Genomic DNA, 60,948 nt, shown 5'->3' with positions numbered 1-60,948 from the left:
TAGATGTCCACTGATAGATGAATGGATAAAGAAGTTGTGGTACAAATGAACAATGGAATATTACTCAGTCATAAAAGGGAATGAATGTGAATCAGTTGAACTGAAGTGGATGAACCTAGAACCTGCTATGCAGAATGGGTAAGTTAGAGAAAAACAAGTATCATAGATTAACGCATATATATGGAATCTAGAAAAAATGGTACTGATGATCTTATTTGCAGGGCAGGAATACAGATGCAGATACAGAGAACAGACTTGTGGTCACAGCAGGGCAAGAAGTCGGGACAAAGTGAGAAAGTAGCACTGACATATATACACCACATGTGTGAAATATGCAGTGAGTGGGGAGCTGCTATCCAACACAGGGGGCCTAGCCAGCACTCTGTGATGACCCAGAGGGGTGGGATGAGGGTGGAGGGAGGCTCAAGAGGGAGGGAATGTATATATACTTATGGCCGATTGCTGTATGGCAGAAACCAACACCACATTGTAAAGCAATTATCCTCCAATCAAAAAAAAAAAAAAACCAGTTTAAACCCTTGTTACTGTGGAGTGGAGTGGGGGGAAGGGAAGTGGCTAATTGCTGGTATTGAAGTCAGGATGTAAACCAGCCTTTAAACAACTTCATATTTCCTTTAAAATTTTTAAATTTAATATTAGAACATAATCATTTCCCTGTATAATAAAAAATAACTTGATAAATATCATTTAGTTGTTGCTTATATGACATTGTCTTTCCTTAATAACTATCCCATTTGGGCATGTTTCTAATGTTTCCCAATTATAAATAATACTGTAATGAACATCTCTGAGTATAAAATCATGACCTGATTTTAGATTATTTCCTTAGAACTGTTAAGAAACAAAATTCAACTGAGTAAATATAAAGATCTAAATTGGCTTTATTTCACAATTCATGAATCGGGCGCATACTGATAAGTAGAGAGGAGCTCTGAGGAGCTGTAAAGAATGGAAGACTGTACAAAAGGGTAGAAAAGGGAGAGAGATAAAGAAAGAGTTCATTGTTTCAGGCAAGGTTACCTTCTTAGAGGGGACGGAAGGGATCTACTGGGTGGATTACATCATTAGTGCTGACCAGGTAATTCTAGACCAGTTAAAGATTACATTCCTGGGAGAGCTAAAACTTCTATCAGGCTAGGTGCTGAGTCTTGGTTTGCTCAAGTGACTCCATCTGGGGCCTGTAGCGTCTTTTTTAACAGAATAAATTCCCAGAGGAAATATTAATGCAAACAAGAGAATGCGGACAAAAGAAAGAGCAAATCCTTCAGTTGCCTCAGACTAGCCTGGAGGGCTAGTTAAAACAGCCTGCTGGGCTCGTCCCTAGAGTGAATGATTCTGCAAGTCTGGGGTGGGGCCAACAATCATTTGCATTTTTAACTTGTTCCGAGACCTTGGCTAAAGCTAAGTGTTGGGAACCACACTCTGAGAACACTGATCAAAACCAGAGACAGGGAAAAATAGTCTTGAACAAGAAAAGGAGGTTAATTGAGAACAGATGAAACTGCAGAGGTGTTTGTTGGTGGGATCTAGGCAAGAAACTGCTCCTTTTTTCTGACTGAAGTAGGAGGTGGAATCCTCGGCCAAAAAAGGTAAGTGTAAAGCAAAAGGTGTGATAAGAAGAGTGAGTGATTCAGGTTTAAGCCATGGTGGGATTTAATGAAGGCACAGACTTGGAATCCTAAAAGAGCATTAACTAAGCGCATTGATAGTGGAGGACAGAGAAGCCTGGTGTGCTGCAGTCTATGGGGTCGCGAAGAGTCAGACACGACTTAGCGACTGAACAACAAGGGCATTGAAAACCCAGCTTAAACTAGACGTCATACATTTAAAATTATAGTCTTCATCGTCCTATAATCTTTCACAACATTGTTCAGCTGCCAGAGGAGGCCTAAAGAGTATAGGGCAGCTGCCCCAGGGGCTGAAGCAATGAACGCGAGACCTAGGCTAGAGATGAGATCTCTGTGTGACCAATTTGCCAGAGGACAGGTTTGATAAGGAAATGGCAACCCACTCCAGTGTTCTTGCCTGGAGAATCCCGGGGACAGAGGAGCCTGGTGGGCTGCTGTCTATGGGTTCGCACAGAGTCGGACACGACTGATGCGACTCAGCAGCAGCAGCAGCAGCAGGTTTGATCAAATATATGGCAGGCCTTGTGGAAATAAACAAGTGAGACAGCTGGAAAGATGGGGACAGGACAGCAAAGTGGTGAGTCAAATTATTAGAGCTGACCTTTCTGCAAATGGAGCTGTTCTGAAGTGTGAGAAGAGTTTCGAGATGGGGAGAATTTGATTGAGGAAATCTGTCATTTGCAAGGGCGTTAAAATTCCTGGGAATAATGACAAACCCTGGGTCACCTGGAGGTTGAAATAAGTAGCCCAGAGGGACAATAAAATTGAAGGCTGAGGTGGGGGGAGTCTCAAAGCCTTTTGTATCAAAGTTGGAGACAAATGAGCTGAAATCAGCCATGGAGAGGTAGGAAAATTCACACAACTCTCCTCATTTATGGTAGGTGGGGTGTGGGAAGCGGGTGCGTGTCATCTGCCAATACCAGAGTTGGCCAGGTGGTCGTGATGAGGGGCCAGGCCTGAGAGTCGAGAGCTTCACTAAGTCATTCCTGTAGAGGCTGGAGGGAAGCGAGAGTTCCCCCAGAAAAGCCTGAGGTCTACAGAGTGATTGTTGGCCCCAAGAAACCCAGACATCTCCCCTCCAGGATGAAGGGTGTTAGTAGCAGCACTGTGACCATTAATTCATTTCATTCTGTGGAGAGGGGGAAATTTCCCCCTCTACTCCTCTTGGTTCTTATAACTGGGCTAATAATCAAATTAACACAAAACAGGTTAGGAGAAAAAGGAGCACATTTTAATCCAGGTGCATGAAGTTCTCATGGAACCTAAGGAGTGGCCAAAGCGGGCAGCTTTTATACCTTTTAGAGAAAGAAACAATAAACTTGTGAGGAACTGGCCGGACAAAGAAACTTAGGCGCCCAATTAGCGAAGAATCAACACAGAATTTGGGCTTGGGGTAGTAACTTAAAGAGGTAAAAAGGTTTGTGTAAATAGGCATCTCAGCCTGAATTTCCTATCTTTGGCAGTAAGGGTGTTTGACCTCCAGATGCAGGAAATCTACTTTTCACGGGAGAGATTTCCTGCTTTCAGGGAGAAAGAGAGGAGGGTCAGAGTGTCCCTCTTCTGTTGGCCATTTCTTAAGCAACTTTAACCCAAAATCATCAGTATGCCTTTGAGGGCAGCCTACCCCGGGCCCCGATAATTCCTAGGAGGCTCTAATGCTGGGGGGGCTGCCGTTCTCCATCTCCCCAGGATCATGGTCCTTCTCTGAGCTCCAGGCAACCACTACCAATCCCTTTAGAGTTTGTACAAAAAAATGAAGCTCCGTTCCATTCTCATGCTAGGCCTTGGCAACACTAAATCCCCATTCTCCAGGATCTTAATGACTGGGGGCAGGGGAATGGGAAATGAAACGAGTCTTGATGGGGGCTCAGAAAAAGTAACACCTAAGTCTAGAAAGCTGGATAGAAAACGACCTTTCCGAGGATCTTTCTTTCTAAGACAAAAGCTCTTTGAGACAGGTATTTTCTAGGAAGGAACCTTTTTCAAAATGCAAATAAACCGCTTAAGACCAAAGAGTACCTATTGTTTCCCGCTGTCTGCTATTTCTGGCACACTTTCTGAGAACAGGAATTAGCCTGGGGCCAAGTGCGAAAACGAGGGGCAGAGTGAGATGTTTGTAGCTGGGCTGCCCTGCAATGAGGGAAGCCTTGGCCAATTCTAGGGTGTCCCAGCTTGTAGGGAGAAAGGGGATAAACAAATACATTGCTCCCAAGTGACATTTACCTTTACTCTGCCTCTGAAATTATTTGCCTTTAAAAAACCGCATTTCTTTCTTTGCGCTGTGTCTTAGTCGCAGCATATGGCATCTTTAGTTGCCGCAGGCGAATTGTTCTTTGTGGCATGTAGGATCTAGTTCCCTGACTAGGGATTGAACCTGGGCCCCCTGCATTGAGACTGCAGAGTCCTAACCACTGGACCACCAGGGAAGGCTTTCTTATAACTCTAAAGACTTGGCCCAAAGAGGGGTGAGTAGAGGAGGAAAGGAGAGAAAAGAGACAAGTCTGTTGGATGTGATCACAGAGAGCATGTGGGGCACCTCGAACGAGCCCCAGAACACTGGCATCTTTAGCATGGGCAGAGGAAGTGAGAAAGATTGCCTGTAAAGGGGGCTATGTAGCTTCCCTGGGAAATATTTACGCCCCATTCGGCAGCCAGTCTTGGGAAAGGGATTAAAGAAACCAAGAGATAAGAGTACATGGTGGATGGTGGAGTTTTCAGAAGTGAAAACCAGGCTGTCACATGAAAGGACAAGCAAATAACAACCAATCGGTAACTGAGCTGGGGTGAAATCCTTGAAGATTTATTCAGTGGTAGATTGAAAGCCATTAAAGAATTCCAAGTAGGGGAATGACACGGCTGTGTGTGTGTGTGTTCAGGTCGCCCGCTGACCAGGAAGCAGCTGTGTGGGTGGGGGATGGGGGGTTGGCGGCAGGGGGATAAGAGGCAGGGAGAGGATTCAGCCACTCCATAGTCTCCTTCATTCTGTACTCAGCACTGAGTTTCTTCTTCTCCCTTCTACCATGTCTGACTCTTTCCCACTCCACAGGCTGTAGCCCATCAGACTCCTCTGTCCGTGGGATTCTCCAGGCAAGAATACTGGAGTGGATTGCCATTTCCTCCTCCCCGGGATCTCTTCCCAACCTAGGGACTGAAGCCATGGATGCATCTCCTGCACTGGCATTCTTTACCACTAAGCCACCTGGGAAGCCCACCTCCCTATCTATAGGAGCCTAAAAAATTTTAGCCTGAAAAATAGTCCAGAGACTTATTTTTTCTCCCAGGCTGTGTGGGGTGATTCTAACTTTTTACAATTGTCAGAAATGAAAGTGACAAATGTAGCCTCTTTCTCACTGAAAGAAAAGAAGCCTTGCTAGTTTTTAAGAAAAAGGAGACTGTCAGAACAGAGATGTTCTATGTATTTTAACCAAGAAACTTCTCAGTTGGCTGTCCCGGCATCCCCAGGTATTACCTTAATTTATTCAATATTCACTATATGTCACTGTAGAGGGGGAAAATAATTTTGCCTCTACCCTTCTAGGTTCTTGAATGAGTGCTGTGCTCAGTCGCTCAGTTGTGTCCAACTTTTGCAATCTCATGGACTGTAGCCCACCAGGCTCCTCTGTCCATAGGGGATTCTCTAGGCAAGAATACTGGGGTGGGTTGCCATGCCCTCACTCCAGGATCTTCCCAGCCCAAGGATCCAGGTCTTCCACATTGCAGGAGAATCCTTTACGGTCTCAACCACCAGGGAAGCCCATGAATACTGGAGTGGAGAGCCTATCCCTTCTCCAGGGGATCTTCCCAACCCCTGTAATGAAAAGATTAACAAGAGGAAAATTTAATTCCATTCCTGTACAAAAGCCCCGCAAAGATAAGAGACTGAAAGACATGACCAGAGCAGGATGCTTTTATAACTTTTAGACAAAGAAACAATAGATTTGTGAAGAATTGACAAGACAAAGGGGTTTGGGCTGGAAGTAATAAATGGTGACGAAGTAACAAGATTTGTTTATCCAGCCTCTTTGGCCCTAAATTCCCTGTATCTGGTGGTGAGGATGCCTATTCCAGGTACACTGAGGGCACCTTTCACAGGGAGTACTTTTTTTAATTTCTGCTGTACAGCAAAGTGACTCAGTTATATTTAGTCTTTTTCATATTCTCTTGCATTCTGGTTTATCACAGGATATTAAATATAGTTCCCTGTTCTGTACTGTAGGATCTTGTTTATCCGTCCTCTATGCTAGTTAGCATCTGCACATTTCAAGCTCCCAGTTCTTGTCTTCCCCACCGCCTTCAGTAACCACAAGTCTGTTCTCCATGTCTGAGTCTGTTTCTGTTTTATAGATATGTTCATTTGCGTCTTATTTTAGATTCCACATATTAATGATATTTGGTATTTGTCTTTCTGACTTCACTTAGTATGATGATCTCTAGGTATATCTATATTGTTGCAAATGGCATTATTTCATTCCTGTTTTTTATCACATGGGAGATTTATCTCCTGCTTAGTAAGGGGACAAAGGAAGGTGAGAGTGTCTTTCTTGTACTGGCTGTTTCTCCAGTGCCTTTAATTCAAAATAAATGCCAAAGTGGGAGATATGTTCTGAACCGCTGTACCAGCCATGGTACTAAGATGAGGACTATGAATAAGACAGATGGGATCTCTGTTCTAGACTACATTCCAGGTAGGTTTTGGATGTGGGTGTGCACATGTATGTGTACATGAGTGTGTGCTTGTGTATGTTGGGAGCAGTGAGTGAGACAGACTGTAAACAAGTAAACATGAAAACTTGAGATTCTGAGAGGGGCTGTGAAGACAAAGCGTCCTGAGATAGAATATAATAGGGTGGAGGACAGTCCTCTGAATGTAATACAGGCTCAAGGGAGGTGACATTTGAATTTAGACTTGAAGGCAGAAAAGGAGTACAAAGGTCCTTTCAAGCAGACGAAAGAGCCTGTGCAAAGACTTTGAGATGGTTACGAGTCTGAGGTTCCTGTAGCTGGATTACATTTGAGCACGGCAGTCACTGGTTTAGGATGAGATGGAGGAGGCAGGCAGGACTGGAGGAAGGGAGAGCTAATGAAGGATTTTTTTTTTTTTTGGCTAACACCGGCTCCTAGTTTCGGCATTTAGGGTCTAGTTCCCCGAGACTGAGCTCCCAGTGCAGGAGGTCTGGGTTTGATCCTTGGTCAGGGAAAGTGTTAGTTGCTCAGTTGTGGTCTCAAAGTCAGACTGAGCGACTAACACTTTACTTTCCCTTACCAGGGATCAAGCCCAGACTCCCTCTTTTGGGATCTCAGCGTCTTAGCCACCGATCCACCAGGCAAGACCCTGGAAGGATTTTTAAACTGGAGAATGATCCAAGTTATTTTCTAAAAAACTGCTGTGGTTCTGTGTAAATATGTAATCGAGGAAGTCACTGGAGTATCCAGAGGGATTTTAGACAAGAGTTTAGACAAGAACAGTGGTAGTGGCAATGCACAGAAGTAGATGGGCTTGTGACCTATGTGTGGAAGTAGAAGCAACAATATTTGGTGACACATTAGATATGAGAAATAAGGGATACAGAGAAAGCAGGAATAACACTTGATTTTTAGCTTGGGCAACGGAGTAGACAATGATGCTGTTTACTGAGATGGAAAGATGTGGAGATAAGTGGCTTTTGAGGAAGGAATCGGAGATCTATTATGGTATGTTATATTCAAAATGACATTAAGTAGATGGTTTAATATACAAGTTTCGAGTTCAGAGGAAAAGTTTTGGCTGAAGATATAATACTGGGAGTCATAGGAGATGATGGCACTACTGCCCATGGGCTCAGATGATCTGTTCCTTAAAAAGTCAGATCAAGTCAAACGTTTCCTAACTTAAGAACGTGTCATGCCTGAGTGCCATGTTTCAGGTAATCCCCGCGTTTCACAGGCAATCACCATTCATTCTAATTTCTATTGCCATTGTTTCATTTCACCTGTTCTAATATAGGTTTTCCTTTCACTGTCTGAAAGGACAGCATTCCTCTGAAATGTTTCACAACCTGAAATGGTGTGAAGAAACAATCACCTTAGGACACACCTTGCTAACCAATGCACAAAATAAACTGAGATACAGCACAGACAGTTCAAATACGGCAGTTTGTTGCTGAGATGCTGACTGTTGTTCCCGGGGGAGGTTGGTGGGGCCACTGTAGCTGCTTCCAGTTGCTCGCCACCTTTATAATGGTGGTTGGTGGCTGGCTGCAAAGTAAGTGCTGAATGTTATTGTCATTTTTCATCTTCTTTTTTGGTAAAAGTGAAAAGCCTCTTTGGCTTTCTTTCCACTGTGAAAAACAGGTAAAAGCGAAGTGGTTATAAAGCAAACTTTTGAAAAGCAGGGGATAACAATACAATAAGGGGATAAGTACAATAAGCATTGTACTTTCTTCATCATTGTCCAAAGTAATTTTTCCTTTGTGATTTCTTTGACTCAGGGATTATTTATATGTGCACAGTTCAATTTCCAAATATCTGAGACTTCTCTGGTTATCTTAACGTTGTTGTTTCTAGTTGAATTATTTGTGGTCAGGGAATAGATTAGGTAAAATGCAATTTCTTTTGAAGTTCATTGAGAATTATGAATTCATGACCTAAAATAATGTGTATCATGAAAAATATTCCATTTTCACTTGAAAGAACATGTATTCCGCTACTCCACAGTTGCTGGATAACATGTTTTATAAATGTTAATTATGTAATTAGGTGAAGTTACTTAATGATGTTTTTTCATATTCTTCATATCCTAGTTTTTTGAGTGTGGTTGTGTGTTGGTCTAATTCTGTCCATTTCTGAGATGGGATATTAAAATCTCCAACTATGATTGTGAGTTTCTCTATTTCTCTCTTTAGCTCTATCAGCTTTTTCTTTAACGTTTTGAAGTTCTGCTATTAGGTTCATACATTTCAGAATTATATGTCTTCCTGGTGAAACAATCCCTTTATCATTATAAAATATTCCTCTTATCGCTGGTAATACATGTTGTTTTGAAATTGAATTTGTCCTGTATTAAGGTCTTTTTTTTTTTTTTAATGCTTATTCATTTATTTTTGGCTGTGCTGGGTCTTCACTACTGCACTCGGGCTTTCTCCGCTGGGTCTTCACTGCTGCACTCGGGCTTTCTCCAGCCGTGGTGCGTGCGGTCCACTTTTCATTGTGGGGCATGGACCTCTCGCTGTGGTGGCCTCTCGTGCAGCACGGGCCCTCGGTGCATGGGCTTCAGCAGGTGCAGCACTCAGGCTTGGCAGTTGTGGCTCTTGGGCTTAGCTGCTCCACAGCACATGGAATCCTCCCAGACCAGGGATCGAACCCATGTCCCCCGCATTGACAGGCGGACTTGCACCCACTGTGCCACCAGGGCAGTTTGTGTCTCTTGTTGACAGCACAGAGTTAGGTCTTCCTTTTTTATTTAGTCAGATAATTCCAGTTTTTCAATTGGTTTGTTAGATTCATTTACATTTGATGTAATTCCTGGTGTGTTCAATTCAGTTCCACTGGTTTTGCTATTTTCTCTGTGTCTTGGCTCTTTTTTATTCCTTTATTTCTCCTTTCTATCCTTCTGTTGGGAGATCATATTTTTTACTATTCAGTTTTAGTTCCTCTATTAGCTTTTTAGCCCTGACACCACAAGCCAATAAAACTGCGGATATCTGCTGCAGGTCTAGCTGCCCCATGCAGCCTAGACACGGGAACATCCTGAGTGAGTGGATTTCATCTAGTGAGTGTAGTTCCCCTTTTTAAGGCTTGAAGGCCCCTCCAGTTTTCGCCTGCTGTGGCCCCTCTCCAGTATCTTCAAATAGTTGATTACATTTTGTCCACAGTTTATAACTGTTAGCAGTGTGAGAGTTATTCCAGTGGTGGTTACTCTGCCACTATCAACACGACATAAGTCTCAGTTCTCTTAATCCTTTAAAAGTCTTTCTTATTATCAATGAGAACACCTCAGTTAGATATTGTTATTTAACGTAACTCTTTTTTTTTGTAATTTTTTATTTATTTTTTAAACGTCACTCTTTGTTCTGTCCAAGAGATCATGTCTCACACTTTAGAAGACAATAGAATCTAATTAGAACTTAATAATCATGTTTCATACTTTATCCATCTATCATTTTATTGACAGCCCATTATACTGCTTTTCCAATTGTAGCTATAATTTTAAGTTTTATACAAGTAAAATAAGTGTGAGTCCATATAAAGAAAACTAATTAGCACTAATAGTAGACGGGTTATACAGTTATGGCAAAACATGAAATAATAGTTCTGGGAATACTGAAGTTAGGAAGATTCTTTTCGGTAACATACTTCCTCTGACCCTGAGACAGTGGTGAATGGAAATCTAGAGTAAGGAAGAGAAGTCAGGACAGGGAATAGGGGTTAGAGAATTTAAAGGCTTAAGGCCTTCAGTCCAGTGCCATTGTTAGAACCAGTTTTTGTAACTTTAATGTAAAAGGTTGTTGAGAATACAGCCATTCTAAGAAGTTCTATCTTTGGTTCTCTAAGATGTTTTTATCCTAATACTTTATTAAATTTTGTAAGAATCAGTATAACCTTTTAAATTCCACTTCTGATAAATGTTATTTGATTTTTGCTTTCTATTTCCAACCATTTTGAAGGTAGTTTTAAAATACATCTATAAGTTGATTTGTTTGAATGTCTCTGATGAAACTTCAATTTCAGAAATGTCTATTATTTCCTTTTTTTTTTTATTTTCGTATGTTGATCTTGATCCTGAGGAGAGTTACAAAATTTTCTTTTAAGTCGTCTAACTCAGGTCCTAGATCAGGTCCATAGCACCTGAAAAGTAACCCCTTTGATATCCAAAGAATATAAAGAAAATAAACCCCCAGGGAGGCAGCATTGACTAGAGATTAGAAAAAGGGGCTGTCAGGATGATAATCCAATTTAATCAGCTCTCCTTTTTCTAAACTCTCTGCTACCAGTTTTCTACCCTGGCTTTTTAAGGATTGGTATGACTACCTAGTGCTTATTTGTATTTATACAATGAAGGCAAAATTTTATTTTCTTAACTAGGTTTTTAGTCATTTCACTGTGGAGTAACTGGTTTCTTTGATCTTCTCTGAAGGATGGACTGAAGAAAAAATCCCTGATGATTCTGTTAAGGGCCTCGTGTCATGGACATCTTACCCTGTCTTTTCTAGTCGGTGCTGTGTTAAAATTGAATTATGCTAAAACACAATGATGCTGTGTTTGGAAACACAAATACTTTTGAAGAGAAGTCAGTGGTCATTTGTATTTTCTTGTATATGTTTTTAAACTGTTTTTCTCTTCATCTTTGGTTTTCAGAAAATTTACAAAGGATATCACAGGTGTGGTTTTCTTTGTATTTGTTCTGCTTAGGGTTTGCCGAGCTTCTTGAATCTATAAATTTGGGAAATTTTCAGCTATTATTCCTTCAACTATTTTTTTCCCTGCCTCATTCTCTCTGTGCTTTCCTTCTAGGACTCCAATTACTCATATATTAGAACTTTTTATATTGTTCCCATAAGTCACGAAGTCCCTTTTCTGTTCTGTTCTTTGTTTTTCCCCCCAGTCTTTTATCCTCTGTTCTTTAGACTGGATAATTTCTAATTATCTCTCTTTTTGTTCACTTATTATGACATCATAACCAGTATTCTTTTAAGTCTATCCATTAGATATTTTATTTATATTTCAAATCTAGAATTTCCATTTGGTTCTATTTTTATACTTTTGCTTTCTTTACTGATAGCTCTTATTTGTTTAAGGTCATAAAGGAAAAGTAAGCTTAGTCCTAATAACTTTTATAATCTTCCTTTGCTAACTTCAGTATCTGCAGAATCCTGAAGTTAGTCTGCATTGATTATGGATGAGTCATGCGAGTTTCCCCCTTTGTCTAGTGATTTGGGGTTTTATTCAAAACATAAATAATCACTGTAGAAACTCTGGATTCTGTTCTGTTTTTCCAAAGAGTCTTGATTATTTGTTTTGACGGGAGGTTAACTGGGCCTACTTCAAACTCCACACTCAGACTCCCCTGCAGTTGGTAGCAGCTGAAATCTCTGTTTAGTTTTTAAAGCCATAGATGAACTTCTTGGACCTCTCACGTGCAGGTAGTTTAGGAATTAGCCAAAGATTTGGGCAGAACTTACGTGCAGAATTTGAGGCTACCTCTTTATGATTCTCTTTAAAAAAAAATAATTGTATTTATTTATTTTTGGCCGGGCCAGGTCTCTGTTGCTGCACGGGCTTCTCTTTAGGGGCTACTGTCTAGATGTGGTGCGCAGGCTTCTCATTGCAGCGGCTTCTCTTGTCGCACTGCACGGGCTCTAGGGCGTGTGTGTTTCAGCAGTTGCAGCACTTGGGCTCAGTAGCTGCAGCTAGAATCCGAGGCTCAGTAGTTGTGGTGTGTGGGCTTAGCTGCTGGCCACGTGGGATCTTCCCGGATCAGGGATGGAACCCACGTCTCCTGCATTGGCAGGCAGATTCTTTACCACCGAGCCACCAGGGAAGCCCAGACTTCTGTTATTTATTTCTAGTTTGATTCCATCATAGTTATATAATACCCTTTCTATAAATCACATTCTTTTTAATTTCAAAGTTTGCTTTATGACCCAGGATATGGTTTGGTTTCTCTGGACACTTTAAAAGAATGTGTATCATGCTGTTGTTGGATGAAGCGTTATATGAATGTTGACTAGGTTCTGTTGGTCGGTGGTGTTGAGTTCTTCTATACCCTTGCTGATTTTCTGGTTAATTTTATCACTCACTGAGTGAGGAGTGCTGAAATCTCCCAACTATAATTCTGTCTTTTTCCTGATACCCAAGCCCTGTAAATGTTACCTTATTTGGAAATTACAGATGTAATTTAAGTTAAGGATCTTGAAATGAGACCATCCTGGATAACCCAAATAGGCCCTGATCCCAATGGTAAGTATCCTTATAAGAGACACAAGAGGAGGAGTCACAGCCACCGAGGAGAAGGTCATGCAAGGATGGAGGCAGAGACTGGTGTGAGCAACCATAAGCCGAAGAATGAGGACAGCAACCCAAAACTGCAAGAGGCAAGGAACAGAGACTCACTCCTAGAACTTCTGGAGGGAGCACAGTCCTCTTGATACCTTGATTTCAGAATTCTGGCCTCCAAAGCTGAGAGAATACATTTCTATTGTTTTAAGCCACAGAGTTTGTGATCATTTTTAACAGCAGCCACAGGATACCCATACAGTAGCATACCTCGCCTTCCAGGCTCTAATCTGAAAAAGAGGAGTCCAAAGAGACACAGCTTGACCAAGCTCTCACCCTAGAGATTAGACTACCGTCACAACTCTGGTGACAAATTAGACTAGATCTTTCAGAGTCATCAAAGACAGTAACTAGAATAACCAGTCTTTACCAGTTTCCACTTAGGAACTTATAAAGCCAATGTTTGTGTCCCGTATGTTGGGACATTCATATGTTGGGAAATTCATGTGTTGATGTTCCATCTCCAGTGAAACAGTATGTGGAGGTGGGTCCTTCTGGAAGGAATGAGGTCATGGGAGTACAGCCCTCATGAATAGGATGAGTGCCCTTAGAAGAAGAGATATGAGAGAAATTGCTTCTCTATCTCTGCTCTCCCCTGTTAGGATAGCAAGAAGGCCATCTCAAATCAGGAAGCACACTCTTGCCAGGAACCTTGATTGTGCATTTCCCAGTCTCCAGAACTAAAAGAAGTAAATGTTTGTTGTTAAAGTCATCCAGTCTATGGTATCTTTGTTGTAGCAGACTGAACTAATAGCAGCCAGTTTTTATAGTTTCTAAAATTTGGAATTTTGGATAATTCTTCTTGCTGCCCTAAGCAATCTTATTTTCTTGTCTTTAAATTTTATTTATTTATTTTTTTCTGGGTATAGTGGGTCTTCCTTGCTGCACAGGCTTTCTCTAGTTGTGGCAAGTGGGGTCTGCTCTGCAGTTGAGGTGCTCGGGCTTATTGTGCTGGCTTCTCTTCCTGCAGAGCACAAGCGGAGAAGTTGTGGCACACAGGCTCAGTTGCTCCACAGCATGTGAAATCCTCCCAGACCAGGGATCGAACCCATGCCCCTTGCAATGGCAGGTGGATTCTTAACCACTGGACCACGAGGGAAGTCTGCAACCCTGTTTTCTTACTGGCCATTTGGTCTCTTCTGCTTCTTTGTGACATTAGCTCACAGTAGTCCTCATTCTGCCCTGGACTCAGAGCATCATTTATTTGCTTTCTATTTCACCACTAGCCAGTGTTATCTTCTGGTATTAACAAGGATTAACTAAGAGAAAGAAAGTGACCATGGGACCACTAAGGTATTAATGGATCAGTGGCCCCTATCTCAAGTGTCTAATCTGATTGGGAGCAGGGGAACATTATCACCTGGTATCAAATGTGGTGCTTAACCACGTGGGGCTGGCTATTCAGATGTTGTCTGGTACAGTACAGCAGTAAAGAGTGTGAACTCAGTCTAAGCTGAAATAGCTATGCCACTCGCCACGTGTTCTATGACCTTGGGCAAGTTAATCTCTCAGTTTTTGTATTTTGTCTATAAACTAGAGAAAATGAACCAAGCCTGCCTTACAGGATTGGTGTGAGGATTAAACGAGTACACGTCTGGCATATAGTCAGTGCACAATACATTTTATTTATTATTACTGAGCCTGCCAAGTGCATAACTTTTCCCATTCGGTAGTTCCAAAGATGCCCAGACAAACATGATTAAGATAATACTTTTCTAGTCAAAAATACATATTCCCATTGTTAAAATAAAGCCCCTAAAATCATAACTAACTATTGTATCTAGAGACAACATCATGGGGCAGTATCAAAGCTGCTTCTCAGTCTTAAGAGTTCACAACCTCCTGGCACTAAGCATCCCATCTCTAGTTCTGCTGCAGTCCCTTCCTGCCATTTTATTAAATACAGCCCCTCGTGTCTCAAAGGTAAAGAATCTGCCTGCAATGCATGAGGTGCAGGAGATGCAGGTTCAACCCTGGATTAGGAAGATACCCTGGAGGAGGGCATGGCAATCCACTCCAGTATTCTTGACTTAAATAATCTCATGGACAGAGGAGCCTGATGGGCTACAATCCACAGGATCACAAAGGATCAGACACCACTAAGTGACTGAGCACATAGCACATTAGCACATGGAATGAATGGTACCTTTTACCACCATCAGCGTCGCTGATACTATTTAGATATTACTTAACTACTTGTTAAAGTATCAGTTCAGTTCAATTGCTCAATTGTGTCCAATTCTTTGTGACCCCATGGACTGAAGCATGCCAGGCTTCCCTGTCCAATACCAACTCCCAGAGCTTGCTCAAACTCATATCCATTGAGTCGGTGATGCCGTCCAACCATCTCATCCTCTGTTGTCCCCTTTTCCTCCTGTCTTCAATCTTTCCCAGCATCAGGGTATCTTCCTATGAGTCAGTTCTTCACATCAGGTGACCAAAATATCGGAGATCCAGCTTCAGCATTAGTCCTTCTAATGAATATTCAGGGCTGATTTCCTTTAGGATTGACTGGTTGGATCTCTTTGCTGTCCAAGGGACTCTCAAGAGTCTTCTCCAACACAACAGTTCAAAAGCATCAATTCTTCGGCTCTCTGCTTTCTTTATAGTCCAACTCTCACATCCATACATGACTACTGGAAAAACCAAAGTTTTGACTAGATGGACGTTTGTCAACAATGTTATGCCTCTGCTTTTCAATATGCTGTCTAGGTTGGTCATAGCTTTTCTTCCAAGGAACAAGCATCTTTTAATTTCATGCCTGCAGTCATCATCTGCACTGATTTTGGAGCCCGAGAAAATAAAATCTTTAACTGTTTCCATTGTTTCCCCATCTATTTGCCACGAAGTGATGGGACTGGATTGGAGAAGGAAATGGCAACCCACTCCAGTGTTCTTTCCTAGAGAATCCTGTGGACAGAGGAGCCTAGTGGGCTGTTTCCATGGGGTTGCACAAAGTCAGACATGACTGAAGTGACTTAGCATGCATGCACGCAATGGAGAAGGAAATGGCAACTCACTCCAGTATTCTTGCCTGGAGAATCCCAGGGATAGAGGAGCCTGGTGGGCTGCCATCTATGGGGTCGCACAGAGTTGGACACTCCTAAAGCGACTTTGCAGCAGCAGCAGCAGATGGGACTGGATACCATGATCTTAGTTTTTGAATGTTGAGTTTTAAGCCAGCTTTTTCACTCTCCTCTTTCACCTTCATCAAGAGGCTCTTTAGTTCTTGTTTGCTCTCTGCCGTGTAAGGGTGGTGTCATCTGCATATCTGAGGTTATTGATCTTGTCTCCTGGCAATCTTGATTCCAGCTTGGGCTTCATCCAGTCCAGCATTTCTCATGATGTACTCTGCATATAAGTTAAATAAACAGGGTAATCAGTATACAGCCTTGATGTATTCCTTTCCCAATCTGGAACGAGGCTCTTGTTCCATGTCCATTTCTAACTGTTGCTTCTTGACCTGCATACAGATTTCTCAGGAGGTAGGTAAGGTGGTCTGGTATTCCCATCTCTTTAAGAATTTTCCACAGTTTGTTGTGATCCACACAGTCAAAGGCTTTAGTGTAGTCAAGGAAGCAGAAGTAGATGTTTTTCTGGAATTTTCTTGCTTTTTCTATGATCCAGTGGGTGTTGGCAATCTGATCATACATATTAAAGTATATGAAAGTATTAATGCAATTATATTAGGTATATACATATCTATTAATTAATGAGGAAATTAAAAAAAATAAGATTTCTAAGAAATAAAGTAGCTATAGAGACAAGCTCAGTTAACCATGACCCTTGCTCCAAGAAAACCAGATCCCCTGTTTCCTGCCTTAAAGTTTATACTGATGAGTACAGCACTGGGTACATACTGGATACCTATGGACAGAGTGAGGACGCTAATGTGAGCTCTTATATTTTTTATGAGCCTAGGAACCATATCATTCCAATAATCCTACCATTTTATGCTTCTCTCCCACTGGTTACATTCTTGTTCCCTCTGACTTTCTAAATATCTCTTACATTCTGTTTTATACTCATCCCTCCCTGTCTTACCAGAACAATATTAATTTAGACCTCATTCTGTGTCCTGGATAGCTGGAACAGTTTCCTGTTTCCCCAGCATCCAGCTTCCTTGCCCCCTTCCTGTGCATTATTTTTTAATATATATATTTTAATTTATTTATTTGACTGTGCTGAGTCTTAGTTGTGGCATGTGGGATACAGTTCCCTAACCAGGGATCAAACCGGGGTCCCCTGCATTGGGAGTGTGGAGTCTTAGCCACTGGACCATCAGGAAGTCCTTCTTGTGCGTTCTTTATCCTGGAACCAGAGTGATTTTTCTATAGTGCAAATTTTACTGTATTGTTTGTTCTTTTGCTCAAAACTCTATTGCTTTCAGGATACATAAACTCCTTGCTGCTGCTGCTGCTGCTAAGTTGCTTCAGTCATGTCCGACTCTGTGCGACCCCCCAGACGGCAGCCCACCAGGCTACCCCCTCCCTGGGATTCTCCACGCAAGAACACTGGAGTGGGTTGCCATTTCCTTCGCCAATGCGTGAAAGTGAAAAGTGAAAGTGAAGTCGCCCAGTCGTGTCCGACTCTTAGCGACCCCATGGACTGCAGCCCACCAGGCTCCTCCGTCCATGGGATTTTCCAGGCAAGAGTACTGGAGTGGGGTGCCATCACCTTCTTCGCCTAAACTCCTTAGGCCTTTCCAAATTCTAGCCCAGTGGGTTCCTGTGGTTGCTGTTAAATCATCTATATTGCACCTGTTGGTACCTGTTTTCTGCTGCATTGCCTGGTAGTCCTATGTAGCAAAGCTCCTTCCTAGTTCTCCTAACACCACCTCATCATCCCCTTAGTCATTAATGTGGATGTTTGATGGCACTTGTAGTTGCAGATGCTGGTCTTGTGGAAACAGGAAAAGACACCCCTTCCTCCCTTTAGAAAATTCTTTCATTAAACGTTAAAGGGAACAGTCCATTCTGAGTTACACCCTCAGGAGGCACAAGTTTCATCAGCCTGTTTAAAGACCATTAAGTGGAATAATGTGTCCCACTCCCAAATGTCTCTTTGAACCAAAAATCTAAGTGGTCCAGGAGATTCCCAGCCTGGCTTGAGTATCTGTCAGTCATTTCCTTTCGCACTAAGTGATGCTCATCAAGGTCATGCTGGTTCTCCCAAGGCTGGATCTCTGTACACCTGAGCCAGACGGACAATGCTGACTGTTTTTTCCTTGTTTCCTCCTGGTGGCCCATGGAGAGAGGACGTGTCTGTGAGTTACGGATGAGTCATGATCATGAAAATTATTTTTATTTAAAAAAATGGCAACTCTTTTTCCCTGTCACACACGCTGTAGGATCTTAATTCCCCAACCAAGAATGGAACCTGTGCCCCGTGCAGTGTTAGCTGAGTCCTAACAACTGAACCACCTGGGAATTTCCCCCAAACGAATCTATTAATATTACAGCAAAAAAGAACTGTGAACTACAATGACTTTTGGACTATTAATAGTTCCCTCACATTTTCCACAGTAATTTCTTCTCTAGAAATCTGGGAGAGGATAGGGTGGGAATGTGGTTTTCCTCCTCACTTCCAACACCTTTAACCTGACCCCATGAGTCCTTATGGAATCCAGATTTTTGGTGAGCTGTCTGTTGTCGTTATTTTTTTTAAATGTGGTCATATGTACTTGAAATTTATCATTTTAATCATTTGAAAGTGTGCAATTCAGTGGCATTGAGTCGCTCGTTTAGTCGTGTCCGACTCTTTGCGAACCCATGGACTGTAGCCCACCAGGCTCCTCCGTCCATGGGATTCTCCAGGCAAGAATACTGGAGTGGGTTGCCGTTTCCTTCTCCAGGGGATCTTCCCGACCCAGGGATTGAACCCGGGTCTCCTGCATTGCGGGCAGATGCTTTAACCTCTGGGCCACCAGGTACACTGAAAACGTTGTGCAGCCATTAGCACTATCCATTTCCAGAACTTTTTCATTGTCCCAAACAGAAACTCTGTATGTGTTAAGGAGTCATTTCCCTCCTTCCGTTCAGTCCCTGGTAACCTCTATTATACTTTCTGAATTTTTCTATTCTACATACTTTATATTTGTCCTTTTGTGTGTCTGGCTTATTTCAATTAACACAGTGCTTTTTAGGTTCATCTATGTAACAGAATTTCATTCGTTGTAAGGCTAATTAACATTCCATTGTATGTAAATACCACATTTTTTTTCTATCCATTCATCTGTTGATGGACATTTGTGGGCTTAACACCTTCTGGCTATTGTTAATAACACTGCTGCAAGCATGGGAGTACAAGTTTATCTTTGAGTTCCTGCTTCAAGTGTTTGGGTGTATACCTAGGAATGGAATCGATGGATCATGTGGTAATTCTATGTTTAACTTTTTGAGGTCTGCTGGTGGACTGGTTTTGAGTTGTATAGATTAATGTGCAGATTAGGCTCTTCCCTAGGGTCCTGACCAGTATCTTGAGCTTTTAACCAATCTATAGTCAATCCTCAAGTCTCCTTTTAGCTAATAGTCAAACTTCCTCTCTCTACGATTCTCTTTGCACAGAGTTGCTTAAGAGGAACCGATATGAAGAAGAAATCAATGCCCTGGAAAATTCACAAGTAGGACAGTTTACAATAAGCTGTCTATGCAGCGAACAGAGAAAAGAAACTTTTCACGCCCTTTTTTTGGGTACTCCCTAGTTGTTTCCGGTGGTGAGAAAGTGCTAAAGTGTTAGTCGCTCAGTTGTGTCTGACTCTTTGCAACCCAATGGACTGTAGCCCACGAGGCTCCTTTGTCCATTGAATTCTCCAGGCAAGAACACTGGAGTAGGTAGCCACTCCTTTCTCCAAGGGATCTTCCCAACCCAGGAATCCAACCCTGGTATCACACTGCATGCATGTTCCTTACCATCTGAGCAACAGGGAAGCCCCCCAGTGGTGGTGGTGGGATGATCAAATTAAAAACAAACCAAAAACTCTTGAGTAAAAACAAAAAGAAACCTTGCTAAGTACAAAATTTTTTAAAAGTTCTGGAAGGAGAACAAGTTAGAATCGAGTATGGATCATAAAATTGTAGGCAGAGTTATAGTTATAATACAGCTTCTGTAATGTTGAAACTGACTGATTCAGTAATTAAAACTTGACTTTATCTCATTCAGTGTTTAATGGTGCCTTAACATTAGCAATCAAGTATTTCACAATAGATAATGCTTATCCATGAAAAACCAAATATTTCCTCTTGTGAAAAATGGCAAGATTTGCATTCACGTTTCCATCTTCCATTCTCGCACCAGGCATCAGAGGTCAGTAAACTGACCTACTTAAAATGGTGTTGACATATGATTAAAAACAAACATACCAATACGGTTTGGAGGCGTAGGATTTGTGAATTTGACTGAGCCAGGGTGGTCATGGGCTGGGCCCTCATGCAGAGGGACTTCTGGCAACAGAAGGGTAACTTTAGAGCTTTTTGATTTCTTGCCTTTGTGCATCCTGAAAGCAGGCACTGGGCAAGTAAATCAATAATTAGGGGGTTATTTAAAATAGAGATTTGTCACCTGACACAGTGCAACCTGTCTATATCCACGAACACAGTGACAACTCTCCCAGCCCTTTGTCCCCACGTGTGTGGTGGCTATTGAGGGTTTCTCATTTATAGAGCAGCTTGGGTTCAAGTTACCTTGCTAGAAAGAAGGAAAGGTGGGTGGGACCAGAGCAGCACACCGACTGGGACATTAGCTTTGTTCTGAAATCCATCTAAAAGGGATACCTCTTATTAATTTTTGCACTCTTTGTCCTAAAACCAAGCATCTCAAGGTTGAGATTGACTTAATTCACCTTGTTATTCTACAGGTGCTGAGTGCTCAGATCCTCAGGGTCAAGTACCAAACTTAATAGGAAATGAAATTCTTTGTGCAAAGTGAATAAAAGCGATGAGACAGCATACAACCATCCTGAAAGTTCATAATAGCCTGAGGGGTTCAAAGCTCTGTTACAGGAGATTGGTATTTTAGAATGTTTCACAGATTTAAAATTCCTCCCACAATCATTCTAGTTGGTAATAAGCAGTTACTGAGGCCCTGCTGTATTTACAACCCTTGGATCAGATACTGTCTGTAAATGTCAGGTATGTGCTTATGCAACATCAGCTATGTGCCTGCTACCTGTTGCTCTGGCCGGTGGCCTCGTCATCTCTGCTCATTGAATTTCCATTCTTACTCATTTGTGTCTTTCTTTCAAAATGAACATTTTACCAGTATATGATTAACATAGTGACTTAAAACCTTTATGAAATAGCTAAAATTATAAGACTAACTGGCATTCCCTTTTATAGGACCCTGTATGGAACTGTGTGTGTGTGTGTGTATATATATATATATATATATATATATATATATATATATATTTTGGGGAGTGCTGTGTTGGGTTTTTATAGGACCCTGTATGGAACTGCATGTGTGTGTGTATATATATATATATATATATATATTTTGGGGGGTGCTGTGTTGGGTCTTTATAGGACCCTGTATGGAACTGCATATGTGTGTATATATATATTTTTTGGGGTGGGGGGCTGTGTTGGGTCTTTGCTGTGGGCAGGCTTCTCTAGTTGTGGTGCATGGGCTTAGTTGCCCTGTGGCATGTAGGATCTTTGTTCCCCCTACCCCACAAGGGGTCAAAACCACCCCTCCCCCAGGTCCCCTGCCTTGGAAGGTGGATTCTTAACCGCTGGACCATTCAAGGAAATCCCAGGACTGCATATTTAACACTACAATATATGTCTTGATAGGACAACTGTTTCAAAATTAAAAAAAATTTTTATCATAAAATGTTTCAGACACAAAAAAGCCCACAAAAAGTGAAATTATAATACACTCATGTATCTACTACTCACATTGAACACTTTGCCATTTTTTCTTTGTACCCTTTATTATTTCTTTTTTTAATGTTTATTTATTTGGCTTTACCAGGTCTTAGTTGTGGCACATGGGATCTTTACTTGTGGCACGTGGAATAGCTTCCTGACCAGGGATTGAACCCCTGACCTCCTACACTGAGCACACAGAGTCTTAGCCACTGGATCACCTGGGAAGTCCCCATACTGTTTATTTTTAAATAAAGCATTAGTGATAGAGTGGAAAACCTCATCCTCCCCTGTGTCCTCTATCTTTCCCTCCTTCGAGTTAGCCTCTATCCTATTCTAATTGCTCATGTCTTTATATACTTTCACAGTTTATGTATGTTTTGTGTTTTTAAAAATTTGCATAAGGGGTATGCTTTACCAAAATGTTTGCAATTTGCTTTTCCGTTCAACATTAAGATTTACCTACACTGATGCACGTAAGCTATGCCATTCCTTTGAACACTGTTCAAATTCTGTTGTATGACTATACCACTGTTCCTGTCTCCATTTCCTTTCTGAGGGCCATTTAGATTGTTTGCCATATCTTACTATGATACACAACACTACTATGAATGAACAATCCATTCCTCTGGTCCAGTTAGCTCTGCCTTCAAAATGATGTATCTTAAAATCTGACCACTTCTCCCTCATCCCAGAATCACCCTAGTCCAAAACATCATTTTCTCCTTTAGGGGCTCTGAAGTGTCTCACTCTTGCTCCCCCATCCCCATTTAGTTTATAGTTCATGCAGCTCATGGAGTCTGATTGGGTCTTTTCTTCATCAGAATCCTTCCTCTCATACCTGATATAAAGTTCAAGCTTCTTCCATGGCCAGGGAGCCTCCATGTGATCTCTCCCATGCTCTCTCTTTCTCTAGCTTTCTGTAGTCCAGTATGGTCTGCTGCTGCTGCTGCTAAGTTGCTTCAGTCGTGTCCGAATCTGTGCGACCCCATAGACGGTAGCCCATCGGGCTCCCCCGTCCCTAGGATTCTCCAGACAAGAACACTGGAGCGGGTTGCCATTTCCTTCTCCAATGCATGAAAGTGAAAAGTGAAAGTGAAGTTGCTCAGTCGTGTCTGACTCTTATCGACCCCATGGACTGCAGCCCACCAGGCTCCTCCATCCATGGGATTTTCCAGGCAAGAGCTGGGTGTCATTGCCTTCTCCATATGGTCTGCTACTAAGCTTCTATTCACTGCCTTAGAGCCTTTTAACTAGCTGTTCACTCTGTCTTATGCCAGCACTTCCTTCATCTTCCTATGGATTCCTATTTTTTTTTTTAATGTATTTGTTTATTTGGCTGCACTAAGCCTAAGTTGTGGCATATGGGATCTTTAGTTGTGGTATGTGTGATCTAGTTCCCTGACCAGGGATCAGATCCAGGTCCTCTGCTTTGCAAGCGTGGAGTCTCAGCCACTGAAGTTCCCCTCCCTTGTCTTTATTTGGGTTTTTGATCAGATAACACCTCCTTTCCTGTTTCTATTATCTGAATTGGTACCTCTTTTATTTCCTATCCCTTTATTCTGCTTTTTGCTTCCCTGATGGCTCAGACAGTAATGAATCTGCCAGCAATGCAAAAGACTTGGGTTCGATCCCTGGGTTGGGAAGATTCCCCTGGAGGAGGAAATGGCAACCCACTCCAGTATGTTTGCCTGGAGAATTCCATGGACAGAGGAACCTGGTGGGCTATAGTCCATGAGGTCACAAAGAGTCGGGCACCACTAAGCAACTAACAGCTTCTTCTCAGAAGTGATCACATCTGGAATTATCTTACTCTTAGTTCTGCTCCTCCACTAGAATGTAAACTCCCTGGGCTTTATGTCCTAGTTCTCAGAATAGTGCCTAGTGTTACAGATGTTGGCAAGACTCAGCTGAACAAACAAGAGAGCACCAGTACAAGCCTTAATGCACCTTCTCCTGGACAGTGTCTTGGAAACTTTTTGATGGTGAAGCACAGTAAGAAGTACACATTTTATACAGCATACACACAGACAGGCGCAAGAGTTTCAGGAAACAACACACTACTCTTATTTTTAAAATTCAATTTCAGAAAGAAAGAAAATATGCTAGTTGCAACCCACTAAATTGATTTCAAAATTTGCCAATGGGTTCTAACTCACAGTGTGAAAAACTTTGTTTTAGAGTATATACCTGTAAGTGGTTTTGCTGAACATTCCTGAATTGCTCTCCAAAGTGAAACATTTACTCTAACAACATCCTTGCAGGGATTTCCTCATATCCTTACCAACACATGGTCTTAACAGGCTTTAAATTTTTTTGCCAGTCTGAGTGAAACTATCTGTTTTAATTTGCATTTTCCTATTACTAAAAAGAATAGCCCAGTGATCTTAACCTAAAAAAATAACGTAAACTATATTAGAGTGCCCCCAGAGGACTAAGCGGATTCTTTACCAACCAAGCCACAAGGAAAGCCCTCCTTATCAGAACCAGTAGGCAAAGTGACTTAATCTTTCCCTTCCTTAGTTTAGCAGTTTCAAATTCTCATATGTTTGATTTTAGTGGCACAGATTGCATTTCCAAGGACACAGCACTAAGGACAATTTTAGTTCATTCATCATTCATGCAGTCATTTATTTACTCAACAAATATTTATTGAGGGCCCACTACTGCCAAGGAATTTCGAAGGACAGACCAACAACCTCTCTTGGCGCCTACCTTCCAGACGGGGAGTTCTTTGTCCCTGGCACTGTGGCAGAGTGACCATGGAGCCGGCGGGTATTAGAAAGGCTGGAAGACTCCGACCAAGTCGCCTCCAATTTTTCCAATCCACATTCTCTTGCGTCGCTTGTTCACAAGTTTTTGTCTTCAGTACACCCAGAGAGGAAGCAGTATGTTCAGGCATTCTCTTCCTGCAAAGAAGTATTCCCAAGAGAAGTGGGAAGGAGAAAACTGATGTTTCATTTCAAGCATTTGTTTTAAAATGTAAGATTATAATTAGCGTCTTTTAAAGCAATCCAATTTATTTAACTTTTTCTTCTAAAAGCAACTTTTTTTCCTACTCTCTACAAACATTTGTTTTAAAGCTTCACACTTGATCTCGTCGTAATGTCAGGTTCGATTCAAGGGGCAATGAAAAATCTCACGTTCTTTCTGACTTAAGTGATTACAAATTTTGACAGAAGAAAGGAGCCCCAAATCACATTATTACAGTCTTTAGCTTCTATTCTTCTATAATCTCTAGACTTTATTATCCCATAGTTAAGTCTTAACTAACATCAGACCTTTCTTATTTAAAAATCACAAGTCTTATGTAAAAGAACTTCCCGAGCTTTCTGGAAAGAAAGATAAGGGATTTAGCTCATTTTATTACATTAGATAATGTTGTGGTTACCAGATAAGAGGTGCTAGCTATATCGCGGGACAGTGCCTGGGCTGTTGGGAGTTCATGCTCCAGTCTTTGATTTTTATTTTAAATAACGTAAACCGCACGCCTCAGGGAAAGTGCTAAGCGCGGAGGCTGGCACCGCTCTCCATTACCCACTGTCTCCCGCTTTCCCCTCCCAGCCCCAGAATTCATGCAAATTAGGCTGCTATCCCCGGGGCAATACGACCCATTTTCGCGCCATTCTCTAGGGACCCTGCAGCTATGTAAAGAGAGAGGTCCCGGAGCTTCCAAGGCAGTACTTTTCCAAGGCGGATCTTAGGGGACTGCAAGACTATTACTGGACTTTAGCGTATCTGGAAGGGCTGCTTTTTTCTCGGGGCCGAGTGGGTCTTGCGCGGGTGGGCCGTTACCAAAGCTGGCAGGACCTGCGCCGCAACGCGGGAAAGTCGGCCGCGCCCCGCCCCTCCGGCCCCAGCTCTGCACACCCCGCCCGCCGGCCCGCGCGGCTAGGGCTCTGGCTCCTGCGCTGTGGGACGGCGGCGCGCGCGGCTGCTCAGCTCTCCCCGCTCCAGCGCCGGCCGCCAGCATGGACGCTCGCCGCGCGCGGGTGAGGCTGGACGGGCTAAGGCGAGGGATGGGCGCGGTGGGTGCTGGGGGCGGGCTGACCCCCTCCAACTTCGCCGGCGGAGTGCCCCTATCAACGGGTGGCAGTCCTGGGCGGCACCCGTTTAGGCAAGCCCCAGATTTTGTGCACTTGGGGGTATTTTAGAGACTAGGGACTGTGTCCAGCGGGCGTGACACCCGGCGCGCGGGCGGTCAGAGAGTTGTGAGGTTTGCAGGATGCTTGGCAGCCTGGAGGAGCTCAAGGCCACGTGCGTCCGAGGCACACGTGTGCTGCGGGCAGCAGGGGCGGACCGGTCCCCCATTGTGTCTGCTGGTCCGAACTCTGCCCGCGGGGCGCGGAGGGGAGCGGGACGTGGAGTAGGGTGCTGCCCTGCAGCCTCCCGGACCTTTCCCATGCACAGCCTGGGGAGGATGAATGTCTAGTAACGCATTCTCCTGGGCGCACTTGGGACCCTTGCGCTAGCTTCCTGCTTATTTTCCTCTTGGCCGTGCTGGCAGGCGCATCTAACTGCTGAGAGTTGATGGGTTGGGAGTTTAAAGGTCTTGAAAACCGCTCTCTTTAGAACTTGGGTTGCGCACACTTGAGGGGGCACTTACGGTCACAGGAGGTGATTAGTGCAATGGTGGTCTTATCGGTTTGCCGACCATTTGCTCGTTTCCCATTCCCTTCCCCACCCCCAGCCTTTCTTGCAGCAACAGGACGGAGCCCTGAATGGAACATGGAACGTTACTGTTTACGCTAACGGAAACCGGAACGGAGGGTCTGCCCCAGGAGAGGTTAGAGGGTGGGGGGTTGGGTGAAGAGGAAGAAAATGACAAGCTTAAAATAAATAGCAGGGGTAAGGGGCCCACGTGAGGGGCTGGGGTACTCCGGGAGTGGGTTGGAGAGGGCGTGTTGGGGGCGTAGTTTCAGAGATACCTCTTCCCGAATGGACCTTGGCATTGGCTTTCAGGATGAAGAAAACCACATGTAGCAGGACCTGGAATCTGACATCCCTGGGTTCAAATTTGAGCCATCATGGGACTTGAATAATCTGTTTCACCACTCTACGCCTCAGTTTCCACCTTTGTTGCAAGGAATTGCTTAGTGCCTGGCACAAAAAAAAAAAAAAAATCTGTTGAATGGCATTTGTTATTACCTACCTGCCAGGAAAATCCATGACCATTTGTATTGCTTCTTTCTGTCTTATTCTCCAAGCATACATTTGCCTGTTAACTAACTTCGCATGCGCTGACTTGTTAACGCCCAGCAAGTATTTCCCTGAGAGCTTCCAATAGAATACTTCCCTTGAGGCGGTCTTGTGCCTCTGACTGCAGGCAGGTAGATTGATGATTGCTGGCGGGCGTGCCTGCTAAGTCGCTTCAGTCCTGTCCGTCTCTTTGCGACCCTATGGACTGTAGCCCACCAGGCTCCTCTGTCCATGGATTCTCCAGGCAAGAATACTGGAGTGGGTTGCCATGCCCTCCTCTAGGGGATCTTTTTGCCCCAGGGATTGAACCCCCACCCGCAGCTCCACCAGAAATGGTGATAATTCCTGCAGCAGTGTGAGGAGCACAGCTGTTTTAGGAGACTGCGGATTCCTTCCAGCCCTGTGATCTTGGGCAATCTTATTTCACATACCTGGTACCTTTAATTTGTTCATCTGGAAAATAGGGAGTTTCTGAGACCTCCGTTAATAGGTAGTACCTCTACCTATTATCACATTTTCATGATTTTTAAAAGGACAAGACTAAAACTTCCTAAGATGATTGAATGGAGTCTGTTGAGAAGCACTGACTGGGTGGTTGGGTTCCACCATCATGAAAATAATTTTATTTGCAAGAGAAATGTGTAACGTTAGGTGTAGAAAGATCAGAAAGATATTCCCCCTACACCTCACGTCTTGGCATTATTTTGTGGGACCCGTAGCAGAACTTGCCTTCTTAAACTTTTCAGTGTATGGAGTCACTAATGTTATTCCATGGCCATATTTCAGATATTAAAAATATAGGAAGTAATACAACAGTAATGAATATTCATTGGAAAGACTGATAGTGAAGTTCCAGTACTTTGGCCACCTGGTGCAGAGCCAACTCACTGGAAAAGACTGATTGTGGGAAAGATTCCAGGCTAGAGGAGGAGAAGGGCGCGGTAGAGGATGAGACAGATTACATCACTAACTCAATGGACATGATGAGTTTGAGCAAAACTCTGGGAGGTAGTGAAGAACAGGGAAGCCTGGAGTGCTGCGTTTGATGGGGTTGCAAAGAGTTGGACACGACTTAGCGACTGCACAACATTTAGGAAATCTCTTATGAAATATGAAGAAATGGTAGAAACTACTATCTTTTTTACATGAAGTAGATGTCAGTTGCATATTCTGATGATTGGTGCCAGGCAATTCATTGTTTATGAAGGAAAGAAGCATTTTCATATCCATAGGTCATATGTGTCTAATAAAAGGGCTTATAAAAACTCAAGACTTGTGTAGCAATGGGACTACAGAAAGAGCTGAGTGGCCAGCCTAATAGAGCCCTGAAGTGGAATTGGGCATTCTACCTGGGTTTGGAGGACTGTTTGACCTTTAACTTGGTTCTTGTACATTTGTTCACTGGGTTGATATATTTGATTTGTAAAGACTTGTGCAGAAATCACTGTTCCCCTCCTGATTGGCACAAGGCCTGTTTGAAAGCCTGCCCTCTTGAAGTCGAGGTGCTGCCCAGTGTTCGAGGTTTGAGAAATTAGCATCACAGTACAGAGCCCAAAGCTTACTTAGAAAGACCTCATTAGCTTGATTTTGGCTGAGGGAAAGAAATCACTCTACCATTTTGTATTTTTGAAGTACAGTCTAATTTCTTTCTTTCTTTTTTTTAAGGGCAGATTTTAGCAGTTTAGCATTTAATGCCTTGGGAGCTCAGTATAATGTTAAGAGTTTGGGAGTTTTTAAGGTGGGTTAAAGGGTAATTCCACAGGTATTTGAATAAATTGATACCAATGTTCCCTCAAAGGGATCTCTCTTTAGGATTTTACCTGATTTTGGAAAATTTTGTAGCAATTGCAAAGCCTCCTTTTTCTTTGTAGGGTATAAGAAATGGACATACCTCCTCTGCGCTGTTTGAACCTACTCAACTCAAAAATGATACCTTTCTTTAGATTCTGCAGCAAGCATCCCATTTAATAGTATGGCCATTTCCGTTTGCAGCAAAAGGATTGCAGAGCAAAGAAGAACTTCAAGAAATTCAGATATGTGAAGTTGATTTCCATGGAAACCCCGTCATCCTCTGATGACAGTTGTGACAGCTTTGCTTCTGATAATTTTGCAAACACAGTAAGTGCTGCCTGAGAATAAACAGAATGGAGTCTGCAGTGCTCAAAATGCCCCAAATGCTTTGTGCGTGATTAAAACTGCTTGCTTTTTGCCTACATTTCTATACAGCTGTTACGAAAATACAGTATGCACTGTAATTTCATTTCACTTTTTGCTGTGGTTCTAGGTAGTAATTGTTGGAGGTAGATTAGCTACTTATTCTATCCTTTTGAAATGTCGCCTAACCTAACATGCCTGATGATTTGCCATAACAACTCAGAAATCATTTGTAAACCTCTGAACCATTTTTCTTTGTAACAAAAGCTATTCTCTTGTAGTGCACTTGTAAATGTGATTTGCTCTCTGCACGGTTTACGGAAAATTGGTTCTTCAAAAAGAAAAAAAAAAATGCACAACCACATTTATTTATTTATTTTACAGAAACCTAAATTCAGGTCAGATATCAGTGAAGAACTGGCAAATGTTTTTTATGAGGACTCTGATAATGAATCTTTCTGCGGCTTTTCAGAAAGTGAGGTGCAAGATGTGTTAGACCATTGTGGATTTTTACAGAAACCAAGGCCAGATGTCACTAACGAACTGGCCAGTATTTTTCATGCCGACTCTGATGATGAATCGTTTTGCGGTTTCTCAGAGAGTGAGATACAGGATGGAATGGTGAGTTTGAGAATTTCACCAATATCAGGCAATAAGATACATTTAGAGGCATGACATACTTGCTTAAAAATCTTTTTTCCGTATGATTTTCATTTTAGTCATGCCAGAAGGTTTCGTTGATCTTTTAAGAAAAGTTTTAAGAGTATTTTCTTCATGTCTTAAAGCAGTTTTTTGCTAATGTAGTTCTAATAGTAAGGCTTGAGGATTTTTGTAGTCTCTGAAAATCTTAGAAACTTGTAAGAAACAATTGGCCAGCGTGCAGATTTCTGTGGCCACAGAAATCAAGCCCAATCAGAGGAAGCAGATATGTCCTCAAGATGAGCTCCAGTCACATTTAAGTGCCCAGCCCAGGGCCTGACATAGAGACTTCAGTAAAAGTTGATTCCCATAGTGGATCTATACCTGCATCTGGAAAGCCTGTGATAACTCGCATGCAGGAGCTTGAGTGCAGGTAATGACAATTAGGGCCCTGCTTGCTTCCGCTGTTGCTCTTTTGTTGGCTTTTCTTACGCCTGCTGTCTTACCTTTAACCTCTATTGTCCTGCTCAGGATGCTGCTGCCAGGGATGCGCCTCAGTCCCACTCTTATCTGAGCATGCTGTTTACTTCTGCACATGTTTTCCTCTTAGCAACACTTTCTCGATAAAGGAAATATGTTTCGGGTGCATGCTCTTCAGCTCATTGTGGTCTGACACGGGTCCACTGCCTGGGACCACAGTTGCACGGCGCTGACATAAGTGAGAACATTTGGCCAGGGAGTATTTTATCATGACCTAACTTCATGATAATGTAATATTTTCTCTTAAGAGGTGATGTTGATCTGAATCAGTGCGTATTGGAGTTATTGGCAGCACTGCTCTGTGAATCTGGGTATGACTCAAACATTGTCTACAGCCTGAATCATTTCTGGGCAGTGTTTCAGTTCTTTGTAGATGCTGTTTGTTGCGACTGAGAAAATGCCAATCGATTAAAAGGCTTAAGGATTTGTGAAAGTTTTTTTGTCATTTTATGTTCTCTCAGTCTGCACACTAAAAATAACATAAAGGTTATAAAAAGCAATGAGGTTGTTGAAATGTTAAAAAACGGGTCTTCCATTTTGGGATTTTATGGGTGGTATTTTTTACTTCTCTCTTTTTTGTTAGTTTGTTTTCAACAATCACCACAGTCAATTTCAGAATGTTTTCATCACCCCCAAAAGAAACCCTGTTCCCATCAGCAGTCACTTTGCATCCTTTCCCAGCACCCTCAGTTCCTGGCAACCACCAATCTATTTTCTCTCCTAGGTTTGCCTGTTCTAGGCATTTCATATAAATGGAACCAAACAATACGTGGTCTTTTGTGACTGGCTTCTTTCACTTAGCATGATGTTCTTGAGGTTCTTTCATGTGCCATTACTTTGTATCTTTTTATTGCTGAATAATACTCAGCTGTAAATATTCAGACCCTATCACCTTTTATGTATCCATTCATCAGTTGATGGATGTTTGAGTTATTGGCACCTTTTGGCTATTATGAATGATGCTGCTGTGAACGTTCATGTGCAATATTTGTGTGGATATGCACACCTGAGTACATACCTAAGAGTAGAATTGTTGAGTCATACAGTCTCTATGTTTAACCTTTTGAGGAACTGCCAGACTGTTCCAAAGTGGCTGCTCCGTTTTACACTTCTCCCAGTGTTTGCAGATTCTGGTTTTTCCACATCCTTGCCATACTTGTTTATTTGGCTCTGCTAGTAGGTGGGAAGTGATATCTCATGATTCTGATTTGCCCCGGTGGCCAACTTTAATACATTTTAAATGATGCAAACATTACTTTTGGAATCTGAAATTTAAAAAATTTTATGCTTACACAAAATGTATTAGAGAGTTGTTAATGTTTAGTTGCTAAGTTATGTCTGACTCTTGGGACCCCATGGCCTGTAGCCTGCCAGGCTCTTCTGTCCTTGAGATTTCAAAAGGGGTAGTCAGATTCAGAGAGACAGGAAGTAGAATGATGCTTGCCAGGAGTTCTGGGGGAGATGAATGGGGAGTAATTGTTTAATGAATATAGAGTTTTAAAAAATTTCTGGAGATGGATGGTGGTGATAGGTGCAAAACACGGAGTGTATTTAATGTCACTCAACTGTACACTTAAGAATGGTTGAAGAGTAACAACATTGTAAATTAACTATACTCCAATAAAAATTAAAACAAATGGTTAAAGGGGTAAATTTTATGTATATTTTGCTACAGTTTTTAAAAAAGTAGAGCATTGAGACATCTTTAATATAGTTTAATACTACCATAAGTATGGACATCATGAGAGAACATATATTTGTCTCTAGGGAAATTCTTTTAAAATACATAGAGATTCTATTTTTTAAAGAAGTGGAAAAAGAAGCTGGGATTTTTCACAGTTTAAAAAATGACTCAGAACCACTGTCCTAGAGGCTGTGACTGTGGCGTAGTACAGTGTGTCCCAGGAAAGCTCCTAGTTAATTGGCCCTCAGGTTGTTGCGTTTATTAGTAATTCCTGATTTTGTTACTCAGAGCCGTCAGTTAAACTTGACAATTAAAGTGTTCAATGCAAATGTATTTGCAAGTGTCTTTTGTTCCAAAGGCATTGTGTAGTCACACTCTTTCAGACTCTGTGACAGTCAGCAAGTCATTAACGTCTCACTTGTTCTCATTGACCAGAGGCTGCAGGCCAACCGGGAGGGCTGTCGGACCCGCAGTCAATGCACGCGGTCTGGACCTCTCCGCGTGGCCATGAAGTTTCCCCCTCGAAGCACCAGGGGAGCAGCCAACAAAAGGACAGTGCCTCCTGAACCCCCAGAGAATTCTGTGACCGATTCCAATTCTGACTCGGAAGATGAAAGTGGCATGAATTTCTTGGAGAAAAGGGCTTTAAATATAAAGCAAAACAAAGCAATGGTAGGTATCTGACTTTGAAGGTGTCAGAACTGATGACCCTTCCCAGCATTTCTCTAAGCCTCTTGTTGCTTATGTGTCCTAAGAACTATTTTCCACGTAGCTCTGAAAACGTCATCGCATATGATTTAACATGTATTTCTTTCCCTTTTCTAACTTTTCTTTCAATCTGTGAAAGTTTTGGGAAATGTACAGGAGAAACAAACTCTGAGTTGTGCTGTTGTGATTTCTAGAATTTGCTTGTTTACAGCAGTTACTGTAAACCAATAATTTCTGTTTAATTTCCTCCTTTTCTAGCTTGCAAAACTCATGTCAGAATTAGAAAGCTTCCCTGGCTCCTTCCCTGGAAGGCGTTCCCTGCCGGGCCCCAGTTCAGTAAGTACAAATATTTGTTTGTGGAATGGTGTTTGGGGTAGTCTGAGGTGTTGTGATAGTTTAAAGTCTGATTTTGTTATTTTGTGTGATCTTGTAGACAGAGGTGATAGAGGAAGTCTTCTAAAAGATCTCTGGGATCTCTTCCTTGCACCCCAGGCCAGGTGTGGGCCCTCTACCCCATGCCAAGCACCTGCAGGGCTCAAATCACCCCCTTTTTTTTTTGGCCACACTGCGTATCATGTGAGATCCTAGTTCTCCCACGAGGGATTGAACCCACACTTCCTGCAGTGGAAACATGGAGTCTTAAGCACTGAATTGTCAGAGTAGTTCCTCAAATGCCTTTTGATTGGTTATTTCTCTCCCTCCCACCCAAATAAACTAAGCCCCTCAGAGATAGGGAAGAAAAATTGCAAGTTGTTTTTTCTGTAACTCCAGCCCTTGGAACATTTCTACCTGGCACGGTAATCTATCTTTTTAAAATCTGAGAATGAGAAAAAAAGAAAAAACAATTTCTTAACCAAGTCATGGCCTAATATATATGATTGTATTCTGAGGAGCTAAGCTTGTGCTACTTAAGAGATATTGTAGAAAAGGTTTTTTTTTTTTTTTTAAGAAAACAAGATTTTTTTCTTACATCTTTATCAAGTCAAGAATAAATAGGTCATCCCTGAGTTTGAGAGAAACTGGGCTTGGTGTTACAGAAGCTGAATTTCAATGGCTGTATTATTTCTGGGCTCATTTCCCATGCATTACAGAAAGGACGAAGGAAAATGGCAAGTGGAGCATTCCTTTTACTTATGGGAAAACCTGCCTCAGAAGAAGCTGCCACTTGTCATTTTGGAGTAAGTGGGTCCATCCTCTGTGTTTTCAGCGTCCAAAGACCCCCAGGAGGCGCACATTTCCAGGTGTTGCCTGCAGGAGAAACCCTGAGCGGAGAGCTCGTCCACTCACAAGGTCTAGATCCCGGGTCCTTGGGTCACTCAGCGCCCTGCCCACAGAGGAGGAGGAGGAGGAGGAGGAAGAGGAAGACAAGTACATGTTGGTGAGGAAGAGGAAGTCCATGGTCGGCTACATGAATGTGAGTTCTCTGCTTCTGTGTCTGCTCCTCTGTTTGCCATCTTCTGTGGGTCCAGGGATCATGGACACAGGATGGGAGCACATACAATTTCAACACCAACGATCCATGTATATTTTTAACTTAAAAAATTAATTAATTTGACTGTGGCAGGCAAACTCTGAGGTGCAGCATGTGGGATCTAGTTCCCTGACCAGGGACTGAACCTGGGCCCCCTGCATTGGGAATGTGGAGTCCCAGCCACTGGACCACAGGGAAGTCCCCAAGGATCTGTATTAAATGGCCTTCTCAAACCGTCCACAATGGTTAAGGTCACATCACCTTGTTTTGATGGCTGTTGGTAGCAGGCAAGAGAATTAAAAAGTTTTCTTGGGCTTTTCTTAATTATTTTTCAGTGATGTTGTTCTGTGATCCTTAGTAAATCCCCTTTCTCCATAAGTTCCAAGACTGATTTCCAGGTTGAGTTCTCTGTGAAGGAGTGACAGAGCGAGGATCTAAGAGGCAGAGCTGGGAAAGCGAGCCAGGAAGGACGCTGTTCCTTGATTCTCGTTATGCAGGAAGATGACATGCCCCGAAGTCGTCGCCCCGGACCCATGACCCTTCCCCATGTTGTTCGCCCGGTGGACGAAATCACGGAGGAAGAGTTGGAGAACATCTGCAACAACTCCCGAGAGAAGATCTATAACCGTTCATTGGTCAGAGCCTCTAAATAATGTCTGTAGATGTCCCCGTCTGTGAGAGACATTTTAGTGCATGGGATGTGTGCCTGGGTATTTTTCTCATGTAAGATAAGAGAATTTTGTAGCATCCTTGGGATTTAGCCTGGTTAGTTGCAGTAGTAGTAGTTGCTTAGGTAAATCTTCAGTAGCATTAAGTCTTTTCTCAATTTAGAAATTCATTTCATTCAACATAAGTAGCTGTTAATGTGTGCCTACATAGATAGGTGCTGAGAATATGCTGCTGCTGCTAAGTCGCTTCAGTCATGTCTGACTCTGTGCGACCCCCATAGACGGCAGCCCACCAGGCTCCTCTGTCCCTGGGATCCCCCAGGCAAGAATACTGGAGGTTGTCATTTCCTTCTCCAGTGCATGAAAGTGAAAAGTGAAAGTGAAGTTGTTCAGTCGTGTCGGACTCCTAGCGACCCCATGGACTGCAGCCTACCATGGGATTCACCAGGCAAGAGTACTGGAGTGGGGTGCCGTTGCCTTCTCTGCCGAGGATATGGTGGTGTGCTAAAGACAAACAAGATTTGGGCAAGCTTTCTTTTGCATATCTTTTCTTGAGATAGTTTTGATAGCATTAACTGTTGCATCTGCCAGTTGAATGGAATCACCATGCTCAATACTCTTCATGGCCTGGCGTATATGTGTGTATATAGATGTGAGGTAGGATTCAAAGAGAAAAGATCAGACTACCCACAAAAAAGGACATTCTTTTTTTTTTATTTTAATATTTTTTGTAGTCAAATTTATCTTTCTTTTTTTTCTTGGTTGTGTGGCTTGTCCTCAGCAGTAAAAGCACAGAGTCCTAACCATCAGGCTGCCCGGGGATTCACAGAGAATGACATTCTTTTAAGATTTTCTCTACAAAGAGTAGTGTTTCTGTTTTTCTTCTTATTTGCAGGGGTCAACTTGTCATCAGTGCCGCCAGAAAACTATCGATACCAAGACAAACTGCAGAAACCCAGAGTGCTGGGGTGTTCGAGGCCAATTCTGTGGTCCCTGCCTTCGAAACCGTTATGGTGAAGAAGTCAAGGATGCTCTGCTTGACCCAGTAAGTGCCTTGAAGAGGTCGTCCTGTAGGCTCCAAGGTCAGCTGTGAGCTGATAGAGGCAGAAAGAGATTGAGCTCTTGGTGTTGAAAGGCAGATGAATTCATAGTGTAGGTACTGGATAATTATGAGCGCTTGTGGAGTGCTCGGGACCTGGCCATTCAGGGGAAGTCTGTTCTGTAGTCCCCATACTAGTAATGGTTGTGTGACTTTTTCTGTGGGATTTCCCAAGGGAATGTGATCCATTAACCACATTATGTTTTTGTTTTTTTAATAGTAATAAAAAAGATCTGAATGCAATTGATGACACCCACCTTAGAGGTTAAACAGGAGTAGATAAGTAAGGGGTGGTAAGGTTTGACTTAATGGTGCCTTTTCACGCTTCTCCTTCAGAACTGGCACTGCCCACCGTGTCGCGGGATCTGCAACTGCAGCTTCTGTCGGCAGCGAGATGGGCGATGTGCGACTGGGGTGCTCGTGTACTTAGCCAAGTACCATGGCTTTGGGAACGTGCATGCTTACTTGAAAAGGTAGGGCTGGTTTTTCTCTCTTCTGCACCCCAATCTTAATTTTTTTTTCCTTACATTTTTTTTTTCAAGTTATCTGAGAAACTTATTTTAAGCACTTTTCGTATTTTTTTTCCTCAAACTTTGAACTGTATTTTGTATTGGGGTATAGCTGATTAACAATGTTGTGGTTGTGTTAGGTGAACAGTGAAGGGACTAAGCTGTACATATACGTGTGTCCATTCTCTCCCAAACACCCTGCCCCTGTTCATTTTTGTTACCTTCCTAAAGAGAAGGTGGCAGTCAGGATAGCAATCGCATGGAAAGCAGGAGAGGCATGTGGGGTGTCAGGGAGCAGTGCAAACCTTCCTCTGGGTGGTGGTGACCCTGTGGGCCCTCGTGTAAAATTTAAGCTGTGCACTTAAGATGCATGTTACAATTCAACAGAAACATTTTTAAAGGAGTGAATTAGGCTCTCAGAAGATTATTATTTGTAACTTTTTAAAAATAGAAGTATGGTTAATTTACAATGTTGTATTAGTTTCAGGTATCCAGCAAAGTGATTCAGTTACATGTTAATATATTCTTTTTTGTATTTTTTCTATTACAGTTTGTTACAAACCATTGACTATAGTTTCCTGTGCTATACAGTGGACCTTGTTGGTTATTTATTTTATATATAGTAGTTTGTAACTGCTAATCCCAAACTTCTGATTTATCCTCCCCCCAACTCCCTTCCCCTCTAGTAACCATGTTTGTTTTCTAGATCTGTGAGTCTGTTTCTTTTTTGTAAATAAGTTTTTATTTGTGTCATATTTTTGATTCCACATATAAGTGATATCATATACTCGTCTTTGTCTAATTTAGTATGGTAATCTCTAGGTCTGTCCAACTGGTCCATCCAAATCGCATTATTTCATTCATTCTTTCTTATGACTGAGTAGTATTTCACTGTATATATGCACCACATCTGCTTTATCCATTCATCTGTCAATGGACACTTAGGTTGTTTCTATGTCTTGGCTGTTGTAAATAGTGCTTCTATGAGCATTGGGGTGCGTGTGTCTTTTGGAATTAGAGTTTTCATAAGAGAATTCTTAGGCCAAAAACCATATCCTGACGTGTTCCCTCTTCTCTTTCAGTCTAAAACAGGAGTTTGAAATGCAAGGATAATAATTGGAAGATCCACTACCTGCCTTCCACTTCGCAAATCTTCCTTGTTAAAGTCTTCAGTTTTGTCATGTGATTGAAACCCGGGTTAAGAATTCTGAGGCTCAGTCTGTCTTAGAGGCAAATCAAGTTGTTCCCATTAAATGTGCACGTGTGTCTGGGCATCACAGAAGTGTAGTGCCAGCTGTACTCTGCCCTCCTGCAGTTTCTCCTTTGCTTTTCTGCCCACCCCTTGCCCCATGCCGTCCTCTTATTTCCAGTGATTCTCCTCCATCATTTAGTTTGGGAATCTTTTTTGAACGAAGTTTTATGAAAGCATGTTGGATTTAATTGGCGTTGAAAATAGCCCTGGAATCCACGCATAAAACCAAGCACTTAGAAACACAGTAGTAGTATTAACTACCTCTATCCAGTTTCAGAGACTATCCCTGTAACTTGCTCACATGTAAACACTGGGTCTGATATAGTGTTTGTCAACCTTTTTAGCAGAATCATGGCACAAAAGTTGTAAGACCGTGTGGAAAAATTAGGTGATTGTTGGCAAGTAGAGCATATGACTGTGGAGGCTTCTGAGGATAATATTTCATGTATTTTGCTTGTATTTCCTCTGCCATGTGCATCTGGCCCACACAGTCACAATATGAAGGTTCGAGGACAGTACTAAGCTTGAAATCATTGTAGAAAAGCCATCCTAGGAAATTGAGATGGGGAGGCTTCAGGAGTAGGCCAATCTTTGAATTCATGGAATAAAACCTCAGGATAATTGAGTTTGCCAAGTTTATGTCAGTTCATAACATCAGGTGTTTCAAATAAATTCTTGGTTATTTTGCATGGAAAATTGATACATAAACTCAGCTACAATCCTTTGCAGTTTTTGCTTTCTTGAAATTATAAGCCAGGCATAGAGGATTCATGTTCAGGTTTGAAGCACTTTTATAACTGAGAAGTGCCTTTTTTGGAGAAGGGTGACTGTCACCAGTTTGTGAACTTACCATCTCTGCCAGTTTAGTTTCTGGGCAGAGTCGTGTGTTGTCTCTCCCTGGCCCTGTTTCGGCATGAATCAAACCTTTCGTAGAGGTAGACTCAGAGTGTGTGTGTGTGCATTTTGCTTTGCATCTGCAGCCTGTAGCTCTGCCGGTTCGGTTCAGTGTTTGGTGCATAATTGGACCTTGAATCAATACATGTAAATAGAGCTTTTGATCTGTTACGCTTTTATACAAAGTTTTTTTATTTTAATAATAAAACATTTTGTTTTAGCTTGTCTACTTTTTTAAAATCTTTGATACTCAATCTTACTGCACCGAGTCCTAATGTTTCTTTCCTATTTAAACAAAAGACCATTTCTGCCTTTTCAAGACCCACCTCCCCCCTTTTGGCTTAAGTTTCTGATGACAAAGGGCTAGCTCTTTTGAACGGGACCTGATTTGGTGATGTGATTAATAGCTGTGAATCAGATATGATTAATAGCTGTGAATCAGAATCAGCTAAGATAGCTACATCGACGGATAGAAAGTAGGGACCCGTGAAGTTTTACAATGATGTTTTCTTTCCCTTGGCCCTTTGCCAACACAAGAACCAACAGCAATTTCACAATACCTGGATATTTATTTTAGACTCCCTGTACCTTGAGGCCTGTTCTAGGACTGAGAGAATCAAAAGACAGAAAAAGTATGGTTCAAAAGTTCTCATATCCCATTCTTTTATTTTTTAATTTAAAAATTAAAAAAAATTTGGGGGGCCATGCCGAGCAGCATATGGGATCTTAGTTCCCCGACCAGAGGGCAAACCCAGGTCCCCTGCATTGGAAGTGTGAAAGAAGTCTTAACCACTGGACTGCCAGGGAAGTCCTAGTACCTCATTCTTCACATTAGGGTTGGCATAGTACAGCCTCTTAGTTACAAAGACAAAGAAAGGTAGGAAATTGAGAATTTTGGAGAGTGTGGGGCTAGTCTGTAGACCTATATTGTAGCACACAGTTCTGGGTGAACTTGGGTGTGTCGCTCAAGGGTGAGGAGAGAAGAGGCAAGCTACTTTGTTAGATGCCAAAATGGGGAGGCGGCCTGAAGGATTGCAGATGGGCATAGCTAGCCACATAGGAAACTTTTTAAAACATAATTCTGTGCCTTGAAAGTTTGTTGGAAGTGCTTATTATCAGATGAAAGTACCTGCTGGTAACCCAGGATTGCAGCAGTGCTCAATCCAACATTATAAATATTTGACAAAGAAGGGATACTAGAGTTAGTTCAGCACCTCCTAAGTACCAGACACAGTGCTCAGTACAGGATGTATGTTAGGCATTTTGGAGATGAGACTCAGCAAGGTTAAGTAACTTAAGAAAACTGAAGAGCCATGCCTGCTCTTGTAGCCTGAGAAGATTGTAGATAATCGAGCCAAACACTGTTCTGAGGGCTTCTGATAGACTGGGTTACATATGTGATAGATAAGGCTACATATGTTGATCTTAACAGGTAATACCAGCCACCCATAGTTACACGTTTATTTCATTTTCTCTGGTAAGAATGAAGTCATTGGGAGCAAGAACACTGATCCAAATACTCATGTAGTCTGGGTTCAGCAAGTGGTTACTAAGGGAGTTCCCTCGTGGTTAAGATTCTGGGTTTTTACTGCCATGGCCTAGGTACAATTCCTGGTCGGGGAACTGAGATCCCACAAGCCACACAGCCAAGAAAAAAGAAAAGCTTACTGAATATTTATCAAATGAGTTGAGGTTCCTGGATGGGAAAGTTCCTGAGATTTGAGCAGAAAGAACTAAAGTCATGGTGGAGGAGAAATAATGGATAGGTCCTAACATTTGTTAATCCCAGCATTAACCCCTATGAGGTGTAACCTTTCTTTGTGATACAATGCTTAGCTTTTTATGAAGCTGTAATGGTCAATTCATTAAAAATCATGTATTTCTAATAATGTGTTTTTCTGTGGGAAAATACAATTTAGTTCATTGTACTAACTTGAAAGAATACTGCTATTCAACTAAATAAAGAATTTGTATTGAGCTGTTAATGAGCTACAAAAAGATAATTTTACATATAGTAGCTCTAAATGGTATCCGTTTGGGGAAATTTTGGGGTGGCAAAAATTGAGTTCATGGACATTAAAAGCTTACTGTAAGAGAGAAGATACTGGCTTCAGCAGTGGTCCATCCTGTTTCATCTTACTCCCTCCAGTCCATTGAATTATTGTGAAGAAAAACCCAGGCATATGACATGCATACATACTTCAGTATTTCTAAAAGCATTTCTAAAAGACTTGTAGAACCATAATAAAATATTATTACACCTAAATAAAGTTAGAGTTCCTTAATATCAAATATCCAATCATTTTTCAAATTTTCACTATCCTGTGCCTCACCTTCCATTTATACAATTGACTGATTTGAATTCAGGACTCCTAATGCTTATTTAAAGTCTCTTAATTATTAGGTTTCCCCTCCCTTTATTCCCCTTGCTGTTTATTTGTTGATAAAAGTCATTTTTTCCTGAAGAATTTCCACATTTTACTAACTGCAACCCCATAGTGTCATTTAGCGTGTTCCTCTGTCTTCTCTGTTATGTCTAGAAGCTTGATCAGGATCGGATGCAGCAACAGTACTTTATTTTGTGAACTGACATCAGAAGACATACTGTCCTGTTGTCTCCCTTTTTGTACTGTTAATAGCCACTGACAAACATTTTCTGTAAATTCTCTCTTCATGAATCAACTGGGAATTTCCCCTCAACTATTTATTTATACTAGGTACAGTTTTTACATAACAGATGTATTAAGAACTTGATTTTTTTTTAACCAGTTTTCAGAACCAAAATTAGCTCTCAGGTATCTTCTAATGGTGCCTAACAAGGACTTTCTTGTTTACGTGTTTAAGTATCATTTGAACTCTTGGAGTTTTCAGATATTTGAGTGTTTCAATTCATAGCAGTTGTTATTCTCATTGATGCCCAATTTGGGCCATTGAGAGAGCTGTCACGTAGGCCCCTGCATCCTTCTGATGTGACCCCAGGGGTCTTTATAATTCCCTTTGTTTTCTAGTAAGACAGAATGTTCCAGGCTCACCCTGTACACTTTCTACCTCAAACCTACAGTCAGCCATTCCTCCATTGTATTTTGTTTTCATAACACATTTCTTTTGTATCTATCTATATTACATATACACACAACTTATGTAAATGAGCTCATATATAAACAAATTATAGCAATTAAATATATTAGTGTCACTATACATAAACATGGTTTCAGAACAATAGTACCAATATTACTACTTAGATATTATTACTGAAAACACTTAAAGATTTTTCTCTTTTCATCCTTATTGTAAGTTCTTTGGTACTGTTTTTAAAGTCATTTTAAACTCTATATGGTTATTAAGTTTACTTGTGTTATTTTGCTTTTGTTTTTAAAGACAGCTTTTTAAAAAATTAGGATTTAATTTTGTCTTCTAATGATGTAAAACAGTTAAATATTTCCAAAGTCAAGCTTATAAAATAAGATGTTTTTAGTGAAGTCTAGATTTTATTTCTGTCCTTCCACCCTGATCCTTCTCTCCCTCTCTAAATTAACATCTTACACTTTTTTATGACTTACACTCAGATTTTTAGAACTATAAACAAATATGTATACATATCTACTCTTTTTGCCTTCTCAGATAAACTATAGTATCCAACTCACTATATACTTTTTAAAAATCTTTTTTACTTAATATGTATGGGAGAGAGTCATAGAATTCTGAAATATGCTCACATACATGAACATGGAACTTAAGCCATGAAGTTTCAGAGAAAAAGATGTTGCAGAAAGTGGTTTCCTCTACTACTCCAACACTGAAGGACATACTGTTCTGTGAGCTTGTGCTAAAATACTCAAATTCTCTCTTCTCACATTGAGCTTGGTAGGCAAGTCATATCAGCAGGAACCAATATTTCTTTTTTTTTTTTTCAATATTTCATTTTTACTTTTATTTGATTATACATTCTTTAATAGACTAGTCCTCAAGTATGTCTTCTAAAATGAATAGCTGTAAATGTTTTTCAGGGGTTTCCCTGGTGGCTTAGACGGTAAAGAATCTGCCTGCCAATGTAGGAGGTGTGGGTTCAGTCCCTGGGTGGAACAGATACCCTGGAGAAGGACATGGCAACTGACTCCAGTACTCTTGTCTGGGAAATCCCATGGACAGAGGAGCAAGGTGATTGCAAAAGAGTCAGACCCAACTTAGCACCTAAGCAACAAAAACTGTCACTTGTTGAAGACTACCCAGTATGGCTTTTTAAAAAGTAATAATTACCACAGGAGCTTGCCTAAATTTTAAGACATGACCATTTTGAGTAACCTAGTGCTTTAGGAGGAAAAATATGTAAATAAAATTCCTTTATGCAAATGATTCTTCCAATTCTCATTGCCAGTCAGATTTTTGTAAATCATGATAAAAAGATGCTACTGAACTAAATGACTAAGTAAAATTATGGAGATAGATTCTGCTTATCTTCTTTTTCAGTGTTGGGGAGGGGGAGAAAAGGATGATCAGGGCAGGCACCAAGAACTCTATTAATTGATTTCAGCAAAGTGACATGTGGGATTTCCAAAGTATTGGAGAGAGCTGACAGGCCCTGGTAATAGAGAGGTTTGATTTCAACTTAGTTTGCTTTACCAGAAAACTAGGTTTTAGAAACAACCTAATATCAAGCTTGCCTAGTGTTTAGCATTTTTGTTTTTTCAGTTTTTATGACTTTTATGAAATCCTTACAAAACAGAATACAAAATTCTGGCATTGACAGTTGGTATAAAGGAAAATTTCTGAGCTGTATCAGTTTGCCTAATACAGTGGAGTTAAAAGGCTTGAATGTTTTCTTCCCACTTCAAAAAAATTTTGAGGTTTTTTTTTACATCTTTTTTACACATCTTAACACTGAAACTATGCTGTGACCCCTTTCCCTAGTGCAAGAACAGCCTGGAAGCAAGGCTGCTCATTCATAGTAATGGTTCTTACCATTCCTTCCTGGCTGCACCCTCTGACATGGGGGAGGAAGTACTGTCCCACCTTTGGAAAAAAAGAAAAACAACTCATAACAGCTTTCCCGAGTAAAATGGCCATGGTGCCTTGTAGCGGGTGAGAGTCCATTTGTTTCTTTTTTACAAAAAGGCAGAATCTCCAGTTTTAAAATGTGGAATCACTAATGGGAGAGAAATGGTGGTGGGGGTGGGTGGCCTCCCTACGCCCGGAGTCTTTGGAAAGGCCAGTCTGTGGATGGGCAGGTGGGGGTGGTGAGGGGCAATGGTCTCCCACCAGCCGCCACAAACTGTGACAACCTCCGGGACTTGGGGGAACCACAGAGCTGGCACCCGAGCCCCCGCCTCGAACCTGCCTCCAAGTCATTCTTCAAGAGCAGGGAAGGGAAGTCAGCTGACATTTTAGAAATCTAATGAAACTGGACAAATGGACTAGAAGCTGGAGGATGGTCTGGGCTGCATGCCCTCAAGGCTTAATATTTGCTTTTTTTCTAAATTTAAAAAGATTGAAAAATGTACAGTTCTGGATTTCCCTGCTGGTCCAGTGGTCAAGAATCCAGCTGCCAGTGCAGTGGACACGGGTTCCATCCCTGGTCTGCAGAGATGCCAAGGGACAGATAAGCCTTTGCACCACAACAAAGATAAGCCTTTGTTACCTGAGTGGTAACCACTGAGGCCTGTGTGCGCTAGAGCCTGTGCTCCGCAACAAGAGAAACCACCATGAGAAGTCCACGTATAGCAACGAGAGAGTAGCCCCCACTTGGCGGAAACTAGAAAAAAACCCACGAGCAGCAAGGAAGACATTGCATAGCCAAAAATAAAATTAATTTTAAAAAATGGACAATTCTGTGGCTTCCAGCACATTCATGGTGGTGTACAACCATTACCAGAACACTCATCAACTCCCACAGAAGAAACCAATCACCAAAACAGTCACTCCCCGTTTTCTCTGTCCTCCTCAGTCCATCAGATCAGATCAGATCAGTCGCTCAGTCGTGTCCGACTCTTTGCGACCCCATGAATTGCAGCACGCCAGGCCTCCCTGTCCATCACCAACTCCCAGAGTTCACTGAGACTCATGTCCATCGAGTCAGTGATGCCATCCAGCCATCTCATCCTCTGTCGTCCCCTTCTCCTCCTGCCCCCAATCCGTCCCAGCATCAGAGTCTTTTCCAATGAGTCAACTCTTCGCATGAGGTGGCCAAAGTACTGGAGTTTCAGCTTCAGCATCATTCCTTCCAAAGAAATCCCAGGGCTGATCTCCTTCAGAATGGACTGGTTGGATCTCCTTGCAGTCCAAGGACTCTCAAGAGTCTTCTCCAACACCACAGTTCAAAAGCATCAATTCTTCAGCGCTCAGCCTTCTTCACAGTCCAACTCTCACATGCATACATGACGACAGGAAAAACCATAGTCTTGACTAGATGAACCTTTGTTGGCAAAGTAATGTCTCTGCTTTTGAATATGCTATCTAGGTTGGTCATAACTTTCCTTCCAAGGAGTAAGCGTCTTTTAATTTCATGGCTGCAGTCACCATCTGTAGTGATAGGAACTGCTTTCTGTCTCCTGGATTTGCCTGTTTTGGATGTTTGGGAATATACAGTATGTGACTTTTTGTGTCTAATTTTTTTCACTTAGCGTGTTTTCAAGGCTCATCCGTGCAGTAGTTATCAGTACTTTATTTCTTTTTGTGGCCTAATTATATTCCATTTTATGGTTATGCCACAATTTTCTCAATCAGTGGATGAGTATTTTGATTGTATTCACTTTTGTCTCTTGTGAGTAGTGATGCTATGAACATTCATTTGCAAGATTTTGTTTCAACATTCAGTTTCAACCTAGGACTGGAATTGCTAGGCCGTAGAGTAATAATTCTTTGATTGAGTAACTGCCAGACTATCTTTTTCACTTGCTTGATTGTACTCTTTGGTGCACTAAAGTTCTCCTTTTCAAGGGGTCCATTGTATTGATTTTTTCCTTTTGTTGCTTGTGTTTTTGATGTTATATCTAAGAATCCATTGCTGGGCTTTCCTGATGGCTCAGTGATAAAGAATCTGCCTGTCAGTGCAGGAGACACGGGTTGTGTCCTTGATCCAGGAAGATCCCTGGGTCATAGGAAGATCACTGTGCCACGGGAGCAGTGAAGCCCCCTGTGCCACGACTGTTGAGCTTGTGCTGTAGAGCCCGTGAGCCACAGCTACTGAAGCCTGCGCTCTGCAGCAAGAGAAACCACTGCAACGGGAAGGCTGCATGCTGCATCCAGAGAGTAACTCCCTGTCTTCAACTAGAGAAAAGCGCGCATAGCAACAAAAAACCACCACTGCCAAAAATAAAATTTAAAAAAAAGGAATCCATTGCTAAATTCAGCATCATGAAGATCTATACCTATGTTTTTCTTCTAGGAGTTTGACGTTTTTTAATTTTTACGTCTGTGATCCATTTTGAGTTAATTTTCGTATGTGTGTGAGGTAAGGGTCCAGTTTCAATCTGTTGCATGTGGATAGCCAGTTGTCCAAGCACCATTTGTCGAAAAGACATTTTTTCCCCACTGGATTTCAGCACCCTCGTTGAAAATCTGTTAACCAGATATGAATGGGTTTACTTCTGGGCTCTTATTTCTATTCCCTTCATCTTTATGTCTGTCCTTATACCACAACAACATTGTTCGATTACTACAATTTTGCTGTAAGTTGTGAAATTGGAACATTTTCCTCCAACTTTCTTTTTCAAGATTGTTTTGATTTTATTGGGCCCTTTGCAATTTCATGTGAGTTTTAGTATCAGTTTATCCATTTCTGCAAAATTGGAAGTTGGAATTTTTATAAGAATTACATTGAGTCTGTAAGCTGATTTAGGGAGTATTGCCATGTTAACAAAATTAAGTGTTCCAATCCATGAACATGGGATGTCTTTCCATTTATTTAGGTATACTTTAATTTCTTTCAACGATGTTTTATAGTTTCTAGTGTAGTTTCTGAGTCTTGCATCTCCCTGGTTCAATTTATTCCCAATTAATTTACTCTTTTGATGCTATTGAAATTTAAATTATTTTCTTAATTTCATTTTCAGATTATCACTTATATATAGAAATACAACTCATTTTTGTATATTGAAGCTTACTATTGTTTTTAAGGGAACTTTTCTCACCCGTGCATCCTTGGAACTTACGCTTGTTCTTTGGGTTTAACAGTCAGACCTACAGTCTTTCTAAGAATAGAAAGACTTAGAGGATATTAATACCTCTAAGGATACTAATACCTGCTGAAGGATATTAATACCTCCTTAGTCTCATCCATTTTGATATAAGAATTTCAATACTGTCTTGTTACCAAGAAGTTTTGCTCTTTAATTAACCATGGAGGGACTTCCCTTATGGCCTAGTGGCATGGATCACTGGTCAAGGAACTAAATCCCACATGCTGCCTCTAAAGATCCCGTGTGCCACAACTAAGACTCAGAGCAGCCAAATAAATAAATATTGTAAAAATGCTAACCATGGCTAATACTACATTTTAAAATGCTGACTGATATGTTGAGATGGAGAAAAGAGGGAGATACGGGCAATAAGCTTATATTCATCATATTTTAAAATTTATTCTTATTTTTTAAATTACTTTTATATAAAACTGAAATTTCATAATTTAAATCATCCACATCCGGCCACTCACAGGTAACCACAGGTAAGAATTGGATTACATGGGTGTTGAACTTAAGTATTGTTAATGTTGCTAAGATCATACTCTGCATATAATTTTTGTCCTTCCGTTTTAAAAATGTCTAAATTCTGTAATAGCAACTCACTGTTAGGAAACATCAATTTAATCACTTTAAAAAAGAATAATTTCTTTACATTTATTTATAATAGGGACAACCACTTTGGGCATGTCTTCATGGGCTGTTTTTTTTTTGGCCATGCCAGAAGCCATGCAGGATCTTAGTTTCCTGACCGGGGATAGAACCTGTGACCCCTCCAATGGCAGCACAGGGTCTTAAGTACTGGACTGCCAGGGAAGTACCCACACACACACACACACACTGTTTTTTTAAAAAATTAAAGCATTACACATGCATTTTTTTTAAAAAATCAAATATTTCTGAAGGATTCCTAATGAAAAGCAGCAATGTCTTTCTCCACTTCTCCAGAACCCCAGTCCTACTTTAACTGCAATTTTTACAACTTTTGAAGGATAACCTCCATATCTCAATATTTTCCCGATATTTCTCTCTCTCTCTTTTTTTTTTTTTGGCTTAAACAATAGATTTATTTCTTGAAGTTCTGGAAACTGGAAGTACAAGGCTAGTGTGCTAGCAAGATCTGAGGCTTCTCTCCTTGGGTGGCAGATAGCTGCCTTCTCCCCATGTCCTCACCGGCCCTTTCCTCTGTGCTCTGTTACACTATCTGTTGATCTCTTGACTCCATTTTCCCCACATCCTCATCATCCCTCAAGACCTGACCAGAATAAGCATATTGGCCCCAGATGTTAGAAGCAACTAGAATTTTGTAAGCACTTACATGTGCCAGGCACTCTGCTGTAATGTTGCCATTTTAATCCTTACCACAGCCAAATGAGTTAGTTCACATAGTTCTAGTTTAAAGGTAGGGAAACGGATATTCAGAGAGGTAAGAAACTTGTCCAAGTGTGGCAGATTGCATTTTCCAAAACATGGTCACAGTAGTATTTCTGGTCCCACCTGCTTTTCCAGAACCCTGCTTTCCCAGAACTCCATTGCCTTGGAGTATTTCCTTACTCCTTAAGCCAGGGTAAGTCTCTGTGGCTGACTTAATGAGTAGAATGCTGTGGAAACACTGCTGCTGCGTGACTTACAAGCCTGTCTTTATAAAGGTAGAATGCTTCTTACTGTCTTTCTCCCCATGGATTCTTTTTTTTTTTCCTTTCATTTTTTTAATTGAAGGATAATTGCTTTACAGTATTTTGTGGTTTTCTGTCATACGTCAACAAGAATTAGCCATAGGTACACCCTTATCCTGCCCTTCCCAAACTTGCCTCCCATCTCCCTCCCCATCCCACCTGGAGCTCTTGTTTGACTTCCCTGAGTCAAACAAATTCCCATTGTTTAGCAAATTCCCATTGGCTATCTATTTTACTTATGGTATTGTAAGTTTCCTTGTTACTCTCTATACATCTCACCCTCTCCTCCCCTCCCCACCTCCCGTGTCCAAAACGACTGTACTACAAATCATTTTGTAAATAATCTGTAAATGCAATCTACAGATCCCCGTGGATTCTTACCACAATGTCTTAAGGAAACCCATGCTCCATGAGGAAGCCACGTGTAGGTTTTCTGGCTAACAGCGTCAACTGGAGGGCCCAACTAGTACAAGAGCTGGCATTATATCCAGACATGTGAGAAAACAAGCCCTCAGATGATGCTCGGCTCCAGCCCATGAGTCACTCTTAGCCAACCAGCTGGGGCTCTGGACAGTGTAGAACAGAGACAAATTGCCCCTTAATGCCCTGTCTAAATTCCTGACCCACAAAGTTGATGAATGTGACAAAAAACAGTTGTTTTATGCCACTAAGCTTTGAGGTCATTCGATACACAGCAATAGATAACCAGAACATCAAGACAGTGTACATCTGGTAAATGACGGACCTTGGGTTTGAGACTCGTTTCTCCTCCAGAGTCTTTGTTTGTAGTCACTAGGCTCCATGATCTGTGAAGGCTGCTGTATTAGTTGGCTAGGGCTGCCATAACAAAGCACCACAGACTGGGTGCTTTAAACAGTAGAAATGTATTTCTCACAATGTGGGAGGCTAGGAATCCAAGATCATGGTGTTGGCAGCGTGGGTTCCTTCTGAAGCCTCTTTCCTTGGCTTGTAGGTGCCATCTTCTCCCTGTATCTTCACATGGTCTTTGCCTTTGCTCACCTGTGTCCTAATCTCCCCTTCTTATAAGGGCAGAACCCACACGTATGACCTCATTTTACCTTAATTACCTCTTGAAAAGCCCTCTACTCAATTACAGTCATATTCTGAGGTACTGGGGGTTAGAATGTCAACATGTGAATTTGAGGAAGACACAGTTCCGCCTATAACAACTAGCCACGGGGCGGGAAGCTCTGGCTCCTAGCTCACTCTGCCCCCTGCCTTCATCTATTTACCTTCCAGGGCAGTGGTTTTAGAACCTGGCCCTGTGTTAGAATCATCCGGTGTGTTCAAACAAGAAGAGTTATAGCCAAGCCCTACCCCAGACCAGTTCAGTCAGAATCTCTGGGGCAAGACCTGGGTACAAGCATGTTTTTAAAGCTCCTCCCCCTGATTCTAATGTGCAGCCAGGGTTGAGGATGACCGCCCTGGGGTGGAAGAGAGGTCTGGTGAAAGCGCTGAGTACTCAGGACAAGTGAGGGTGCCCTGGCGCAGCCGGCTGGTGCTTCAGCTACTGGAAGAGAAAGAAAACTGACAGAGAGTCCCAGTGCTTTCCAATAGCTTAGGTACGAAGAGGCTGGGGTATCCAGTGGGATAAAAAGCAGAAGATGGAGGGGAATATCCATCCCACTAGTTAAGATGTGAAATTCCATCACCTGACATTGGAAACCAGAATAAAAGAGGGGGAGCACAAGATATTCAATGGCACTAAGGCAGCATAAGTGAACAAGGGGTTTGGTGTGAATCTTTCCTCGTTAGAGGCTGGTTTTCATGTCTTACTTTGGAAATATGTAACTGAGCAGAATTTATTGACTCGATCTTATAAAATATGAAAATCAGCTGCCAGCAATATTGTTCAGCCTGGGAGCTCCAGACTTACATGTCAGGAATTGATGACATGTGGGTTCCTTGATCTCGGTTCACAATCGGAAGTCAGCAGCATCAAACCGTTTCTACCTTGTCCTTCCCCAGCTAGCCACACTCAGCAGACCTCTATTCCATTCTTTCATTCTGACTCCCAGCCTCCCGCTTTGGCTGTTTCTGGGACTGTTTGTTGCTTCTGAATTGACACAAGGGATGTTGCCTATTCTCAAAGTCATAAATTTATATTAGTATTACTACAGTAAATTCTTTATGAAATAAAAATCAATAGTCACCAACATCCTGAGTAGTGAGGAAAATAATTGTTTATGGCACTCAGCTTAAGCTGTTCTGGTAATCACGTTGAAAAATACAATATTTATTCATTAGATCAAATTTAATGAGGCCTCCTGGCAGTAATTATAAAAATTACTGTAGCAGTAAATTACTAATGAGTTGTGATGTGCTTCCTACCTGTGAAGGACTGGGGGTTGAAAAAGCCTGCTATCCAGATGAGGATGTGAGGTGGGGAGCCCCACAGGCTCCGCGCTGCTCCCTCACCCAGGCAGGAGAGGAGCAGTGTGCCCAGACCACAAAAGCAAACAAGAAAAAAGGCCAAGGACATGCAACTCGGGCGGCAGGGGGAGAGGATTTCTTGCAGCCGTCGGAACACGCTCAAGATTAGAGCATTCTTTTCCCAAAGGTGAGCATCATCTCAGCAGCTTGGAGTTACTGGCGTGCTGGGGTCACAGAGGAGCACTAATCTGATGCCTGGGAAGGACAGCGTTTCCTATTAAGGCTGGGAAATGATTCCAGACACACGCCACCCCCTTTAAGTCTGGGGGCTCGACTCTGACCGTGGAGGTAAAGGTTCTGCCCGGTGCTTTCAAAACCAGCCGCTGAGCCTCTGCTCTAAGCAAACACAGTTGATAGTTTCTTACAAGCTCCTGGGGGCTTCTTTCCTCCTCGGAAGGCTCAGAACTGCCTAGAATTTTTGTTCTTCTATTTGGAGCCGATTTTTTTTTTCTTTAAAGATGCAAGTCATTAATTTTGATAGGAGATCTATACATGGAAAAGTCAGAAAACATTGATCTGAGGTCAGGTACAATTAAAAAAAAAATACAGCAACAGAATTAAATGGGCACATTAAACCTGAATGAGGTATGGTTCGATACAGCTTTGTACTGCAGTTCTCTGGATTAATATAAACAGTGGATACTGCTGTACCTCACAACAGGGCTACTGTGTTGGGGCCCTACGATAGCCTTTGTTCCCCAGACACAGAACCGTGGCCTTCCCATGAGGGACAAGCCATACCAGGTGAGGACCTCCCACCACCAGCTGCTGGAGTCAGGTACCTGGTGGAAACGCCCGCAGAAGCCTCAGCACAGCATCCCCCTCCAAAGCAATGCCTCTGAATAGCAGGCAGGCTGTCGTCTGGAGTGACAGCTATCTATTCAGGTGGCGGCTGCTTTTGTCTTCTCACTTGTAACACCACGAGGATTTTTGTTTAACTTTCAAGATTCTGACAGCATCTCAGAATGTCATACTCCGAATGGGTCCAGCCCCTCCTCTCGTGGGGAGGATGCAGTGACATTAGAGTGTACATTTTTTTTCTTTAAATTGCAGATGCCTTAAAATGAGATTGTCAGGTTTGTTGGCTCGTCAGACGACAGTATCAAGATTGTCACAGTGTATTATACCACTATAATATGATCATGGTACACGAGACTAAGGAGTAATATTGTACTTAGTGGTGGGACTGAGTCATGTTAACACTAAAAATGGTGAGCAGCCTTGCATCTTACCAGAGAACCTAGGAAAGATGTTATCCTGCAGGACGTGAGGCCAGAATTTCATCATCCAGGGAAGGTCAAGAGCCCTCCTAGGACAGGGAGGAGTAGTGGAGTCAAGACGAGGGATATTTGGGGAGACCTGAGCAGAAGGGAGCTGGGGGCTCCTCAGGAAAGCTGACTGAAGCCACCAATACAAAGTGATTGTTGAAGGAAGGAGTCAGTGTCAACTGTGAGTTTTCCTCACAGTTAGAATCATGTGGCTAAACTAGAAGCAGTTTAAAGAGGAGTGTTATCTGCCTTGCTTATACCCTTCTTTGCCATTCATTCCTTCATCAGATGTTCATAAGCCCTCCTGCGTGCCCAGCCCTGGGCATCAGGCACCCAGCGGTACAGGTACCAGGCACAGGCCTGCCTGGCAAGGTCTGCAGTGCAGGCAGTGGACAAGTCTAAGTACAAACTAACATGCATTGTCTATGGGCTGTAAGTGCTGGGGAGGAAAAGGCCTAATTTCTTTAGGGAAAGCAATTCTGAAGCTGAGAACTCAAAAGATGAGGAATTAGGAGGGGAATAGTGGGGCAGGGAGCAGCATTCCTGTGCAGGAGATCACGTCGATCCTGTGCGAGCTGACAGAGGGTCAGAGGGATGGAGGGAAGAGGTGACCCCACAGTCACCATTTGAAGAACATGACCTCTGGGGTCAGACAGACCTGAGGTTGAATTTGGGTCCGTCAACCTCTCTGTGTTATTTGAAAGAGCCTAAATAACATCATCTGGAAAGCCCTCAGCCAGCACGGGTCCTGGCATGTAATAGAAATTCAGTACGTGGAAATAATCATTATCATTACTGAGGAGCAGGTTGGTGAGCTTATCTCCACGTGGTGTGCAGATAATCCAAGTGCTTGTCCTATGGTGGTTGGACAGTCAGTGTGCTGGACAGGCTAAGGCATGTGCACGCACGGCACTGCCATCATCCCTGAGTCAGGGCACAGGGGAGAACACAAGAGTAGTATTTATGCTGATACAGGACAACAGTATCTCCAAGAAGACATTCATCTACTTGTTAGCATCAAGCAATGCCTCCACATATGGTAAATGAGCTTGCACATCATAGTTTGAGATTATTTGGTCAGTGCACAAACTGCACAACTGTACTCCCAAACCCTGAGTCCCACATGCCGTTCTCTGAGTGCCTATAGAGTAGTCAATTTCAGGCATGTGTTTTTTTCTAAGGCAGACTGCTCTTGTGCCTACTAGTAGAGAAAGTCTGTTTCCTAAAACTGATAGGATTTTCAGGGTTTGTCTTTTCTTTAAAATATGCACAGATTCCTCCCCGCACTAATGTTACTGCACACAACAGTCATATTTGAAGAAGGAAACTTACCTACAAGAACCACAAGAGAAATGAAAAATGTGTACCCAGAGCCCTCCCAGAAGTCAAGGATGTCAGTGTTTAGAGTATGTTGAATTGGATCTTTGCACTTCTGAATTCCATGTCCCCAGACTCAAGAGAAGCCTGGGAAAGATGAAGTGCTGGAGTTTCCCCATTGCTCCTATTCCAAGAGCCCATCAAAGGCTGGCTGAGATTCATTTTTTATGACTGGGTTATGAGCATATTTATAAAGGATTAACCTGGGCCCGACAGTCCTGGAAAATGATATGGTTAAAATATTTTATTCCACGTTGTCTTCTTCATCTATGTCTTCCCCTACTTCTTGATAACAGTCCTTGTCATTGATGGGATTATATGCATCCTAGTAGGCCTGCTAGGGAAGACGTAGCTTTTTCCAACCTGGACATCCAGAAGGTGAATAAGCTCTTATTTTCTGAGAATTTTTGTCTAGAGGAAAAGTGTTCACTGCTGGGTTGACTGAGCTTTATAACCCAAATGGCTGAACAAATGAGTCGTGGGCATCCTCAACTGGCTTATCCCTTCAAAATGCATAAAGCGGGGAGCTGTGGGGAGGGGGCGGGGACAGGAAAGAGGCAGGAGGAGAACAGACACAGGCTGGAGACTCACCAGTCCTGCCAGGGGCGGCTTTGTTTAGCCCGGCCTGTCTCTGGTACCCGGGGCACCCGCACATCCTCACGCAGCTCGGCTCTCCCTCGCCTGCAAGCCTGCTGCCCCGAACTCTTTTTAGAGCGCCAGGTCTGAGTGTGGCTTAAAGGGCCATCTGCTACAGGCACATGGTCAGCCCTTTGTGGAAGCTGCTTATTGGGGGTACTTTAGAACTCAGCCTCTTTGTCCCGAAAACAGCATACTTCTGTGGGCTTTTTTCCCCCTAAATTGAACCACTCCTGTCCCTAATTGTATCACTCCCGCTGTCACCTCCTAGCCATCAGAGCCTGTGGCATGGTTCTGATTGTGTTGCCGTGTGTCCTTGAAGCATCCTTTTTGTTGTGTTCAATGGCTCTCCTTCAGCTCACAACACAGTGGTCGCAATGGTCTCCTAGGGTCACCCATTCTCCACCGAGGACCAGCCCAGAAAAGCTCAGTCGTAATGAACGGGGCTTCAGACGGACAGACACACACGCGGGCTTGAGAGCCCTCCTGGCTTCGGCCACTCTAACAAGATTTTGTCATTTGTGGCTTTTGCACATTGGAAGAGAACTTTCATCTCTGAGTTTCTATGGGCTATAAATACTTGGTAGGTTAAAAAGGAATCATTCAGAACATGAAATAAACATAACCTGGCACGTACACAGCAACACACCTCAACGGAGCCCTTCAACTTGGAGGCCAGAGCTGCGGGAATCTGAGACGGGCCTTCCTTCATCTCCTCTCTCATTCACTTCCCTCCCGGGCTGGACACTGCTCTGCTTGCTGACCTCTTTTGGTTGGATATTTTCCTAATGAGGCAGGAGGATGAGGTCTCCATGTTACTTGCACCTTTTAACCATGAAGTGAAAACTCGATTTAGTTGGGATGGGGGGAAAATGTGTACAATGTATAGAAAACACGATATGGATAATATGTATCTTCCACAAATAAAGAAATGAGCTTTGACAGAGGCATGCTCTGCCTCGATTCTGAGAAATCCCTACTGTCCCTGCTCTCTGTGGCTTTTTTTTTAGATAGGTGCTTTATTATCATTTTCAGATTATAAAAGAACTATGTGATTGTTGTAAAAAAATTAAGTAATATAAAGATAGACTAAGAAAAATCAGCATCAAACATATTTTCCAAAGATTGTATCATTAATACCTTTGTCCTGTGTTCTTTTTTCATTGAGATGTAAAATACACATAGATAAAAAATCAAAAATCACAAATCATAAATGCGTGACTCAATACAAAAAAAAAATTTTTAATAGTATACATCCATATCATGACCACCTACATCAAAACATTCCTTGCACCGTAGCAGACTATTGTGCCCCCTCGTAGTCCACATCCCTCCAGAAATCCCTTCCTGAGGACATACATATGTACATATCCCATTTTTAGACTTTGTTTTCTCTGTATTACACTTTTTAAGCTTTGCTTATGTATAGCAGGTGTTTTTACAAAAAAGAACCCACCACTTCATATGGTATTGCCATCAGATCTTCTCATTTTATATAATAAAAAATTTAAAATTCTGTATATAATAAAATATATAGCATTACTTTATATAATACCAATAAAATCTTACATTATGTAATATACAAATATATAATTTACATAATTATCACTTTCCTATCTTTGTCATTAAATCTAAAACTAAACCATCATTTGTCATGGCTGCATCCCGTTATTAGATGTAGCATAATTTGTAAACTAACGTTCCCACTGACGGACATATAGCCTTGTTCCCTTTTGATTACATTTAAGAATTGCCGTTAGGTTAACATTTACGAGCAAGCTTATTCCAAAGGTTTTGTAATCCTATTTTACCGTGAAGTGTGACTATTTCTTAAATGCTTCTACATTTTTATGTTATCCATCTCTTGTTCTTTGTCTCGCGTGGACATGCTGAAGGAGCCTGTGTGCGTGTATATTCTGTTATTGTTCATGCAGTAGTCCCAGTCTAGCCCACTCTTGGAGCAGAGGACAAAAAGTGTGTTCGGATCCACACATCATGTCATGAGGTTTTAAAAGTCATTTAAAAATTCTCATCAAATTTCACTTCATTTCTTTACAGATTATTCTATTGACAGGGGCAAAAAAAAAAAAAAAAACAGGTATCTGACTCAAGTCCTCTGATCCCATCCTTAATAAAACATCACCCTTTCCCCTTGACTAGAAAGCACCTTCACGAATACGCACAGTCCGTTTCTTTCTGCTCTAATCCACGAGTATCACTGCCCTGGTCTCTGAGCTTCCACCTCAGGGTTTTTGTGTAATACTTCATGCTTTTTATTAGGAGTTACAGTCTTGTACAAAATTCCAGTGCTGTGGGTTGGCACGCTCCCTGAATTTTCAAATCAGGGGTTCATTTTCCTGGTCAGTTATTTAATTTATTTTTGAAGACATCTTTTATTTTCAGTCAAAAGGACAAGGAAAAATAATTCGCAGAGATATGTGTTTAAAGTAAAAGGGGGTTTTATTAGGATGTTTGTTTATGTCAACGCTTCAGAATTCTTTTTAGTCTAGAAGCCACAGGGATTATTATTTCTTTGTCATGGAATCCCTAGATCTTTGTGGGAGGCCTAGAAGAACCAGTTTCTCTTCCTTTAAACAAATTCAATTCAATTCAGTTGCATTGGCAGAGCAAAATCTTATTTTTTTCTCAGCCAACGAGAGGAAAGTCTGCCTGGGTGTTTTCTAAACATGGATTTTTATCCTAATTTTTACCCCAGGTGAAATATAAATATATAAATATTTACTATATAAATATTAGTTTATATATAATATACACATTTATACATAATACATATGTATAAAGTACACATATCCTTTTCTCCAAGGTAATGAGGGCACATGAAATTTCTCTCCTAAACCCCTTCGTGCCTTGGAGATTATGTATGAATGAAAGTAAAATTTTCTTATAGGCTTAAGAGAAATAGCCAAGCAAATGAACACTTGTTTGAAAAAAATTCAAGCAAACATCTGAAATGTAAAAAATAAAATATGGCCTCACAATCCCACTACCTCAGGATTAACCATTATTAATTGTTGGCATTTGTATCAAGCTTTAGAAATAAAATATGGAATTGCACTATTCATATCATGATGCAAAATGCTGTTTTCACTCCACACATACTGGACACATCTCTATAGCAGAACAAAAAGATCTACCTCATTAGAATGGCAGTAGAAGATTCCATAGTATGAATCCCTATAATTTGTTAATCATTTTTGATCAATGGACATTTAGGTTTCTACAGATTTTTATATTTAAAAGACTGTATATAATGAATCTAAATGTCTCACAGGTCCAGTTATAATTCTAGCCACAGATCTTAGCCAGTCCCAGTTGGTGGTCGGTTGGTGATGGTTTTTATCCATTTTTATTCCCAGAAAGGAAGGAATAGGGCCACCTACAGCCAGTGACCGACCTGCCTACCCAGTAGACCAACGTAAATATAAAATCTATTTTTCCTTTTTCCATCGCAGCCTTGTCCCAACTCCTTCCTCCCACCATACCTTCTCTTTTGCCCCTCAACCCCACATCAGATGGGGAAAAAAAGTTTCCAAGAGAAAGTTTTGGGCTTCACCGAGGCTGATGTATCAGACTCCTTCAGAAAAATGACTACATTATATTTTTATAGTTCCATATTCCTAGCCTCCTCCTACAAGTTCTCTAAATTGCTCTACATTTACAAACTGACGACTATGGTCTCTGAGAGGGTTTCTGGTGACTGGAAGGTTTATGGTTGGTGATGCAATGCAATAGCAATTTCACACCAAGTCCCGCATTCCTGAGTCTAACAAGGTGCTCTTGAGCCCAACATATGGTATTTTGAGTGTTCATGTTCACGCTCCCGCTCCTTCGTCACGGAAAATAACAGTACACCAATAAGCTGAAAACTGCACCAAGAGGATGGCTTTCAGACTTGCATGTTAAAAGGGCAGAGTTCTGTGTGTTGTATTTATACTGTCAGCCAATGAAAAACAGACAAGATTTAGGAGAAAAGAAAGCCTATTTACTAGCGCAAAGTACACAGTGGTTCACTTTACATATTTTCTTGATGGACACAAACTGACACCCATACGGATTGACTGTCAGCATGCGCCTCTCCACGGAGCCAGGCTCTCTGTGATGGATCAGTCGGGCTCAGGCAAGTGTCAGGAAGATTATCAAAAGAAAGAGCTGCCTGTAGTTGTTCCCTTTCTGAAGAGATTGACAACTCACCCTCACAAAAGGAAACATTAGTGTGCTATTTGCGTCTCTGAGAAAGAGACTGTGATAAGATGACGTGATAAATGGTGGGGTGGGGGTGGGAGGGAGGTTGCCATAAAAACACACAAGGTAGCTAAATTGCAAAGAAAACCTCAACTGGCACAATTGATGAGGCTTGTTTATTTTAAGGTGAGCTCATCTGAACTCCAGAGGCATCTGAAAAAATTTTAGCATAAGTTCTCTAACCAGTGTTGCCAACAGCTTGAAGAGAACTCTTAAGAGAAATCTGAACTACTACGTGCCTTTCCTTTTGTGCGTTTTCTCTAGTTGCTTCACGAGGACCATTGATGACTCTTTGCTACTCCATGGACTATACAGTCTGTGGAATTCTCCAGGCCAGAATGCTGAAGTGGGTAGCCGTTCCCTTCTCCATGGGATCTTCCTGACCCAGGGATCAAACCCAGGTTTCCCTCATTGCAGGTGGATTCTTTACCAGCTGAGCTATCAGGGAAGCCCTGGACCATTGATAGCCTGCATGAGAAGACACAGTGTCCCATGAAGCAAAAAGGAATTGGGTAGATCTCCCCTCTCCATGAAATCCAGAGTGGGATCTACATCAGGCATAGCCCCAGGAAGAGGGGTTTGTATATTGGATTCACTGAGGACCTTTATTACGATTCTGAAACAAACTGGATGAACTTGAGTGTATCCAAATAGGAAATTGACCCCTGGAGATGTTCCACCCCTCATTAATTGCAGGGATGGCACCGATTTCAAGTGTTTTCAGGTCATTTTGGCAGACCTGCTTCCCAAGCTAATGTGTGGGAGTTGCTACTCAGTGAACAAGTTGCACTTGGAGATGAAAATGCCTTGACAGGCAGCTGAAGTCCACATGGCACCTGCAGGAAGCAGTTACTTTTCTCCTCACTGACCCAGCATTCTTACAACATTCCCAGCCCCTCAGGGTTCTCCTGGGGGAGTCCCCCTCCCATGGCAAACCAGGCAGGTGGGAGCAGAGGTGGTTCTGGATCTCATGGTCTTGCTGTAGGAGCTCAGCTTTGGGCCAGGCTTGTCCCTCTGCAAATCCTCAGGGTCTGGGACTGGAGTGGGTCCCTGAATAATACTTTATGCATGTGGTTGATCAAGAGTTGCTGAGAGCTCTGGGAAGTTTTCAAGTAGCATGAATCTCAAGAAGAGGGTTCTGACGAGCCTGGGTCTCTATATGCCCCAGCCAAGACAAGGATCTCTGCCACCGATTCTTCCCACTCAAGCTTCCTACATACATAAGCTCTGGCTTTTGGAGTTCATGATAGAGGCTACCCAGCGAATCAAGACAGGCTCTAAAAATGCCTCTGAAAGGCCAGGTGCCACCAGGGATGGAGAGGAAAGGCTGGGCTCTGCACACTGTCAGCCGTGTATGCACTGACAGGGTAGAAAATAGCACTTTCTGTCCACATTTGGGTGTGAGTAGAAAACACGGTCAATATCGAATACCAGTAATAACAATGGGAGTGGAGAGCTTTCTGATTTTTTAGAAAATGCTTCTTTCTGCTCTGCGGGTACTGCTCTCTACTATTATATCCTTCCTTTGATGACCAAGGGAAAGGCTACCCACTCCCTTCTCCAGGGGATCTTCCCAACTCAGGGATCGAACCCAGGTCTCCCATATTGCAGGCGGATTCTTTACCAGCTGAGCCACAAGGGAAGCCCAAGAGTACTGGAGTGGGTAGCCTGCAGTGCAGGAGACCCTGGTTTGATTCCTGAGTTGGGAAGTTCCACTGGAGAAGGGATAGGCTACCCACTTCAGTACTCTGAGCAACTTTCACTTCACTTTGATGACCAACTTCACTATGTTTTTTAAATGCCATACTTTGTCCTGAGACTTAAAGCAACTTGAATCCTCGTGTGATTAGCCTTTGGTTTCTGAGTGGTTTACATTTCACTGAAAACTGTTCTTTTCAAGAATGACTGGGTGAGTGGCTGCGGTGGTGTGTTTTCTCACAGCAGTGGAGGGGCTACGATGAATGATAAGATTCATCTTTGTTGGTCAGTGAGAATGACGTGCTCAGGCTATGCCAGTCACTAATTTGGTGACTTCTTACCACTAATTTGGTGATAGCATTGGGAAAGTCCCTCACCTGCCCACAGAGGAGGCCAGATACAGGTCTGGGTCTTGCCACATTTAGGAGACTTCTGGGAGAGAGGGACTTCCCTGATATCTCAAATGGTAAAGAATCTGCCTGCAATGCAGGAGACCCTGCTTCGATTCCTGGGTCGGAAAGATCCACTGGAGAAGGGATAGGCTACCCACTCCAGTATTCTTGGGCTTCCCTTGTGGCTCAGCTGGTAAAGAATCTGCCTGCAATGTGGGAGACCTAGGTTCGATCCCTGGGTTGGGAAGATCCCCTGGAGAAGGGAAAGGCTAGAGAACTGAGTGCCGAAGAATTGATGCTTTTGAACTGTGGTGTTGGAGAAGATTCTTGAGAGTCCCTTGGACTGCAAGGAGATCAAACCAGTCAATCCTAAAGGAAATCAGTCCTGAATGTTCATTGGAAGGACTGATGCTGAAACTGAAGCTCCAATACTTTGGCCACCTGATAAGAAGAACTGACTCATTGGAAAAGACCCTGATGCTGGGAAAGATTGAAGGCAGGAGGAGAAGGGGACAACAGAGGATGAGATGGTTGGATGGCATCATCAACTCAATGGACATGAGTTTGAACAAGCTCCGGGAGTTGGTAATGGACAGGAAAGCCTGGTGTGCTGCAGTCCATGGGGTTGCAAAGAGTCAGACCCTAG

At 42.2% G+C, this 60,948-nt stretch overlaps 1 protein-coding gene and 1 non-coding gene across 6 annotated transcripts; one reads left to right on the top strand and one right to left on the bottom strand.

Annotated features, from left to right (window-relative positions):
* The first annotated feature begins 1,425 nt into the window (after positions 1–1,425).
* Positions 1,426–38,584, top strand: CDCA7 (cell division cycle associated 7). 5 transcript variants are annotated; one of them, XM_027557404.1, is made up of 11 exons: positions 25,423–25,539; positions 26,238–26,333; positions 28,739–28,864; positions 29,285–29,521; positions 32,199–32,435; positions 32,730–32,807; positions 33,679–33,885; positions 34,440–34,577; positions 35,506–35,655; positions 36,046–36,182; positions 37,301–38,584. In XM_027557404.1, the coding sequence occupies exons 1-11, from the start codon at positions 25,519–25,521 to the stop codon at positions 37,329–37,331; spliced, it is 1,458 nt and encodes a 485-aa protein (XP_027413205.1). In that variant the 5' UTR covers positions 25,423–25,518; the 3' UTR covers positions 37,332–38,584. The 5 variants fall into 5 exon arrangements, with proteins under 5 accessions (XP_027413222.1, XP_027413233.1, XP_027413236.1 ...); XM_027557421.1 differs by lacking the exons at positions 25,423–25,539; positions 26,238–26,333 and adding an exon at positions 1,426–1,610; XM_027557432.1 differs by lacking the exon at positions 29,285–29,521 and having other exon boundaries at positions 25,408–25,539.
* TRNAE-CUC lies at positions 4,003–4,075 on the bottom strand. The gene has a single exon. It is a non-coding gene; the product is annotated as a tRNA-Glu (tRNA).
* Positions 38,585–60,948: the final 22,364 nt, after the last annotated feature.

This window comes from Bos indicus x Bos taurus, chromosome 2 (genome assembly GCF_003369695.1).
Source record: "Bos indicus x Bos taurus breed Angus x Brahman F1 hybrid chromosome 2, Bos_hybrid_MaternalHap_v2.0, whole genome shotgun sequence".
Classification (NCBI taxonomy): domain Eukaryota; kingdom Metazoa; phylum Chordata; class Mammalia; order Artiodactyla; family Bovidae; genus Bos; species Bos indicus x Bos taurus.
Note: the sequence above shows the minus strand (reverse complement) of the source record. Positions and strands in the feature narration are given on the sequence as shown.

What these genes read in the sequence shown, in the direction of transcription:
- CDCA7 (XM_027557404.1), top strand. Translation starts at nt 25,519, where the DNA reads ATGGACGCTCGCCGCGCGCGG. An exon ending in AGGATGCTCTGCTTGACCCA is followed by an intron (nt 35,656 to 36,045) that starts GTAAGTGCCTTG and finishes CTTCTCCTTCAG; the next exon opens with AACTGGCACTGCCCACCGTG. An exon ending in GTGCATGCTTACTTGAAAAG is followed by an intron (nt 36,183 to 37,300) that starts GTAGGGCTGGTT and finishes CTTCTCTTTCAG; the next exon opens with TCTAAAACAGGAGTTTGAAA.